At 42.5% G+C, this 72,089-nt stretch overlaps 1 protein-coding gene across 4 annotated transcripts; it reads left to right on the top strand.

The window, feature by feature from the left end:
- Positions 1 to 43,367: 43,367 nt before the first annotated feature.
- On the top strand, positions 43,368 to 67,673 carry PPP1CB (protein phosphatase 1 catalytic subunit beta). Of its 4 annotated transcripts, none has more exons than XM_036434884.2 (9): positions 43,368 to 43,504; positions 43,722 to 43,864; positions 52,579 to 52,710; positions 54,899 to 55,129; positions 56,485 to 56,589; positions 58,480 to 58,551; positions 59,548 to 59,699; positions 62,721 to 62,855; positions 65,828 to 67,673. In XM_036434884.2, the coding sequence occupies exons 2-9, from the start codon at positions 43,813 to 43,815 to the stop codon at positions 65,930 to 65,932; spliced, it is 984 nt and encodes a 327-aa protein (XP_036290777.1). In that variant the 5' UTR covers positions 43,368 to 43,504; positions 43,722 to 43,812; the 3' UTR covers positions 65,933 to 67,673. The 4 variants fall into 4 exon arrangements, 3 of the variants coding, with proteins under 3 accessions (XP_036290777.1, XP_036290776.1, XP_036290773.1); XM_036434883.2 differs by having other exon boundaries at positions 43,458 to 43,568; XM_036434880.2 differs by lacking the exon at positions 43,368 to 43,504 and having other exon boundaries at positions 43,508 to 43,864.
- Positions 67,674 to 72,089: the final 4,416 nt, after the last annotated feature.

Below are 72,089 nucleotides of genomic sequence, written 5' to 3'. Positions count from 1 at the left end.
GGGGTTGTTGTAATAGCCAATCAGTCTTTTTAAGCAATGGACCACTTGTTTCTTTAATCTATCTCTGTCTGTTTTCTTCAGTCCTTCACAATGAGTTGTAAGGATGAGGGGGTGGCTCACAGCTTCAAGTAAAGCAGATCAAAGAAAAGGAGAACTGAGAAAAGATGGTCAGATTTGCAAAATAGCAAGTCATTAATGATGTTGGCAGGAGAATTTCCTGCAGGAGTGGGGCCAGGGTCACTGCAGGCAGTGGTATGGACTGTCTATCGCACAAAAACAGCCACCGGCAAAGCACTGCTCCCATCCTAGCCATCACACAGTGAATGTTCATGACAATGTTCCAACCAAAGGAAGAAAAGTGTCTTGAGGAATGGGTCCCTCTTCTTTACTGGCACAAGGGCATCTTGTGGGCCAGCAGCAGAGGAAGGCAGATGGCAAGAAGGATATGCATAGGTGGCTAGTAAAGAAATGAAGGCCGTGTATTTGGAGCTCCTCTCTAGGTCTCTATTGTTTATCCATTGCTGCATTTCAAATTGCTCCAAGATTTAGTCACTTCAAACAACAAATATTGATGGTCTCGGTTTTGTGCGTCGGGAATCAGGAGCAGTTAAGCTCAATGGTTCTGCTTCAGGGGCTCTCATGATGCCAGTGTTAAGCTGTCACTGGGGCTGCGATCATTTCAAGACTCAGCTGGGACCGAAGGGTCCACTCCTAAGCTCACTCAGAGAGAAGTCAGCAGGCTTCTGTTCCTCGTATACTAGTGGAATGAGTTGGGCTCAGCTTCTTGCCATGCCAGGTGGGATCTCTCCACAGAGTTGCTCACAGATTGACAGTTTGCTACCCCCAATGTGACTGATGAGAGAGAGAGGGGGGGGGGAGGGGGAATAGGGAGGAGGGGGGAAAGATAAGAGATGAGGAAGAGGAGGAGAGAAGAGAGGAGAGACAAGTGAATGTTCAATACAGAAGCCGGAGTCTCTTTATAACCTGATTACAAAATGGAGTGAGTAGTGGAAGATGGGATCATAGGAGGCCACCTCAGGGGCTGCCTGCCTGTCGAGATAGAAAAGCTCCATCACTCTTTCAGAAGGCAAAACCTTTCTCTTGTCTCTGGGGCAAGATCAATGAGACACAGAGTTTGGGGAAAGTTCTAAGCTCACGTTAAGTAGGGACCAGAGTGTGCTCGTTAGCGACTGGTGGCTGAGTTGAGCCAGATGGCGGAAATAATTGCCATTGGCTGCTCCTGAGCTAGGACATTCTCACAGGGCTTTAACTTTGTGGCTCACCAAGCTGCCTGCATCTACCTTATGTGGGTATGAAGGAAAGTCCATGAAGCCAACAAAGGTTTCTAATTCAGAGTAACAGCCTGTGCAGAAATCTAAAGAGGCATTCAAGGCAAACAAAAAGCCTCGCAGGCCGGCTTTGCTTCTGCTTTCTGTGTGGAAAGACCTGTCGGGCAGAAGTGTGGAGAGAGGAAAAAACTCACTGAACAGGTGACACCTGTCTTCAGCAGCTCCACTATCTGGAGCTTTCCAGGCCCCCTAGGTGGCTGGACCTGAGGCCAACTACCCCTAGATGCATAAGTCCTGCAAGGCAAGTTGCCCCTGGTCTCACCCGACCTCACACCCACCATGAGACTCACTACGCCTTCTTTTGAACTCTGGAGCACCAAGGAAGAGGTATTCTCCGTTCCAACTTGGTGTCACCACCTATTCTCATTCTATACCATTTGACTACAGCCAACTCTTCCAGATTCTTTAGGAGGTTCCTGAACATTTGTATCCACACGAGTAGATTCAGAATATAAATATTTATGGAGGGCCTGTTCAAATGATGGGTCAGCTCCAGGCCATGGTTTGCCTGAGATGAAGTTGACCAGGAAGGAACAGATCTAGGAGGTGGGTCGTTCTGGTGGGCATGGCGGCAGGAAGTGGTTATGTCAGGTGTTTCCCAGTCGGGCTCAGCTCATCGGGAAGATGTGCATTTGCCATAAACCCAAACGTCAGTCAAGGGCAGAGATTGACATGTTAAGAGAATGGAATTTAAAAGTTCTCAGCAAAAAAATAATAATAATACATTGATAAGTAGTGAGGTGATGGATGAGTTAACTAACTCAATGGGGGAAATTCTTTCACAATATATACATATAGCAAATCATTACTTGTATACTTTTAATATCTTATAATTTTATTGGTCAATTTACCTCAATAAAGCAGATAAAACAAAACTATTTTCTCATGTGTCAAAAGAAGAAATTAGACTAGAGGATTCTGTAGTTTCCCTTTCTCTTCTGCTATTCTGAGATTCAATAGTGTTGAAGAGGACACAGATTAGGGTTGACCCACCATGAAAATATGCAGTTGGCTTCTCAGCTTCTAATGGGAATTGGATGGGGCCTAGAAGAAATGCTATATGCTCACCCTCTCTGTTCTGTCTCCATGGAGTCTCTGCGTCTGCAGAGGAAGGTAAAGCATATTTCCTGTGGGCAGTTGCTTACGTCTCCTGAACCCCCTGGGGAAGAGACAGCATGGCAAAGCTGAAAGTTTATTTGGACTTAAAAACGAGCAGACCTGGATGCTGGTCCCAGACCAGCTGTGTGAGCTTGGCAACTCGCCCAGCCTCTTTGCGTCTCCATTTGCTCATCTGTAATGAGAAGAATGCCCTGCCAGGCTCACAAGATTGTTGGGGAAAGATCTCTCTGAATCATTAAGTGCTAAACAGATGGTCATATTAGGAGAATCCAGTCAAAAAGGCTGGTAGGGCATGACAGAATGTGTGGCAAGTGGCCCATAGTTTAGAGCCACAAGGGACTTCTTAAAGATTTGTAGATTCCAGCAAATTAAGATGAAAGCTGGACTTTGTGAGTCTGTCTGGTAAGAGGCAACATGGCAGAGCTGTTGAACCAGTAAAACTGGAGGGTCAGAGTTCCAACTTTGCCATTTACCAGCTGGGTGACTGTGTGCACCACATGCTCCTCTCTTGAGTCTCAGTTTTCTCATCTATAAAATGGGCATAATCTTCTTACCTTGTCTGCCTCCCAAAATTGTCACAGGACCCAATAAGGTCATGTTTCTAAAAATGTGGCCGACTGTAAAGGTGTGTGTGACCAATGGTTGGCAACTATGGACTAGATAAACATCTACAGGTGATTTGTGGGCAGGTACAGGCTTCATCTGTCACTTTCTCCTCCTCCCCAACCTGGAATTCTTATTGGAATCCCTCCTGGGAGAGCATGTTCAGATGAGATATTGCTCAGAGAACAAAAGTGTCCAGGCAAGGGGCAAGCAGAGTCCACCCAAACTCCACCCACCAGGGCCTGTGCCAGGCAGCAACTCCAGCCTTCTAGATAGGCAGACACCCACAGAAAAGGGCTTTCCTCCCATTGAATGAAGGCTCTAACCTAACCCTTGCTCATGGAATCCATCCCTTCACCTCTGGAGTCTGGGAAACTTACCCAGGGAGAGAAGGAAGGGGAAAAAGACACAGGACAAACTGCACCTCCAGTTTGGAAGAATGGGGAATAAAAGGTCTTTTTGGTCTGGATAAAGACCTAAAAGGGAACTCTTCAAAGCATTGGTGAACATTTCTTCCATTTTAATGCAAGACTGATCTGAAGGCCAGAGTCAGTCAGAAATGGGTATTGTGATAGACAACAGTGCAGTTGATTCTGGAGCCCTCATGTGCAGCCCATTCGAATTTCTTGTGTTATTGGCTCTGCTTTTTTTGAGATGTTTGAACATCCACCATGAGAAAAAAGAAAAACACATCCAGGGTCTCCCAGTCATCTCAGTGAATGATTCTCTGTCTTTTAAATCAGGTTTCCCCTGGGGTTTCTCATAAAAGCAGGCCATCCCTAACATTTGTGGAGCCTGACACAAGAGTGCAAACAGAGCCCCATTCTTGTAGGTCTACTATTTGAAAGTTATTGATCAGGCTAACGAACAGAATATGTCATACCATTCTAGCTTGATACAATGGCCAGGTTGAAATTCAGAACTCTCACTCTCCTTGGAATTCTTCTACACAGAGAGAACCCTCCCCCAAATGCTCAGTCCTGGGCTTATGGCCTTCTCTCCCCATGGCCCACTCCATTTACTCACATGCCCAATCTCCATCCACACACCCCACTAACAGCCACTCCTCTGCCACCCTTTGCACAGACTGGCCATGCTGGTTGTGACCTCTGCCCTTGATAGGATGGACCTAGAAATAGACTTGAAGAGGTGGCAGCAGCCTTAGGGCCGTTCACTCAGGAAATTCTAGGTAGGTTAGAGATTCTCTAGGTGCCCAGAGAATGTTCTGGGAGAGGTTCGCTGGCTCCACGTGTCATGTCTCTTCGCCCTGAAGACTCCTTACCCACAGGGAAAAGCATGGCTGGAGGAGGGTCAGAGGGGGATTCCTGTAAAGGCCCAGGGTAGGAGAGGGCATCTAAGGGCATTATTGTTATATAAAAATCTGAGTGCTCTCCCGGATCACTCCCACACAGTACGACTTTGGGCAGCTTACATCTATTCTCTGGGCCCAGTTGCTTCAATTGTAAAATGTGTTGTTTGAGCCAGAAATGTGTAAGTGCCTTTACAGGACTAAAATCCACCCTAATTGGAACATTAAGTTCCAATAACACGGGTGGAGTGTGTGCCACAGGCCAGGCACTGTGGTGAATGCTTTTGCAGACACAGTCTTGTAAATCTGTGATTCCATCACTCCACACCCACTTCCCAGCCAGGCAAGCTTAGGGCACTGTGCCCAGGCTGGATGTCCCAAAGACTTCCAGGGATGGATGCTAAAAATGATACAATACTAAGATCAAGGACTGGATCCCAGTCTACCTGCAGCAGCAATCAAGAGGGGCTGCAGGGCAGTGGACACTTTGTAACAGACCCAAGGGAGAACGGGTACCTCCTGCCTGGTCTGCCAGGTGGGAAGGGAGCTGGTTAGGGCTACAGTTCAGACACTATTTCATACACACACACACACACACACACACACACACCAAAAAATAAAAAATAAAAAAAAATTGAAAGCCCCTGTTCCCTTTTATTTGCTCTTAAAGGACCAGGCAAAGATAGTAGCCATAGTAGGGAAAGAAAAGCTAAATCTGAAGGAGATAGGAAGGTCAATGCCAGGATTCTTGTATTAAGACTGAGGCAGGCCTACAGGCTTTGGAGAACAAGGCTTCCTATCCTTTTTCTGCTTCCCTAAGATTCTCTCTAGAGCAGTGGTTCTCAACCTTTTTAATGCCGCGGCCCTTTAATACAGTTCCTCATGTTGTGGTGACCCCCAACCATAAAATTATTTTCGTTGCTACTTCATCACTGTGATTTTGCTACTGTTGTGAATCGTAGTGTAAATATCTGTGTTTTCTGATGGTCTTAGGCGACCCTGCTAAGCAGTTCTCAACCTGTGGGTTGCGACACAGATATTCACATTACAATTCATTAACAGAAGCAAAATTACAGTTATGAAGTAGCAACGAAAATAATTTCATGGTTGGGGGTCCCCACAACATGAGGAACTGTATCAAAGGGTCGTGGCATTAGAAAGGTTGAGAACCACTGCTCTAGAGTTTCACAGTCCCCAGTCTTGAGGTCAAGCTGACTCCTGTACCTCGTATCTTTGGTTCATTGGCCTCTTCGGGCCATAGACTTACTGTTTAACCTTGCACAAGTATCTTCATTCTCCGGGCCTCAGTGTCCTCAACTGTAAAACGAACCTTCTGAGAACGAGAAGAGATAACACCTGTTACGCGCCTGGCGCAGAACAAGCGGCGGCAGTAGCCCAGTGTTAGCAGCCTATCCCTCTCACCTGGGACAGCAAGGAAATGAGGCTTGCCCATGGAGAGCTGGGTCAGACCTGCTCTCTGCCCTAAATGTGCCAATGTGCCACTCCTTCCTTGAGGGCATCGGTCTTTGGCATGTCACCTCAGGCACAGGACAGCCTGCGGCCTGCACAGCCACCCAGACCGCCCTCTAGCCCTCATCAAATATTGACACAGTGTACAATGTCTGCGGAACACAATACCCTGCTTCTCAGACGCTGCACGGGAGCCTGCCCCTTTCTGACCCCAGGGGATGGGGAGGGCTTTTCAGGTCCTCAAGCAGCTGCACACCTGGGAAATCTTCCCTCATCAGGGGCAAACCATACACACCACCCCTTTTATGACAGGATGAAAACTCCAGCCGCCTGCCTAAAGGTTTTCCCTGCGAAGCCAGGTCCCCAAGAGGGGAGGGAAGGAGATGACAGTAATGGCGTACCTCCTCTGGGCCCAGTGCAGACAGAGGGCTGTGCAGGCACGATCTAACTTAATCCCACAGGAGCCCCGAGAAGTGGGCGGTACTGGCTACAGGTGATAGATGACGGCACTGGGACTGAAGGGGATTAACCAGCTAACTCAGGCAAGGTCACCACGGTTGCCCAGGGTGACGTTGAGATCCGGATGCCCATGGAGCATCGGTGTGCTTCTGCTAGAGCTGCTCGGGAAATGAGAACTGAAGATGGTGGGAGATTCCCCACAGCCCCAGTAGATCTGCTCCTGGGACAGAGGCCTGGGGTCAGGCCCACTTAGCAGGGCCCCTTTCCTTGCAAGCCAGTCACAGACGTGGGCAAAATTGAAACTGTAAATTCTTTTGGCCCCTGCTAAGCAATTCCTGAGTGGATGACATCTCCTGATCTGTAGAGGGCCACCTGAGAAGGCACATGGACATTCTTTAAATTGTTAGCTGAGCTGAGGCACTGGCAGAGTACCTTTTGTCCAGGTGTCAACAGGGGCGGGTCTAGATATGTAAATCCAGTAATGCTAGGGCCTAGTTAAGAATGCAAATAAGCTCCTTTGACCCTATAAATAAACCTGCGTGGCTTGGGGGTCGCTTGCTGCCTCTCCATCAGAGAGATGGTGCCCACAAGCTTGATGAATCTATTTCTGCCTCCATGTCTCTTTCTTAATCCCCAGCTCCTCCACTCAGGAACCTGTCATTTTCCGTGATGGACACGGAAAACAGAGAACCCTCCCTCCCCCCCGCACTAATCCCCAGGGCCAAACCTTGTTTTCAGCCTCTTTGTGAATCAAATTACACCTATTCCTTGAGAACGTCCATTAATAATAGACATGTACTGAGCTGTCCCTGTGACGGGGTCCTGAGCAAGGCCGGGGAGGGATGGGACATAGGTGTGGCACATCCATTTCTTAGCTTAAAATCAGTGTTATCCACCCAGTTACGTATAATCTACTTACAAGTCACAAGAATAATAATAGTATGCAATGTTATTTATTAAACGCTTTAGAGTTTAGAAAGTTAACCATCAAAGGAAGTCCATGCCTCCCAGGTTGATCTTCATGACAACCCTATGGGGTCAAGTAAAGGGTATTGTGAGGAAACTTGGTCACAAACTGGTTACTAAGTGACTGTCCCAGAGTCACACAGCTATGTAGTAGCTGAGCCAGAATTGGAACCCAGGTCTGTCTTACAAATTGTATAAACCGCCGTTGTAAAGCCAGCCATTTTAAAGATTAAAAAAAACAACAACTGAGGTGCAGAGAAATAAAGTGGAGCGGCTTGCCTAAAGTCACACAGCAAGCTGGAATTTGAACCCAAGCAGTCTGGCTCGGGTCTGAGTGCTTACCCCCATACACTTCCTCAGTAAGAACTGCATTTCTATGCCACGTCCCCTCCACTGGGGAAGCAGAAACCCAAGTTCTGAAAGCACATCTTGATTAGAAACCACACCATTGTCTGCATATAGGCACATGCATGTTGAGGGAGATCTGAACAAGAGGATTTCATAAGGTTCCACAGGATAAACGTATTTGAGGGAGGTCTTGCAGCAAGAACACACTGATCAACCCAGAGGAGAAAGGAGAAGTATTTCCACCCAGCAAGCCAAGGGGTAATGACACCACCCCTCACGGAGCCAGAGAAATTGAGGGCAGATAGCAAGCTGTTTCCTTCCTGCTCAAGCTGAAGGTGAGGCAACTAACGTCATTCAGTCTTGAGCACCTACTGTGTGCCTGGTACTGGGGATTCAGCCCAGAACAAAACTCAAAGATGCGCAGCAGGCCCATGCCTGGTGAAAGGCCAAGAAGACGGGAGTTCCATGTAGATGCTGTGACCAGGTGTCCTCAAGAGCCATGGTGAGGAGGGGAACATGAGGTCTCATAGGGAGATCTCGTGGCTGAGGGCCTGCTCGCCGTGGGCCCTCAGCAAACAGCAGCTGTTGGAATGGTTACCACTATTTTGAGTCTTCCCCACGCAGGAGCCGTGTCACTGTGTCAGCTCTCCTGGGCACCTCCACTGGAGGCACAGGCCGGGCAGAGGAAGTCGGGGGCTCTACATCCCACTCGGCGGCCCCAGAGGACCCGTGTCTCCCTGTGCAGCCCCAGACATTGGCCTTGGCTCAGGCCTGGAGAGAAACCTGCTTCCCAGCACGACTCCCACATTCCTTCTGGGTGGAATGCCTTTATATGGCCAAGGCCAAGTCCCGTGGGCAGCGACTAATTAACTCTTTACGTCCCTTTACAAAACCCAGAACGGGAGGACAAGTCCTTCTCTATCCTAAAAGTGCTGACGCCTCGGGAGTGTTTTTATTTGGTTGTGATCCCGTCTCCTCTCGATGAGAGCCTGTATCGCCGGTTAACCCAGGGCAGGGATCTGTCTGAGCACCGCGGTGAACACGTCAGCGGGACTGAATAATTCCGGGGGGAGCGAGAGCTTGTTGAGTGGGGTTTGAGTGAGGCAGGAACACTGCAAACATGGTGGGGAGTATACAACGTTCGAAAAGATGGAGTTCCTGATTTCAGGGCAGTCCCTAATACAAGAAAGTAAGCGAATGGTGGTGGATCGAAAGGAACAGCAATCGGAAAGGAGGGTGACCCTTAGACCATCAGGGGCTCATGAAAAGCCTGAGGTGAGAAGCAGAGGTCCGTTTGGAAAGGATAGGGCCCAATGCCGCTATCTGATCCTCTCCCTCCCCCACCCCAACTGGCTGGATAAGGTCAGGACATGAGAGAGGATCTCTGCTTCTCTGTGACATCCACACAGCTGTGCTGGCCACCAGACTGGCCTGTGCAACCAGCCGCCTCATCAGGAGCCCTCTGCCTGGCACAGCGCATGAGGGTCACACAGCCAGGGGCAGCAAGGTAGTGCCAGGTCCCCATCGGGAAATCTCAGGCCACCACAAGACTGTAGGATGGGCCTTCTAGAAGGCCTGGTGCTAGGCACGGCCTTCTTCATTTCATTCCAGCCTGACCTCTCTAAACGCCAGTTTGAATCATGTGACTGCCAGGCTGCCCCCTTCCCGCTGTCAAACTCCTATTTAAACACCTCAGCCCAGCGCCCATTACCCTTCCCCCTCTGGCTGCATTCACCCTTGCAGCATCTCCCCAGGACTGTGCTGGTCTCCCACCATGACACCTAGCTCCCCTTCCTCTCTTTCACCAAGGCTGCCCTTTCCTTCTGAGAGTCTCCCTGATCCACCCACCGCCTCTCCACTCCTGCCTACTCCATCCTTCTCCGGAAACAACCCTGCAGTGTATACCTGCCTGGTGTCACTTGTCAAGTTCCACCTAGGAGTGGGCCTTCCTTACTCCATGAACTTGGATGTTCCCTGAGGTACGACGTGAGGAGCCCAGGTGGAAAGCAGGTAGATTAGGCTCCAAGGACACGACAGAATTCAATCCCTACACGTCTAGGAGCCATGACAGCATTTTGGCTCAAGCCATCGAGATTGTGGTTTTGGAAAAGCCCCCTGCAACAGCAGTCCACAAGATGTGGAAACCAGTGAGGGGGCTGTTGTCACAGTGAGCCAGTCGGGAGCCCGGAGGCACGGGGACAGCAGAGGGCATGGTGACAGAGGCCCTCCTGCTCTTTGCCAGTACTACCCACGCTCCTCACCTCATCTACTTCCTCTATTTTTTCATTCAGTCCACAAACACCAGTTGAGCTCTGCTATAGACACTGTGCTAAACACCAATACACCCGGTCCACTCTCCCTCCCCATCTTGCCCCGCTCCTCTCCTCCCTTCTCATGCCTCTCAGTCCTTGTTTCTCTGACACCCTCCTTTATGTTACTTTTCCAACAGGAACTCGGGGCTAAGGCCCAACCTTTCAGAGGGCAGGACCCTGAGGCTGGGGGCAGAGTCGCTGAGGCCCAGAGACCATGCTGCCCCTGCAGAACTTGCAGAGAGGCCCCCGGAGTGCAAACTCAGCAGCAATGTGGTCTGGCCAACCAAACAAATGCCAACACCCGACTCTCCCCACCTGGCTTAAACTTCCACACCACACACCCTGCTCCATCTCATAGAAAAAGACAAAGAGAAGTCAAATACCTCCTCCAACGTAAACCTCAGTGACCTTCCCCGCTAGTGGGAGGTCACCGACCTGAACTGGTATATTAGTCAGGGTCCGGCCAAGCAGACAGAGCCCGCTATGAATATTTACACAAGGGGATTGAACGCAGGGAACTGGTCGCATGAGTCCCAGAGGAGCCGGAAAGTCTACAGGGGATGCTGAGGCAACTCAGAACTGCCCCCACCCATTCCCCAGGGGCCGGAGGGACAGGGCGAAGGAGAGGCAGAGCTATCTGAGCCCAGGGGTTAGGATCACCTGTCAGGAGCTGCACAGGAGCAGGCCTATCTGGCAGAAACCAGAAGGCAAAAAGATTCACTGCCAGAAATGCCATCAGAGGCTGAGAGAGATGGGAAAATGCCCTCGCTCTCTTGGCCTCCGCCTCCCACTTCCCACCGGGAGCCCTGGCACAACAAGGCCTGCCGTGGCCAGCAAACCGGGGCAGAGCAGGAAGCCGGCCAAGAGCCAATCTGTGAGCAGATGTGCTCCGGGCTCAGCTGGGTGGGCTTTGGCATGGCTCTCACCCTGTGCCTGGGCCAGGCCTCCAGAAGCCCACCTGGCGTGGCCTTAGATCCACAGGTTGGGGCCTGAGCATCAAGGAGAAGCCCCTTTCACCCTGGCAGCCAGAGGTCACTCAGGACCTCGTTCCCCACCCCCTGGGATGAGGGCTTCTGAATGTCCAGACTCACTCGTTTCCACTATGTCCATGGCCTGCAAACTGGGGCTCATGAGCCACATGCTGCTCTTTGGCCCCTTGAGGGTGGCTCTTCCACAAAATACCACGGCCCGGGCGAGTCTATGTGGAAGAAGTGGCGTTAAAAGGAGTTTAAGTTTAAAAAAATGTGGCTCTCCAAAGAAATGTCAGTCGTCCTTTTGGTATTTGGCTCTGTTGACTAATGAGTTTGCCGACCACTAAACTATACAGGCCTTCCTTCTTCCTTCCTATTTTCCCTCGTCTTTTCTCTTCCCTTCCTCCGTTTTTCTTCTTCCTTTCCTTTCTCCCTCCCTTCCTCGCTCTTCTTCCCTCTAGTATTTCTCATTCACTCATTTGATGACGCAGGGATCACCCTCTATGTGTCAAGCTCTGTGCTGGGCACAGGGGACATGTTGGAAAATGAGACAACATATGAGACAGTTGCACATGCACAGATGTCTACAGGACAGGCCCACGCATGGCCCACAGAAGTAGAGGGAGGTCAGTGCTCCCGGGAGGATGGCAGGAAGGCTCCCAGAGGCGCTGACGTTGAAGCTGAAGCTTGCAGAACATTTCAGCACTAAGCAAACAGAAGCCGGCTTCCCTGGCAGAGGGAGCAGCATAGAAAGACACGGAGGCGACTAGGAGATTTATTCCCGGGCGGGGCGGTGAAGGGCGGGTGGTGTGAAGGGCGGGTGGTGTGAAGGAGACAGGAAGGGCTGCTTGCGGGAGGCCTGAGAGTATTTCTCCTGGAGCTGTGGACCGGCTAGGAGAGAGAGAGAGAGCTTACCAGAATTGAGCTTGAGAAAGGCCACTCTGGCTACAGCTGGAGGGGGACTGAGCGGGGAGGTCAGGCGGAAAGCTGGTGCCCATGCAGAAGTCCACACAAGCAAAGGGAGGTGAATGACCTCAGGCAGACCTTGGAGACATTGCAGGTTCGGTTCCAGCGAGTCTCATCTTTTTGCTGGTAGAGGGTCTTGCCTTCATTTTGTAAAAAAAAAAAAAAATCCAACATCTGTGAAGCTCAGTAAAGCAAAGCACAATAAAACAAGGTGTGCCTGTAGTTGAGGTTTGATTACTTGGAAAAAAGGAAAGGAAGGAGGGAGGGAGACAGGGAGGGACGGAGGGAGGGAGGGAGAGAGGAATGAAGAGGAAAATGAAGGAAAAGAAAGGGAGGAAAGAAGAGAGGAAGGCAGGGGGAAATCCTGTTTGGAGAAAGTGAAGCTTGTGTTCAGTACTAGTAAGTCAGTCGTCAGGGGCCCAGGTTGCTAGGCTACGGGAAAGTGGAACAGCCAGTGCTAAAAGGAGCTTCCGGGGAGTGGGTGTAATGAGGCAGGTTGCTGCCTCCTCCAGGCCCCAAGTTCCAAGCCTCACCCACCCACCCTTCCAGGGCTGATGGGGGGAGGGGGCGGGCTGTTCCACCTCCAGGAAGGGCTTCCGGGCCTTGGCTGTGTCGGAGATGCCCCGCTGGACGGCTGCGGTGCACCTGTCCCTAACTCGCCTGTGCCACGTGCTCCCAGACCAGGCAGCACTGCGCTGTTGCCCTGTGCAGCTCCCAAGTGCCATTCACCCTTTCCACCTGTTTTTAGGCCGTTGGAGGTGTGGGCTTTTCTGGATCTCTACTCTTCCTGGTTTGCCCTGTGTAACTAAGTAGCTTTATTTTTTTTTTTTTTAATTTTAGCATCAAATGACTTGATTAAAAACACCTGTACTTTTTTTTTTTTTAAAGCAAATTCAGAGAATGGGGGTGGAGAGAGCTGCATTGCAGCAAGAATTGAAGCTTGACCCTGGAATTCAGACTTGAAGCCACATGGCCTAATAGGGTCTGGAGACTGCGTGTGACCAGGGCTCCAGACATGCATTCCTTCGCCTTTTTCCCTGCACCAGGCCCAGCACAGGCCAGCTCTGTGTACTCGGGAGGAGGGAGAGGGGGTGAAGCCTGGGGCTGGGGGGTAGGGGCAGACTGGGAAAGGACAATGGGGCAGGGAGAGAACCTATGTAATATTTTCAACAATAAAGAATTTTTTTTTAAAGAGTTGCTCTGAGACGAGTACTCTTACAAGTCAATCACATCAACCTCCCTCCTTCTGCTCTGATGCTCCAATGTCCCTGCAGCCTCTGCCTCCTCCCACAGGGTCTAGTGCTCCTGGAGCGAACAGTTTAGGGAGCTGAGGCCGGAATAGATAAACTCTGAGAGGCAAGGATAGGGAAGTGACAGGTGCCCAGAAATAGGAACACAAGAGGAACATCACATGGGGGACGGAACTGGTGAGGGATGATGGAGTCAAGACCTGATTAAGTCTCCTTACGAGAGACCAGCAAGAGAGGTGAGTGCAGTCCCAAGGACAACAGCTGAAAACAGGGAAGCGGACATGAAGATGGGACCTAGAGAAGCCCCTGGGGACCACGGCGGAGGATGCAGAATGAGGAACGGGTGGTTGTCAGCATTCCCTGTTCATCGCCCACCGGGGCAGAGACTGCAAGAAACAGTGTTGGCACAAGGCCACCACTTCCCCAGTCCCTACAGAACACCCCCCCCCCGCCCACACACACACACACACACACACACACTCTCCCAGGGGGGTAACTGTTCCTCTCCTACTAAATGTGATGTTCCCTACCTATGGGGCCTGTGCAGCTTCACCTCTCTGGGCATCGGTTTCTCGTCAGTAAAATGGGATCATAATCACCTCAACCTAACAGATTTATAAGGTAACTTAATATAGGAGAGGTGGTTGGTTTGATTACTTGGAAGAAAGGGAGGAAGGAGGAAGGGTCTGGCACATAGGAATGACTCAGTGAGGGTGAACTGTTAGGATTTTCATCATCACCATCACCTGCATTTTACTTTAAGCATGAAACGAATGACTTCTGCGAGACAGGAACTCTTACCCCCCTCCTATTAATTAGGAAAAGTGAGAGTGAGGAGGTCAAGTGCTTGCTGAGGCCACACAGCAAATGGGTGTGGGAGCCGAGATTCAAACACAGACCTGCCGGCTCTTCAGCGCGCTTTCTTCCCACTGTGTTCATTCATCTCTCTTGGTATCTTGGATCCCTGATCCTATGGAAGTGTTACAGAGGCCCCTCCCCTTGGAGAAGCAGCCATGGGCCAGTGGGAAGATCACAGGTGGAGTCGGAACTCCTGGGTCCCGGGTCCCGGGTCCTTCCTGCTAACGGGGTGAGCTGGGACACATCCCTTCTCTCTGGACCTCGGCTTCCTTGTGTACAAGGGGAAACAGTCCCCTCCCGACGGGTGTTGTGAGGAAGGCAAAGCTTCTCTCGTGGTGAAAACACCCACACAGAGCCTTTCTGTGTCTCGTGGCAGACAAGCCAGAAGCATGAGAGGGTTCTAAATCCCCCCACTTCTGGTGGATTTCTCATCGCTTTTCCTCTGGCTTCCTGGGTGCGCCCTCTGCCCTGGGAAACCACTCCGTTTCTGAAACACCTTTCTGCCCTTTGCTCTCTCTTCATGCTTACGTTGTCTTTCCCGGGACGTGTACATCCACGTTTGGGGCTCCAGTTCCTGTTCTGTTAGTGACCAAATCTGTGCCTGCACCGGGGCTTTTAGCCGGAGACTTAAAACACTGCCCGATTCCAAGAACCAACCCCAAGCAAAATGCAGAATTGGGTAGAGCTCCAGCCTGCTGCATCTTCTCACCCCCAGGCCCTGGCAGCTGAGGTCCCTGGATTTTCTCTCCCTCTGATCAAAGCTGATCTCTGGACAGAAGCTGACATTCCTTTACACTCTAGTGAGAGGAACAGGCATTTGAATGAGGGTGAGGACCTGCGCAGAAATCCGCGCTTGTACCTCCCCAAGGGAAAGATGCTGGATTGCAAGCACAGGCCATAAACCATGCTGACCATTGGGGCCCACTGGGGTATCAACCAGGCCCTAGCATCGTCTCTGGGATGTTTCCTTGCTTTAGGGGCAGGATTACTGTCATACCTGTCAGGCCTCTGACATCTCTTATCTCTGTATATGAAAGAGCTCTGGGAATGTTAATGAGTGCAAAACAGTCTAAGAAAGCAGACTTGCAGGCAGGCAGTAGCTTCCAACTCCAACTGAAGTTCCTTGTATATGTCTAAGCCTCCTTTAAGAAAGTTGAGGTTTCTAAAGTCCCTGTCAGCTCTTGTTCTAGCTCAGAGGTACTAAATAATGCCTCGAGTGCCCTGGACCACAGTTGTAGTTATGTTGCTAGCTGATTTCTAAAAAGCATTTCACTCTTATTATTGCATGCATACTGGGCACACGTGGATTCAGTTTTCAGCTCCCAGTCCCACCTGCGTGTCCTTGGGCAAATCTTGTGAGCTGTCCTCTCAATTTCCTCCCCTACAAAGAGAAATAATAGTAGCTGACTCTGGGGATTGCTGTAAGGCTTGTAAATGAGATCATTTCTGCAAAGTATGTAAGTCAGTGCCTGGTACTTCGCACTCATAAAAGCCAGTTCCCTTCTTCTCTCCTCCCCCACACATCCACTCCTCTGCTACACAGCCCCACAGAGAAATAACAGAAAGATACACTCAAGGCTATCCTGGACCATGTGTTCTAAAAGGAGATACATTTAATTATTTAAAAACCTCAGACACACATTCCTTTTGTTTAATGACTTCCAAGGTTCTCTTTCACCCTTTCCTCCAGTCCCTGGGAGAGGGAAAAAGAGTAAAAGATGAACAGGAGAGTGGTGTGTGGCAGTCATTGTGCTAGACCCACCAAAACAAGGAGACTGTTTGGAACTAAGAAATTATCTACAGTCTACAGAGTGGAATTATTAACCTGACCTAAACTGTAACGTATGAGAGGGAGGCCAGCCACGAGTTCCTCCTTTGGAAGCAAAGCGACAATTTGTCCGTTGGTGTGGCTGGCATTCTCTTCAAGATCACAATAAGATGAAAATCTTGTCCAGCTCATTGTGCCTTTCTTACATTTCCTCTGGCTGCCCCCAGTGCCCCAGACCCATGACTAGCCCAGGTAGGAATTTATGATCAGATCTACCCTGTGAGGTCACTGGGTTTGTCAGTTTCATTATAGAACTCCCTTCTCATCCACAATATGAAGGTGAAGCTACATGCAGGAGGCGAAGCCAGAAAGACCCTCCAGGCCAGAAAACAGAATGACCAGTTGTGGAAGGGTCCACGATGGGCCTGGCTGGATGGAGCGGTCAGTGTCATCTGACCCAAAAGTGCCAGGCAGGGCCAGGCATAGAGCAGGAGCCAAGTGCCAACCCTGGGAAGGGGAAGGAGCCGATGGGAGGCTCCTGCTTGGCCCTTTGCCCATCAGTCTCTCTCAGTGTTGCTGATCTGAAAACACTCACTCCTAAAAAGAGGTGGCACTAATAAATACACATATCATTAAAAAAAAAAAAAAAAAAAAAACACTTCACAAGATCATAGCTGTTACAGCCCTTTTTATAGACTAGGAAACTACTGCCAGTGGTTGAAACAGCCTCAGGCCCTGGGACCAATGTCATTTCCTCTGATCCTCTCTGCCCCTCCCCCCACTTGCACTGGCATGCTGGGCTGTAATTTGCCTTGGATGCAGTTCAGGTTTCTGAAACGCTTCTGTGTTGTCCAAAGCCTGGGGGGCTTCCATCAAGCGTGAGTGTGAGGCTTGCTTGTGAGTTTCCAGAGAGTTCAAAACACTCACCATGCTATAAAAATATTTTACTGCCCAGACATTCACAAACACCCTGCCAAATTTTTCAAAGGTCTCTCTCTACCTAGTCCTACCCACACTCTCCTCTTTCTCCTCCTCCTCACTAGAAAGCTTAAGAGAATTACAGTGCAAAATTCATATATTCTTAAAAATCTACAAAGTTTAAATTATTATAGCATGGGTCACTATGATGATAATACAAATATTGGGAAGGAAAAAAATGTTGAGCAATTCTCCAAATTATATATCCCAGATAAATCTTTCTTTTTTTAGTACCTTAACAAAGGCAAGTAGAGGAAATAATGCCAGGGAAGACAGAGAGAAAAAAGGGAAAGCAAGATTGTCTATATTCATAAACCCTAAATACCTAAACGGATTTATTTAGACTCAGTGTGCAACTGGCATGCTTTCGTATGAAATGCTGAAAATTTTAATTGAGATAGTCAACCACATAGCATGGCCAATAGGCAGCAAACTGTCTTTGGAAGTAAATTAGGATTTCTTGGCTCATTACAGGGTTTGGAAAGGAGGATGAGTCAAATGAAAAGGAGAAAGAACTCCCCATGGTTGTCAACAGAAACAGAATAGGGAAAGAGAACTGGTCTTGTTCTCTTTCCCTATTCTGTTTCTATTGACAACCATGGGGAGTTCTTTCTGGCTTTCAGTCTTAGCTCTTCCACTTGTTTGCTGTGTGACCCTGGATAAGCCATTTCTGTTCCCTTGGCTTCAGTTTTTCCCATCTGCTGATGATTCCACGGTGCCTTCAAATTCCATAAGGAGCCCTGGCCGGTTATGGGCTCAATCTCTGGGAGGGGGCACATAGGAGGCAGCCAATTGATGTTTTGCTGTCACATCAATGTTTCTCTCTCTCTCTCTCTCTCTCTCTCTCTCTCTCTCTCTCTCTCTATCTCTATCTCTATCTCTATCTCTATCTCTCTCTCCTTCCTTCCCTCCCTCCCTTCCCCTTCCTCTCTAAAAAAAAAAAAAAAAAAAAAAAAAAAAAAAAAAAAAAATCCATAAGAATATTTTTAACCAATATAGAATCACAACCTTATTTTTTGTGTTATTTTTGCTTTTCTTCCTCCAAGAGAATGAGGCGAGGAGATATGGTTGCTGCTGAACACGCATTTACCCAGAGGGCACAGCACACAGACATTTGGTTGCAGATCTGACAAGAGCATGTCTCACATCCAAATCCCAAGCTCAGTGCAACTGCCCACGTGACGCTGGGCTGGAGCAGCCTTGCTAGGGAGGAGCTCCGGGGAGGCCTCTGAAGCTCTCTCACTGCAATGCTCCCAGAAAACCAGCCCTGTCATTACGCCTGCAAAGTCAACATCACCCTTGGCAGGAGCCCAAGGGAGCAGTCCCCTAACGCACAGCTCGCTCTTTTGAAGGGAGCTCTTTCACCATTCATCACTCCACCGGTCCCTGGTTAAAACATGAAAACAAGCGTGGGGCTCCCCAAAGAAATCACAGGCCTTTCACCCACAGCCGCCGCAGGCTGTGGGCAGCATTCAGAATTAGGTTTCACTGGCTGGTCCAGACCAGGTTGTCTAGGGAGAAAAACATACATAGGAGACAGAGAGGCAGGGTTCTGGGGGTAGGGAAAAGAAAGGAACCGCTGCTAGGATGGCCACAGAGCTACCTACAGATGGTATTAACACATTCAGAACATTTTTCCCAGCGTCCAAATTTTAGACTTATCATGAGCATTTCTTGCCCTAACGATGTCTCATAAGTATATTGAATTTTTGGCATATCATTTTGTTCTTGTCCATGGAGATGCTGCTTCATCTCATCAAAGCTGCATCCGTGTGTGTGTGTGTGTGTGTGTGTGTGTGTGTGTGTGCCTTGAAACCCTATCGAGCTAGTAAATTCTTCAAAGGCAGAGGGAATTCCAGTTGTTTGCTTTCCAACCCCAACAAGGTGCCCAGTGCAGCACTGAGCCAAGACGGGCAGAATGCCTTTGCCAGGAAGTCAACAGCAGCTCTTCAATGTGCCTCAAAGCCCCTCTCCAACCCATTTCTGTGACCCACATTGCACTGCTTCCTCCCTGGGTCTGAGAAGGCAGGAGAGCATTGAGAAAAGTGTTATCATCTATGCCTACATAGCCCAGACTATTCTATATCCCATCTTGTGCTTTCTGAAGAGTGGATCTTGCAGCATAATCTTCATACTACTCTATGACATAGCTGCTTTGTCATTTCCATTTTACAGATGAAAACACTGAGACTCGGATACATAGCTAAGAAATGGTAGACCTAGGATTCAGGTCAGGGCTGGCTGACTTGAATCCTGTGTTTTAACATCTAAGACAGCAATTTTTAACCGGTGTGCCCCAAGAGGTATGCTGCAAGAATTTTTAAAACATGTAATACCTGTCTATTTCCCTTAGACATCAAATTTAAAAAATGACAACAGCCAACACAACAATAGCATAAATGAATTAACATCATACTATTTTTTGTCAGATTGGCAAAAATATATATTTTTCAGTGGGCTGCAGAATTTAAGTAATTAGTTTATGGGTGCCACGCAATGAAAAAGGTTGAAAATCGCTGATCTAAGACATACTGCTTCCTGACGTAGTTTGTGAATTCCTCAAGAGCAGAAATCCTCCTTTTTTTTCTTTTCTGCACTCCAGCAGAGCCGAGAAGAATCCTGAGCAACAGTGGGTTCTTGGCATCTACCTGTTGACTGACTGACGGTTGGGAGGTCCAGGCCCAGGACGGTCGAACACCAGAGACAAGAGTGACAAAAGCATAGAGAATGATCTTGAAAAGAGTTTAGAGAGCTGCTTAAAGCCAGGCTGACTTGGGGGTGGTGGGGGTGGGGTGTAGGCACAGATACCCCTTCTGGACACTATTCAGAAACTTTCAGAAAGCCCTGAGAAGGAAGGTGGCTTTTTCTCCTCTAAGGAAGATCCTTCAAGGAATAATGAGGCATCAGCAAGGGCACAGGGATGGCTCTGGGGCCAAGCCTAAGTCAGTGTCCCCATCACGAATGATCACTGAGGAGCCAGTGTTGCTCTTTGCAAGAAACTGCTCAGCTGTTGTCCTGGCTGACATCCAATTTAGAAAAATGCTCAGCACTCAACTGTTCCTATACTTTGGGCAGTCTGAGGGATTTTCCTTCCTCCTCCTGCACTACAGATATGAAGGATCGCAGCCCTATTTCCCTAATGACTTATGTTGCAATGTATAATTTGTAAATCAGTTATTTGGAACTGAGTACACATTTCCCATGAGGAAACGTGTTATTTTAAAAGGTTGTGATCTCATGTCAGTCCTAAAGGCCTTATGTTGCCCATTGTAAATAGCACTGAATCTGATGGTATATGTCGCCTACAAATAATCATGTGTTTGTAGAGGGAAATGCATTTCCAATTCCAGCTCCTGCTAGCCTCTCAAGGAGGTCACAGCTGCTGCAACGGAGCTGACCAACTCCCCTGAAATCTATGGGCTCGGGGTGGCACACTATAAATCACACTAACTGACCTCCATCTTAAAATTCACAGGGATTCCCACCATTCCCAGCCTGTTAACTCCCTGAAGCAAAGAGATCAATGCTAACCTAGTTCCAGCTCCATCTCAAGACCCTGTCCTCTGCCTACTATTCTATGTGAAGGGACAGGGATTGAACTAGTGCCGCCAAGAAGCTCTATATATATGGTTAATCCTCTCCCGAGGAGACTTTTTCCATTGATTTTAGAGAGAGTGGAAGGGAGGGGGAGATACAGAGAGAAACATCAATGTGAGAGAAACACATCGATTGGTTGCCTCCTGCACATGCCTGGGTCAGGGAATGGAGCTTGCAACCAAGGCACTTGCCCTTGACCAGAATCAAGCCCAAGACCATTCAGTCCATGGGCCAACGCTCTAACTGCTGAGCCAAACCTGCTAGGGCCTTATTTATATTTGTTAAACATTATAATAACTACTACTTTTACTTAGTGCTAACTTTATGCCAAAGGCCTTTTAATTTGTTCTGTTTTAATTTATTACATTTTCACAACAACCCTATTGTATATTTATCATACCCTTACACAGAATCTGAGAAAACTGAAGTTTGGGATGATTAAATAACTTGCCTTCAATCACATGACTAGTGCGGGGAGGAATCAGGATTCAAACCCAGTCTTTCTCAAACCTCAGATTCCAGGCTATTGACCACTTTGCTATACTTGTTTCTATAGAAAAGATATTTTAAAAAATCACAAATATTACTCCCCCCCCAAAAAGCTAATGTGGCTATTACTGATATCAGACAAATGAGTTTGGGATAAAGCAAGTCACTGCGTTCTGATAAAAGTTCTCATTCATGTCTTGGCTGGTGTGGCTCAGTTAAAGTTGCCAATTTCAGTTCCTGCTCATGGCACATGCCCAGTTGTGGGCTCAATTCCCAGTCGGGATGCGTGCAGGGGGCAGTCGATCAATGTTTCTCTCTCCCATTAATGTCTCTCTCCCTCTCCCTCTTTTTCCTCTCTCTTAAAAAAAAAATCAATAAAAATATTTTTTACAAAAGGAAAAAATAAATCATGTCAGACTGAGGAAACACCACATACCAAAAACCAGAGAGGCAAGAAAGCATAGCATGTACAGAGGTCTAAAGCATTGGGTAATTACACTGAGCAAAAAAAATCAAAACACTAAAGGTGGCAGCGATTTCATATTCATGAAGACTTCATTTCTGTGATAGCTTCCTGGACCAGAAAAAAGAACCAAGTCCCTCTTCCACATAAAGCCGGAGTCACTAGATATGGAATACTATTTCCGTGAGGGGTGGGAGGAGCAAAAGCAGCTAATGCTTTCATGTTCCTTGGCAAGCCTGCATTGCAGAATCCGGAGTCCCAGAGCAATTCACTCCGGTGATGTCATTTCAGCCTCGGATGATTGCATGTCCTGAACAATCACCAAGAGGTCCAAACAAGACCGACAGCATTACTCAGCCAAGCGAGCTGCCTTAGTTCCTCACTTTCATAATTACAGTCTGATTTGTTACATGCAATAAAAAAGAGGGGAAGAAAGGAGGAAGAAAAACAAGGGTGAAAACTATTTCATATTCATGCCATGACCTAACACATCCATCAGATTTCAGTTGGCAAAGGAAGCAGCAGATCCAGTCCGACAGAGGAGATCAGGAATGATTACACCAAGGGCTTCTGAGTCAGGAACACCTTTTATAGGTGGTCAGTTTCTACCATGACGGGGAATTTGCTCAGTCGTGAGCAAAACTCTTAGAGAGTAGCCAGAAAGTCTTAGGAAATAATGTGTGCTCTAGACAGAAGGAAGTGCTTTTTAAAATTTCGGACAAATTAGACAATTTGGATCCACTTTATGTTGATATGGGAATTGACATTTATTCACTTTTTTTGTTTTTGTTTTTGTTGTTTTTTTTTGGGGGGGGGGTGTTGGTGTTGAAAACTAGAAAATGAGGAAAGAGGCTGGGGGGGCTAGAAAGGGGAGAGGGTCTTCTTTCTGGTTTTTTTCAAAATGTCCTTTTTTTGAGAGTTAAGCATGATTTTCTCTTTAACCGCAGCAGAAAGCGTTTTCCATGTCAGAGGAAGTGGACAGCAGGCCTTGCACCCTGTGCTCTGTTCTCTCTCAGGGACCCACGTTTGCCTCTGCGAGGAGCTCTCTGCCCCTCTTCTCTTGTCTGTGCCTCCTTTCTTTGTTCATCCCTCCGTTCCTTTCTTGCCCAACAGAGAACAGCAGAAAGTCTGCAGCCGCGTACGCTTTGTAGAAGTTGCTTGCTTATGATAAATCTGCAAGTATTTAGCAAGGGCATGCCGAGCGACAGAACCATGCTAGGTGCTGGGAACACAGAAGGAAACCAAGCAGGCAGAGGGCCCCACTGTCATTGAGCTACATTTGAGGGTCGTCCATCTGGGAGGGCATCTCAGAGGCAGTGCTCTCTGAGCTGAGATCTGACTGTGAGCAGAGAACACCCGGAAGAGGGCTCCCACCAGAAGGAAGAGCCCGGTGCGAAGGCTTTGGGAAAAGCATCAGCTCCATGCCTTCCAGGAAAAGGAAGGGACTCGGTGAGTCACTCCTGTCCGGTCACCCACACATGAAGGCCACTCGTAGCTGCTAGGTCACTAGGCAGGAGCCATGCCAAGAGAGAAAGGAATGTCCTCTGCCAGCGGTGAGAAGCTCAGAGAGTGAAGGGCCTCTGATTCTGGTCTGGGGAGTCTGTGGTTTCAGAAATTCAGTGTGGCAGCCTCTGGCAATGGCACAGTAGAAAGAGGTTGGCACCTGAGAGGCAGAGCGAGGAGGCCAGGGCGGCAGCCCAGGCTCTAGAGATGGTGGCAGAGGGCAAGAGAAAGAGGAGGTCTCTCTAGGAAAGGGAGAACAGGGCTCAGTGCCTTTGGGAGAAAAGCATCAGTTTGGGTGAAGAAGAACGGGAAACTGGACATAGGAGATTTGGCCCACAGAGTTCCAGAGTCTGAGTAGATGCAGGAGAGAGACGCCCCTTTAGAGATCTGAAAACTGGAGGCGGGTGAATCAGAGAAGGAGGATCAGGTTTGTGGAGGGGATGGGGAAGATGGATGGGCAGACGGGTATACCCTTACATGATCACATATGCACACAGCAATGCCAGTGCCTCCTCACAATGTGCCTAAATGTATCTTTTTTTTCTTTTTTTCATTTTAATTTCTTTATTGATTAACCCCCCCCCCCATTCCAATCCCCCACCACCCCCCACTCATGCCCCCACCCCTTATTGTCCTTGACCACTGGTTAGGCTCATATGTGTGCACGTAAGTCCTTTGGTTGATCTCTCCCTTTTATCCCCACCCTCCCTTTGAGGTCCAACAGTCTGACTCATGGCTCCTTATCTCTAGGTCTGTTCTTGTTCATTAGTTTATGTTGTTCACCATTTCCCCAGATGAGTAAGATCATGTCCATGTATCTTTTTTTTATATATATACTTTAAGCAAGATGGCCAAGCCTCTGTTTTTATAGGCTGCATTTTCACCACCTACTTAAACTTTGTTTCAGTAAACATAAAATTCACATGCTCTTTTTAGAAGTCATTTGACATTTTAAAATAGATATAGGAACTAATAATAAGGCAAGGTAATGTCAGAATTTTTTTCATGTTTTCTGTATATTACTGTATGTTTTCGTCATTAATGCCCTCTGCCCAGTTTTTTGGTCTGTACCCTTCTGACCTACTGGAATTTCCATGCAAATCCCTCCCAATGAGCTGCCTGCTGCCTGAAAGTGGGACCAGATCTGCAAACCAGCCTCAGGCTACTGTTCATTAACTCCAAAGGGAGAGGAAAAAGGCAACAACTTACTGGACAGGCAGGGCTTGTCTTTAAACAAGGTAGATGTGCCCTAGCTGGTTTGGCTCAGTGGATAGAGCGTCAGCCTGCGGACTGAAGTTCCCAGGTTCGATTCCAGCCAAGGGCACATGCTCACCTTGTCAGAGACCAAAGCTAGGCCCAGTGACTAAGTGGATCTGAGCCTAGAAGAAACAAAATCCCAGAGCACAGGAAATTACAGTTATAATTTCTTAATTATTCTGTTGTTTCCAAAGATATTTGCATGTATAATTAAATAAAAATTCACCTCTCTCAATTTATTTTTTTAAAATATGTTTTATTGATATTTTGCAGAGAGGAGGAGAGAGGGATAGAGAGTTAGAGACATCAATGAGAGAGAAACATTGATCAGCTGCCTCCTGCAAACCCCGTACCGGGGATGTGCCCACAACCAAGGTACATGCCCTTAACCAGAATCAAACCTGGAACCTTTCAGTCTGCAGGCTGACGCTCTATCCACTGAGCCAAACTGGTTTCGGCCACCTCTCTCAATTTAAAAGAAGCTATGCTATATAGAGATTTTAACTTAAAGGTTTGTAGTTCTTTTATGATCCAATCTGTAAAACTAGAACCTTTATCAAACTAAGAGCATGTGTTAATATAAGTAAAATGTGTACATTTGAATTGCTGTGAAATATATCAGAATAAAATTTCTAGACTCTTACAATTTTTAAAGTTTAAAAAAAAAAAAAAAAGATCTTGTGAAAGATGAACACTTTCTGACAGTGGAAGGAGTTAACAGCCAGCCCTGCAGGTGAGCTATATTGTAAAGCAGAAGCCACCCTGGGTCTAGGGTCCCTTCCAACACAACACTTTTGTTCTATGAGTTGGTTTGTATCTAAATATCATGAGTACAACATTGAGTGTGGGCATTCACAAATTTGGTTCTCTCATCAGAAATAGCCAGTTGAAAAGAACCATGAACATCATTAGTCATTAGAGAACTATAAAGCAAAAATCACAATGACATACCTCTTCTCACATACTAAGATAGCTGCAATGAAATAAAATAAAAGACACACAATAGCAAGTGTTGACAAGGATGTGGAGAAATTGAAACCTGCATAGTAGGATTGTAAAATGGTGCAGTATTTTTGGAAAACAGTCTGGCAATTCCTCAAAAGTTAAACATAAAGTTAACATATGACCCAATAATTCCACTCCTGGCTTTATACCCAAGAGAAATGGAAACATACATCTACACAAACACTTATACATGAATGTTCATGGCATCATTACTCATAATAGTAAGTGGAAATAATTCAAATGTCTATCAACTGATGAGTCGTTAAATAAAATGTGACATATCCATACAATAGAATAGTATTCAGCAACAAGAAGGAATGAAGTCGAGATACATGCTACAACATGGGTAAACTCTGTGAGTATACCAAAAACTTTATGTGTACACTTAAAATGAATGAAGTGTACAGTATGTGACATATCTCAATAAGACTGTGGAAAGAATGGAAAGAAAAAAAAAGGAAGGAAGGAAGGAAGGAAGGAAGGAAGGAAGGAAGGAAGGAAGGAAGGAAGGAAGGAAGAAAAGAAGGGAGAAAAAGGAAGAAAAAGAAGTCAAGGAAAAAAAAAAAGGAAGAATTCAGTTACCATATTCAGAATGCACATTGACTGATAGTTTCCAGAGCAGTTTAGATTTGTGCTGGCAACACCTGTGGGAGGTGGGGTTGAGAAAGAATGAGGAAGAAAGAAAAAGGGGAAAAAGAACAACAGCAAAATAGGAATTAAAATTTTAGCATAGCTGTTATTTGTAATTTGCTAATTAAAGTGGGATTGCTACCGTATAAATATCTGCCGCCATATTCTGTCACCAGAGTTTTTTTAAAGATAGTTTCTCCTAAATTTCCAGACAGTAGCACCCTGAGACCCAGGCAGCCCAGATCCCTGACTACTCCCCTGTGATTACTACACACACTAAGCTGATGGGAGAGCATGTGAGTGCCTCTGGCCCAGGGCAACCCCTAACCCTAAACATTCCTTCTTGAGATAACATCACCCAGGACCCACAGAAACGTGCCATACCTCCCTTGCCCCTTGTCTTCAAAACAAAACAAAATTTTGTGGGTTGTGTTGCTGCTGATATTAGGGGGAAAAAACAAAAAGAAAAAAGAAAAACTGCTTTGCTCTAGCCTGTTTGGCTCAGTGGATAGAGCATTGATCTGATTACTGAAGGGTTTGATTCCAGTCAAGGGCATGTACCTCAGGGCACATGCAGGAGGCATCTGATCAATAAGTTTCTCTAGCATCGATATTTCTGTCTTTCCTTCTCTTTTCTACTCTCTCTAAAAATCAATGGAAATTGGTTGCGGGCATATCCCCAGTAGGGGGTGTGCAAGAGGCAGCTGATCGATGACTCTCTCTCATAGATGTTTCTAACTCTCTCTCTCTCTCTCTCTCTCTCTCTCTCTCTCTCTCTCTCTCTCTCTCTCTCTCTCTCTCCCTCCCTTCCTCTCCGTACAAAATCAATAAAATATATATTTTTTAAAAAATAAAAAAAAATAAAAAATCGATGGAAAAATAACCTTGGGTGAGAGTTAAACAAACAAACAAACAAAAAAAAAACTGCTTTGGAAAGATTTGAGTGGTGGAAACGCCTAGGTAAGAAAAGACAAACTAATTATTAATAAGTTGTCAAAGCCTTCCTCTCAAAGTGTCTGAATGCAATAAGTTCTTGAATAACAAAGTATCATTATCCAGGTGGAATGAAGGAGTAGAGAGAGGAGAACTAGGAGAGGCCGCCACCAGCCCCAGTCTCCATGGTAGTTCTGAGAGCCAAGCAGAAAGGGCCAGGCACGCAAGCTTCCCAGGGTGGGTGAAGTGGGTGGTTCCGAGCTGAGAGACGGCCCACCCCGCAGGAATCAGCCCAGAGAGACACTGCTGTTTGTGCTCCTCACCCTGGCTGAAGTGCTGCAAGCCCCAGGGACATGCAGGCCAGAAAGGTGGCAACAGCAGTGGGGTCAGACGCGCTCTCGGGAACATCTAGCAGGGGTCCTCAAACTTTTTAAAGTGGGGGCCAGATCACGGTCCCTCAGAGAGCTGGAGGGCCGGACTATATGAACTACTAATTCCTACTGTAACACCTCGGCTGCGCTCACTGCCCAAAAAACCTGGCAGGCCGGACGCCTGCGAGCAGTACGTGTACCCCTCCTTGACCCCACCAGGTACTGTCCTTGACAGTTACTTAGAATTTTTTCAGGGTGGGGAGTCTCTGTAACTCTAAATTACTAGGCTTTATGAAACATTTCACAAGCCAAAGCAGATAAACAATTTATTTACATTTTAAACATCCACATTGGAAAATCTTTTAGGTATAATCCACTGTAATGTATAGCCAGCAAAGCGGCCTGACATTATCTCATTGTCCTGACTAAATTTAGAAGCAAACCTTTTCAGAATATGAAATTAAACAACAAAGGTCATAGGACAATGAGTAATATGCTATGTGTAGTTCGTTATTCCTGGTCCTAGCCTCTATATAAAAATTGTGTGTATAGTTATTTCACTTTGAAATGTCATAATATTCCTGGTTTCCAAAACATAAAGGAAATGAAAAATAATATTTCTTCAGAGAATGTAATGTTTAATTCTTTATTGCATCCCTTTGACCTGTAGCTTGCTTATAAATATGTGATGCATAATTCTTTGTCCCATTGAGATTAAGGGTTCAGAGTATGTTTAGTCTTTTCAAGTAGACACCAAATAATTTAGATACAGAAAAGATATAATTGTTTCCCAACAGCTACTAAATCTGATGAACCATTTTAATCATAAGATAGATAGAAGTACATTTCATCATTTTCCATGAAGAGATAACCTCTACTTTTGAGGTTAACTTCAAACAGTATGCTATTATTATCTACCCTTCAGACTTCAGACTTCAAAAATCAAGCTTTTCTATTAATACTTGAATGAAAGTCACTTGTCTGCCTAATTTTTAAAAAAAATAAGCTCTAGAGATTTAATGCACAGTAGAGTGCATACAGACAATAATGTATTATAATAATCAAATGTGCTAAGAAACCAGAACTACATGATTCCAACCACTAAAAAGAAAAGATAATTAGGGGGTGTTATTGGGAGTGAGCTCATTCTAATACTCCAATAAGATAAAATAAGCCACGCTGTTAACAGCGATGATGGAAGTGACAGGCTGGCAGATGTTTACTTGTGATTTGGGTGATCACCTAAAAAAAGATGCATGAGGTCAAATCCACTTTTGCTTTTTTTGGATAATGTTGCTTTCATGCCCTGGGAGGTCTGAGGATTTTTCCTCTAAAATTTTTTTTTTCTTGCTACCCTAGGATTTACACTCTTGCTTCTTGACTACTTTAACATCACTGAATGCTCACTAAGTGCCCAACAAACACTGGACTAGATGTTAGGAATGCAAAGATAAAGAAGACTGTCTTGGCAGTCAAGGAGTTCAGTCTGGAGACTTCAGACAATGGGCGTTCTGTGTGGTATGCACTAGTGGCCTGCCTAAGGTCCAGTCCAGCCCACAGATTTTAAGTCCAGAGAAGGGATTCAGTTTCTTCATCTGGATATTTTTTCTAGGACCCATTCAAACTCTAAAATGTATATGATTCTAATTGTAAACTCTAGGTTTCATATTATTTCAGATAAGGTGTTTTAAAGACACACTGATATAGCTACGGCACTTCTGTAACGCAGATGCCAGGAGCAGTCTTAATGTCCCAGACTCCTCTTAATGTTTTTCTGATGTTACTTAACCTACCGAAGGCCCCATTTACAGTTTATCTGCTGGGGGGAAGGGTGTTGGTGTGGGTATGTTTTGAGAGTGCAGTACCCCTTTAATTAAGCCTCCCTTAATAAACAATGGTTTTGTCATCTTTCTCAAATTACTTGCCACAGATTCAAATTTTGAAAGAATTTGCTTGTCTTTGACCCTTTTGAAATGAAGACAAATCTGAGACACACTCCTCTCTTATGTTTTAGAAAGAAAGGCCTTCAAATGGTTCCAATTTGTGATTTATTGGGTGGCTTCTTGCCAGTCTCTTGGTTTGCATCATCTAAGCTCGTGGGGTTTGCTGATTCAGAAATCATTCTGCTCTTTATAGCTCTTCTGCTGGCCACCTCCAATAAGTAGAGCCATTCTCCAGCTTCAGGGGTAATACTCGTTTTGTTTGTTTTGTTTAAGGAGGTTCAAGAAGACCCAGAGCAGAGTTAGATGAACTATAGACCAGTGAACATCAACTGGGGGTAAAGAGGGATATGAGCGTTTTCAAACTACACAGTGTACCCCCACTCATCCCTGTCCACTGCAGCATCTGAAGTTCACTGCAGGCAAAGAAGTAATAGATTAGAATATAGAGCCCAAACTCCTCTTACATCTCTGTCACCAACTCCCCAACAGCTCTGTGATCCTGGTTCATCTCTGGTCAATTACACTAGTCAAAATAGCACATTTTGAGTTTAAATAAATAAAATTTTTAAATAATTTAAATCCCAAAGAAGGAAATATTTCATAAGAAAGCTATCATGAAAAACATCTATTTACATTGTCGGCTATATACTTACCCGAAAAACCAACAGCAAAGTTTGTTACATTGGGTTCTTTGAGTAAGTCTTGTTCTTCCCTCGAGGAAACAGACATTCAATTGTAGCTGGAGGATCTAGTTTCAAAATGATGCCTATTCCTCCACTGGGGTGTGATTTAGGTGTGTTGTCCTAGCTCCTGGTGAAGAGCCCCTTTCCCGGATGAATGGTAGAGAGCTGATGGGGCCCGTCAGAGCCAGGCAGTCCCAGACCCCCAGAGAAGTGAGTGTGAAGCTTAGAAACACTATGACTCAGAAAGCCCTGGGATTTGGTACTTCCACCAATTACCAGAGCTCATCTCATTTCTGGCCAAGGGCATGTTCTCCTGAGCTTTCTCTAGAAAGTCTCATCTTGCCTACCTCCACTCTGTTCTCCCAAATGTTCTAGGAGGTCACAGCTCTTGTCCGGCCCTCTGGTCTCTGTTCCCTTCTTGGGCCTTCCTTGCCTCCTTCGCTGTCAAAGCCTAATAATGTATTTATTTTCTGGCAATTTACAAAAACATTTTCTCATCCCATGAACTAGAGTGTCTTTGGCTTCTTGGCTGGGACCTTGTGGATTCTTGAGGATGCGTCCAGCTAGACTACACTCCTGGACTCTTGTCTTTCCCTCACTCAGTATCCCCTCAGGAAGTCATGTGAGTTATAGGATTGGTAAACTTCAGAGAAAAAACTGAGCTTAGATCAGCGCCTGTCTTATCAGAGACAGCCTGTCACAGGCAGTATAAATTCTAGCCTATACTCTGTGATGCAGTATGGGGCCAACACAAGTCATTCTGCCCTGAAACTTTATCTTAGGGCTAGAAACACACTAACCCAAGCTCACAGAGACTGGGTATAGCCAGAATTCAAATTTATACCATTTTAATGATAAATGCAGCCAACTAGGAAGATGGCCCCTCACATCAGTAGATCAGCGCATTTGCTCCCTGTAGACAGGGACCAACGTGATTTAAATACTATATTTAAAGCATGAAATCTGAGTAAGAAGAGGTAGATAGTTGATTTATCAAAGGATGCATTTGACACAGGGACCTGAGAGCTCAAGTCCTTGGGCCAAGGCCCTTTCTCCTCTGAACAATATTTGGAAGGTGCTACCAACTTTTGGTTTCTTCAGCTTAGGTCTCCCATGCTATGGGCTGACAGCACCTCTGCCCACCTCCTCTGTTCACCTGAGCTTTCTCCAAACAGTTGATTCATTTGATGCTTGCCATTCTGAGATTACCTGCAAGTCTCCTTGGTTGAAGTTATAAGTGTTTCTAAAATCTTCTCTATAATATTTATCTATCAATTTATCAGTTGCCTATCAGTTTACTCCTCTGTCAAGTGTGTGTGTGTGTGTGTGTGTGTGTGTGTGTGTGTGTGTGTTTTACTGACTTAACTCTTAGAAGACAACCTTATATTCTATTTCCAGGTTTCTTTGGAAGATACTGTACTGTTACCCCATTTACTTCCAACTAAGTATTTTTTAGCTCTTTGGGGAAAACAAAACAAAACTTTAGTATAACTGTTTTTTATCATAATTTACAACTTAACTGCCTGAATTCAAGCACTTAAGCAGTTTTTCCCAGTTTTATATTGTAATAACTTATGAGACTGAGCTAATGAAGATAAACATCCAGTGAGGACTCTCAGTTTAAGTCATCTGGGTTTTTTTTTAAACCACTGTTAAATAATCTTATGTAATAAACTCAACACATCTCTGAGATCTCTGATCTGTCTCCAATGGATAAAAATATTTTACTTTTAAGCAAAGAAATACCCAGTTGGATGCTTCCAACAATAGAATCAGCCTGAGATCAGAAATGCCTTTCCCGGCTGTCTTCCTTTATTTCCTCTCCCAACCTCTCTCATGTGTTAGGCACAGTTTTCTGCACTGTAGACATAACAGTGAAAAGATGATATAATAGAAGGTTCTAGCCCTCTGGAGTTTACTTCTAGTTGAAAGAGACAGATTAGAAAAAAAACCCACACAAATAAACAAGAAAACTGTCAGAGAATACAATTGAATAATGTAATATGACCGTTTTAGATGGGGTCGTCGGTAATATGAAGAGTGATGTTGAAGCTGAGTCCCTGAAGAGTGATGTTGAAGCTGAGATATGAATGATAAGAAAGAACCAATCATGGTTTAAAAAGAAAAATGGAAGGTAAAGGACATTGCAGGGAGAGGAAGGCAGGGACAAAGGCCCAAAATAGAGGAGCTGGCTTGGTGAGAGTGGCAGTAAGAAGAGAAAGGAGGCTCATGGAGTGGGGCTGGTGAGGAGGAGGTTGGCTATAAGAAAAAGTCTTCCTCCCAGAGCATAAGGATGCGGAGTGTGTGCGGGCAACTTCCTTGATAATTTCCTCATTTAGAGGGACGATGGGAACTGAACTGCTTTACCCTAACTCATGTTTTTTGCTCTATTTTTAAAATATCTCATAAGCAAAGAGGAGTATATAATATGGTTTGGCTCAGTTTCTACTCGATTGTCTCTGGCCAAGCTCATTTGTGTGTCTTTTTCAGATGTACCAGGTCATACCATGTTCCAAAACAGACAAATGACATTTGAGAAGAGCAAAAGGGCTAGGGTGTTAAAAATGCATCACCCACCCCTCAAGAGCTCAGAGGCCACATGTGTTTAAAAGCCAAGCATGAAAGGGTAGGGCCCAGGTGAATGACTTTTTATGAACTGTCTTATTAAACTTGAAAACACTTTTTGAGGGATGGAGGTGCCAGGATTCTGGGTCTCAAAGGAATGAATAAATCAGGCTTCAAAACATATGTCAGCCCTAAAATTTGTAGGTCCATAAACTCATTGTTCTCACTTTATTCAAGAGAGAGCTGACTCTGGGGAACTAATTCAACATTAATCAGAGGTATGGTAGACTACTTAATAAAAATACAATGCCATTTTATTCATTACCTATGACTAGTAAAAAAATTTATTTAAGAAATCCAATTAAAGTCAGAAGGTTAAATATGGAAGCTGAACAAATCAAGTTGGGTATTTTGAAAGACTGTTTTCATTAAGCAATGGCAGTCTGCTACAGTCTTTCTTTCACTACAAAGACATACGATTCCATCTGGGAGAATAATCTACTTATTCAGCTGGATAGAGAAGGCCGAAGAAACACTAGCAAACTTTTTACTCCCATCATTCCTATTTCTAGGTCTGGGCCACTGTTTCCCACAGGGTGGTCTAAAATCTCCCTGCAGTGAATGTGCCTTGGAAATTTATTAGAAATTTCTTTTTCTAGGCCCCACCTACACTTCTGAGTCAGAATCTCTGGTCTTTGGCTGGGAATATTAATTTTACGTCCTTCTCTGGAGAACTGTAAACACACGACTGTTTTTAAAAAACCACTGCTAGCTGCTAAGCTATATAACTCCAGGCAAGTTAGTTACTTAGCTTGTCCACGCCTCAATTTATTTGTCTGTAAAACAGGGGTAATAATAGGATCAAATGAGTCAAGATGTTTAAAGCCTGTAGAACAGAGTCTGGCACCTACTAAGCCCACAATACATGCTTGTATGATATGATTACCATCATTAATGCCATTCGTCATCTTCATTGTCATCATTCAGTCCCTCACACTCCTGTTTGCTCAGAGATGTGATTTTTATTTGTCATGAAACAAAGCCAAGTTTGTTGGTTACTATAGTAAAGGAGACAACACCCTTGACAGAGTCTTAATAGCATCTCCCAGATTGTTTTTCAGGGTTTCTGCTAATTAAGGAGAGAAAAAGATAGTGTCTTGAACCACTTCCAAACCATGCAGCAGGACACGTTTATTTTTAGGAGGGTTTCTAATGGCACCCTCAGTGTTTGACTCAAAGCTCACCTTTGATCTCAGCATCTGGCCTCTCATTGCCCTGTATGGAAAGTTGGGCTACATCTTACTTAGGGGGTCTCAACATTCTCTATTTACTGACAACAGCAACAAATTCATCTCTCTGAATGTTGTCACTTGTCTTGAATTACCCTCATATTTACACCTTCCTTTAAAAACTGAGCAAAATGTAGAAAGAATCCTCTCCACCTAGTATTGGCTGAGTGACAGTGATTCTAATTAAACTCTGGAGGTTCCATGCAAGCACATCTGGAAGCAGAATACCACATACCATGCTTTGCAACTTGTCAGAGTCTGTAGGCACAGCAGAACTTAGGACAGCACATTCCTATCAACCCTCTTTTCATCTGAATTCCTTGGGTTACAAACATTAATTAAGCCTCCAAACACGCCTGGGGCACAGATAATCACACTAGTCATTCCTGTATTGTAGATGGGCACATGAAAGGAGGAAGAGGTTAACTGAAGTTAACTCTTCAGGTTGGTCTGAATCAGCAGCAAAACCACTTTTCATCCTTGTAGCAATGAAAATGGTTCTGCAACTGGTTTTCTTAAGCCTGACATTGAAAACTAAGTTGCTGAGAATGGATACATTTTTTCAAAAACAAAAATTAAACCTAATCTGGTGAAGAAAAATGGAATTTATGTCCTGGATTTAGCCAGAGTTTAGCTACTCTGACTTCCTGTAGGTCCAATCTGTTTCCCCAGTGCTGGACCTCTCTATCTTCCAATAAATATAGATTCTTGTTCTCTCTTCTCATTTCCACTTACCGGTAAACTGTGAGTCTACACTCTATTGTTGGCCTGCAGTGGGGGGAAATAGTTAGTCATGATAAGGATGGCTTACACGGCCTGCTGAGACAGAGCCATGCCTATCAGACCACCTGGCTCCACCCATTTCACTCACCTACTGGTTGCTGCTAATATAACCCAGCTCCCAGGTCATCATTTAGCTGGGTCCAGGACTCAGAGTACTAGATCTAGATTGGTAGCTGAGATTCAGCTCTAGCTTTTAAAAATAATAACTTTTGGCCTTAGCCAGTTTGGCTTCATGGATAGAGCATTGGTCTGTGGACTGAAGGGTCTTGGGTTCCATTCCAGTCAAGGGCATGTACCTTGGTTGCAGGCTCCATCCCTGGCCCTGGCCGGGGCCTCATGTGGGAAGCAACCAATTGATGTGTCTCTCTCACATCGATGTTTCTCTTTCTCTGTCTCTCCTACCTTCCACTCTCTCTAAAAATCAATGGAAAAATATTCTTTGGTGAGGATTAACCAAATAATAATAATAATGACAATAATAACTTCTATTTTTCTCTTGTTACAATTAATCATGTCTTCATTTTAGACTTTTTGGAAAATACAGCTGAGGAAAAGGTGAGAACATTTAAAACATAACAAAAAGAAGATAATTAAAATTTCCTGTAATACTTGTTATTGATGTATAGTATATATGTTTATATATTAAAGTGTACTAATCTTAAATATATATTTTAATAGATTATATGAGTATAACTATATACTTACTTAACCAAAACCTAGGTCAACATAAAGAAACATTCTAGCACTACAGAAAATCCTCAGTTGCCCCTTCCCAGCCAATACCCCTAAGCCCCAGAGGTAAAGTATATTTTTGCTTTTATCACTTTTGATTAATTTTTTAATTTCATATAAATGGAATCATATAGCATATACTTTTATATCTTCCTTTTTCCACTCATTAGAATGTCTGTGAGATCCATCCCTGTGTTATTTGTAGCAGATTGGCTTTTGTTTGTTTTTGTTGTGTAAAATTGCACCATGTAAATACACTGTAATTTATTTATCAATTCCACTGTTGAGAGATATTTAGCTAGTTTCCAAATTTTGGTTATTAAAAATAAAATTGTCCATGTCCTTCAGTGGTCATATGCATTCATTTTTGTTGGGTATATACCTAGGAGTGGAATTGCTAAGTCATAGAGTAGGCTTAGAGCTGGCTGTTAGACATGTGCTAGTTCCCCAAACTGATTGCATCATTTTACATTCCCATCAGCAATGTGTGAAAGTGCCATTAACCAACACTTGGTATTTTCAGTCTTACATTTTTGACATTCTGTAGAGTGTGAGTTGGCATCTCATTGTGATTTTCACTTGCATTTCCTTGGTGACTATTGATGTTGAGCACTTTTTCAAACATTTATTGAACACTGGACATCCTTTTGTGTGAAATGCTTGTTCAAATCTGCCCATTTTTTTATTGGGTTGTTTGCCTTTTTCTTATTGATTTATAGGATTCCAGTTCTTTGTTAGACATATACATATTCTCTCAGCCTGTGACTTACCCTTTCACAGAACTTCTTAATTTTATTAAAGTCCAATTTAACAATCTTTCCTTTATGGTTAACTTTTTATGTCTACTTGTCTCTGTTTTGCTTTCCATCTTATCACTCTCAAACATTCATCAAATTACACACACACACACCAATGTGTGGTCAGCACAAAGCGTTAAATATTTCTTCTCATGCTCTGTTTAAGCATTACATTTACATGTCTCATGACTTCAGCAAATCCCATTCTATACAGGAATATCTGAGATATTTTTAAAAACATTCTGCTCACCCCAGCTACAGGAGAAAAAAAATGTTTAGCTACTAAAAAATGACAATTTTGTGGCAGTAAGTTAGATTCCTCATTTAGATCCTCAGATTCCTCATATAAAATATATAAAAGACTAATATATTAATATATAAAGTTCCTCCAATCTCCAACATTCTGCTATTTTACTTAATGGATGCCATTTGTAAAGAGAAAATAGATTAATTCAAATAAATATCAGAACATAAATATATACTTAAATAAAAGCACAGAATGAAGAAAAATACATGTGCAAACATAAATAAAAGATCTGCCCAAACCGGTTTGGCTCAGTGGATAGAGCATCGGCCTGCGGACTGAAGGGTCCTGGGTTCAGTTCTGGTCAAGGGCATGTGCCTTGGTTGCGGGCACATCCCCAGTGGGGGGTGTGCAAGAGGCAGCTGATCGATGACTCTCTCTCATCGATGTTTCTAGCTCTCTCTCTCCCTTCCTCTCTGTACAAAATCAATAAAATATATATTTAATAAATAAATAAATAAATAAATAAATAAATAAATAAAAGATCTTCCCCTCTAAAATACAGTGATAGAAACAGATACAAATATATAATTCAAATATGTATGGTAACATTCCATTATATGCCATAACTAATCAAGAAAAATGAACCAAAAGTTTATACATCTGGTAATAAATGTAGTAAACCACCATCTGGAAGAAAATGGAGAAGCTTATTAAAAACACAAATTAAGGCCTGGCCATTATGGCTCAGTGTTGAGCATCAACCTATGAACCAGGAGGTCACAGTTTGATTCCCAGTCAGGCCACATGGGTTGCAGGCTCAATCCCCAGTGTGGGGCATGCAAGAGGCAGCTAAACAATGATTCTCATCACTGATGTTTCTATCTCTCACTCCCTCCTCCTTTCTCTTTGAAATCAATAAAAATATACTTGAAAAAAACACACAAATAAAATGACATTAATGCAGCGATTTTCAACCTGCTGCAAGAATTTTTAAAATATGCAATACCTTACTAGTCAGGGGCACTAACCTCTTTTCTCTTAGATTGTAAAATTTTTTAAAATGTCAACAGTCAATGCAACACTAATCACCCAGTGTGAATGAATCAAAATTATACCTTTTTTTTTTTTTGGTCAGATCAACAAAAGATACAATATTTTTTGGTGTGCCACAGAATTTTAGAAATTAGTTTATGCGTACCATGAGATGAAAAAGGTTGAAAACTGCTGCATTAATGTGTCACTAACCACCTTCCCCTGGCTGTAGCCAAGAATGACCCCTCCTTCCCTCTCATTCCTGAAAACTTTGCCCCACTGAGAAATCACCCGTTTTCTACCCCCCCCCCCCCCCCCGCCTCCCTCCCCCACCATGAGTAACTGCTGTGAGTTAACTATCCCTACCATGAAAGCAGATAACAGCCATTGACCAAATCCACCATCTACTCACTTCTCACTTCCTCTCACAACAGTGTTCCAGAACTGGTCCACCTAACTAGCCCCAACCTCTAAGCCACACTGCCTGGTTGTTCCAGCCAGGGCTGAAACTGGAATCAGACTGCCCTGGTGGCTAGAGGCAAACCAAAGCCTCTGTCTGAGCCTTCCTTCCTGTATCTATATAAGGGAAAATCTCTGTGGCACAGGATTTCCAGGGGGATTAAATGTGATGTCAGTAAAAATTCCCAGCGCATGGTACATTTAGGAAGCTCCAGCCAGAAACCTTCTTTCTGACAAAGGAGCGACGCGTGACACCTGGCCAGGAAAACACTGGCCCTCCCAGCCACTATTAGAAGTAAACCAATGTTACTAGAGTTTGGTATTCACTCTCATTCTCGGAGTGGTTTGTTCAAACGTGCACTAAAGTACTAGGGGCCAGAGCAACCTTTTTAGCAACTAGAAAGTTGTCCGTTAAGCTGGTGGCACTGTTAAAACACATTGAAGCCAAACGGAAAACAGTTGTGCCCATGGTTGACCAGGCTGTCCTGGAAGACCAGAGGATAAAAAGTAAGGCGAAGCTGGGCATGGGGGTGCAGCGCTCTAAAGGATTCCTGCACAGGAAGGAGAAAGGATTAAACAAGTAGACTCTTACGCAGTGTGATCGCTTTCAAAAAAGAGAAGGAGAAGGAGGAGGAGGAGGAGGAGGAGGAGGAGGAGGAGGAGGAGGAGGAGGAGGAGGAGGAGGAGGAGGAGGAGGAGGAGGAGGAGAAACAGAGAGAGAGAGAGAGAGAGAGAGAGAGAGAGAGAGAGAGAGAGAGAGAGAGAGAGAGAGAGAGATCCGGGCTTGGTACAGATTCAAGTACTAATTTTACTATTAAGTCAATGCAATTTAACCTTCCTGAATCTCAATTCCCTCAATGTAAGAGTGAGATTAAAAATCAATCTCTCTCTCTCTCTCTCTCTCTCTCTCTCTCTCTCTCTCTCTCTCTTTTTCTTGCTCTCATTCTCTCATTTCCCAGCACATATGCTCACTCCATTTTTTTCCTTCTGCCCTTGCATTCCTTATCTTTTGGGCTGGGACCAAATCCTCCTTACTGGCAACCAAACGCCAGACATCATGAACTGTCCTCATCCCACCCCCTCTCTCACTATTAGATCAGAAGTATCAGAGCTTCTCTCATTCTCCCAGCGGCCAGCCCAGTCTTGGTTGAAATTTATGGCCCAGGTCTGCTGTGAATTAGAATTGTGTTCATGCCTATTGCTCAGAGTGGTGGAAAACACTGATAGATGTTTTCTGCCATGCCAAATTAGAATCCTCACTGGCTTTTTCCCATAAAACTCTTCTATAATTGGTGGTTAGAGTCCCTATTACCATGGATACTCTTCTACAGTTACATTAAGAAGTAAATTGATTTTGCAGGCAGATCTGGGAATTTAACCACTATTTGTACCACAGTCTCTGTGGGAAAATATAGTCTGTGTTCCAAACAATTGACCTTTTGGAGTTGATCCAGTTCCTAAGTTGGGGACGGCCTGTACAATATTGTGTTACATTTTGGGTTTCATTTGTGTAGTTCGGAACCAAAGACTTTTTATAGCTGGAAGGAACTTTGGAGATCATTTATTAATGGACTGGTTTTGTAGTGAATAAAGGTTCAGAAAGCAGAGGGATTTGTCTACAGTTATTCAGCTACTTTGGTCTCCTACCTCCAAGCCAACGTTTTCCTCACTAAGCAAATCACTGTGTGCTCATTTCCCCACGTGGTCATGAAACCACTGAGAAGTTGGGAAGAGCATGACTTCCTCAGCACAGGATCAAAAATACTAAATGTTTCATAAATACTTAATTGGTCCATTATTCACTTTCCTTTCAAGGTCCATTCACTGTATGATTTCCTTAAATAGCAAGTATTATTGGGTCACTTCAATTAATGACTTATTTATAATGGGCTTGAGTAATAAGTCATAAATATTCTAGTTAACCAGTGTGTCTCACATTAAAGAACCTATCAGTGTTAGATGTCATTCCAATAAATATTTTTCACAGCTCACAGACATATGTGGTTTTAGTTTCAGAAGATAGATGCCATTAATTTTAATGTGTTCTTAGGGGAGAGTTACTCATTTTATAACTACAATACATTAGAAAGCTTAATGCCTTGTTTGTTTTGTTTGCCAAAACTAATTAAAACAGGCTTACAAAACTATTCAGAAGTAAAACTTCTCCAACTGCAAAGATGCCTCACATAATTTAAACATACGGCATGAGGAGAGAAAATATCATTAGAAATAAAATATTTAAATTACTGTATTTGAAACAAATTTTTCATGTTTTATATACCTTCCTTCATCAGCAAGCACATTTAGTTATTTCCTGGTATCCTGTTTGAAATGAGCAGGATCAGAGAACACTGACAGAGAAACAATCTCATATATGTTGATGATATGGTTTTACCGTAACAAATTTGGAATGACCTAAATAGATAGCTGACCCTGTAATCTAATTACAAGAAAAAGAAGGGCCACCAATCAACTCTTCAAAAATTCAATAGTCATCCTTTGTTAATTGCCTTAGAGTTAACAGTTCTATCGATATACAACCAACTAGCTCTTTTAGTTACTAGGCATTTATTTTGCCATCATTTTATCTTGAAGAATAGAGAGTTAGCTTAAGAGACAATGCTCCACTGAGAGGTTGTGTGTGTGTGTTGGGAGGTCGGAGGTGTGTGTGTATGTGTGTAGGTGGGGGAGGTAGGGGGGACTGTTATTGGCCAAGAGCAGGGGAAGAGGCTTTTGGTAATACCTGGATTTATAATTTTTGGACTAAAATGACTGAGAACATAACTTAGTTGATAACTTTGGTGCTTGATTCTTCTCTCATATGTGTACCGAAATGAAACCAAAACTAAATCCTAAGGAAAAATCTTGGCCTTGTCCATGTAGCCTGGCTCTGGATTGAGGGGTGGCCTCCTACTAATGCACATGTTATTGTATAGTGTCTCAATATCTTTGAATTGAGCTAACCACAAAAGATATACTGCCCTTGAAGTATATTTGGCAAAATTTAGAACTTGTTGCCACCTAAGACTTATTGAAGACTTGATTAAGAGGAATCATATTTTTGGAAGGGCGGCCCACTAAATAGCCATTCAAAATTTATAAACTATCAGGGATCGGTCAGGGCTGCAAAGAGCTGTATATCACCATCACAACCTCCTCATTTCGATATCTAAACCTATTCACTTTCACACTATATTGGCCTGTACTGAAAGGTATATAAAAAATATCCCTTGAAAGTCCATGCCATGTTTACTACAAGAAATGAGGCTGTTATTCACTATGTTCCAAAGTGCCTTCTTTGGAACATAGTGAATATCTATGTTGAAATTCAGCACAGTGGTGGTTGGATTCCTCTGAGCACTGGTCTAAAGGGCACTGACCTGTCCCTATTAGTCAGTACAAATGAGATCATGATTGTATTAAGACCTCAATTTTTGATTCTCCAAACCCCTTGCACTTAGGAAGTCCAATTTTCCTCCACAGACATTTCTGGAATTACCCAAGAATATGGACACGCATGACCCAAGTCTCCCTAAGCCTAGTGGTATGCTAGTAAATGTTTAATAACCAGCTCTCTGATAGAAAGAAGAAAAAAAAACCTATAAATTTATAGCATTAATTTTACAATAAGGAAATTAGCAGAACTTATTGTAAAAACTCCCTGTCAATATGATGTCACTGAACAGGGAGTTGAAAGGAGATGCATTGCAGCATATCATTCTACTAGTGGTCCGGTGCATGAAAATTCAGGCACTGGAGAGGTGGGGGTCTCTCAGCCCAGCCTGCCCCTCTCACAGTCCAAGAGTCCTCAGGGGCAGGAGGCAACCGGGCAATCAGGAGAAGGCAACGCCACATCACACCTCTGCTGCTGCCACTGCCAGCAGTGCAAGCCTCGGCTGGCCCTGGTTACCTGAGCCTCGGGCCAGCCCTGGGCAGCTGGACAGCTGCCATCTGAGGCTTGCCTTTGCCTGGGGCTGGCCCTGGGAAGCTGGAAGGCTGAGGGGACTAGGTGCTGCCAACTTTGAAGGCGGGGCAATCAATTAGCTTATTCCCTTCTTATTAGATAGAACTGGAGGCCCGGTGCATGAAATTTGTGCATGGGGGGAGGTGTCCCTTAGCCCAGCCTGCACCCTCTCCAATCAGTGTGGGGGTTCCCTTGGGATATGGGGTAGCCTGGGCGACAGGCCTGAGGTGGTTTGCAGGCTGGCCATGCCCCCTGGCGACCCAAGCGGAGGCCCTAGTATCTGGGGTTTATTTATCTTCTACAATTGAAACTTTGTAGCCTGGAGCAGAGCCAAGCCTTCTGCTTGCTCCTTGGCCGCAGCCATTTCTGTTTGGATTTATGTATCTTCTATAATTGAAACTTTGTAGCCTTAAGCGGAGGGCTGGGCCGGCCAGGGTGTGCGAAAAGCTTGGCTTCCTCCATTGCTGGGGAAACCCAAGCCTCCCTCCTGCTCTCTGTGGTGGTAGCCATCTTGGTTGGGTTTATTTGCATATACGCTCCTGATTGGCTGGTGGGTGTGACTGTGGGGGCGTAACAGTGATGGTTAATTTGCATATTACTCTTTTATTAGATAGGATAGTATTTCCATCATACATATACGACAGATGTACTAGTAAATAACCTCTAGACCAGCGTTTTTCAACCGCTGTTCTGCGGCACACTAGTGTGCCGCGAGAGGTTGCCTGGTGTGCCGTAGGTGCAGACAAGACAAGAATTTTATAATTTTTCACTATTTTGTTTACTTAATATTTCATAATAAAGTAATTATAAAATACTTTCTTTGTGTTTGATTCCTATTCAAGAGAATTACTTTATATATAGTCAATATAGGCACAGAGTTAAATTTTTTAACATTTTCTAATGGTGGTGTGCCTCGTGATTTTTTTCATGAAACAAGTGTGCCTTTGCCCAAAAAAAGGTTGAAAAACACGGCTCTAGACTATGCATAATAGTTAAATGTAGCAACATACTAGAAAATAGGATGAGTTTTGAGTAATCATTACCTTTGTTTTCAGTACTGTATAATTTATTTGTAAGTCTATATAATTTGATTTTTAAATAATAGCTCTGTTTAACAACTGGCTTGCAAAATTCCTGAAAGTTCAACCATTGGCTCTCATGAGAGTGTAAGCTGGCTTCAGCACTCCACTACAGAAAGCCCCACTGGTTTAGGAGTCCTAGCTAATATTTGCCCTTCAGTTTGTTAGAAGGGGATCCTAGGAAACAAGGAGCAGGATCCCCTTTCTAAGTCTTGCCATATGTCTGAAAAGAGTGGGGGGCAGTTTCCTACTTGCAATCAGCAGCACCACCTGGTCCCCTCCTCCAGAGCCTGCTAGTCTCCAGGCTTGGGCACTCTATAGGATTGGGGTCCACCACGGATGGCCGAATCAATGTCTCCTCTGCCACTGGCAGCCTTCTCCTGTCTCTGCGGCTAGTGAACTACTTACTGATGGCCTCCCCTCTGCCCACAGGCCCCTCTGCACACTAAGGCCAACAGCCTCCTCAGGGCAGTATCTGCCACACCAGGCTTCTCTTTTCTTGTTACCCACCTACGCTTGAACCTTATGGCGGCTCCAACTGCCTCTATTTGCTGCTGCTTCAAACATGGGTAATGCATTCCGCGTTTCCCCGTTAACGGAAACATAAAGACTTGTTTGCAAAAGCAGGGAATGAAGCCAAGGAAAGGAACGCGAGGCGGGAAAGGCACAATAACATCGTCTGCGCAGCGCCCGGGCCTGGGCGGCTGGGAAGCGGGAAGGTCAGGGCCGCCTCCGCGCCGCCAACCTTAGGAGCCCCCGGGGCGCCTGCGCCGCCGCGGCGACTCCGCGCAGTGACCGTGGCGGCGGCGGCGGCAACAGAGGAGAGCCGAGCCCAGTGCGACTGCGCAAAGGCCGGCGGCGCGGGAGGGCCGCGGACAGAGCGCCGTGCGCCTGCGCCGGGCTGCGTGGCGCGGCGCGGGGCCGGGCCGTGCGCAGTCGGGGCCGTCGGAGGCGCAGGTGAGCTTTGCGGATCTGGGCGGTGCCGAGGAGGACGAGGCGGCGCTGGGTCTGACGCGGCCCGGCTGGTGGGGGGCCCCGCTGGTTTATTTATTTATTTACCGTGTGTGTGTGCCTCCGAGTGCGCGCGCTCCGCTGCTTGGCGGGGAGGGGGTGGGGGGAGGGCCGGGAGCAAAGCGGGAGCTGGAACCGGGTGGAAACGCCGCGTGACTCGTAGGTGAGGGAACGCCGAGCGGTCGCCGCCGCCGCCGCCGCCGCCGAGAAGCCCAGGTTCCTGCCGCCGGGAAGCAGCGTCTGGTGCCGACAAGATGGCGGACGGGGAGCTGAACGTGGACAGTCTCATCACCCGGCTGCTGGAGGGTGAGTGCGGGGCCGCGGGGAGGGGAGGGGAGGGGGCGCCTCGCTAAGGTCTCACGCCCCTCCGCTGCGGGAACCCAGGGGACCCCCGGGCTCTCCCCGCCCCGAGGCGGCCGGCCGTGGAGGGGAGAAGAGGCTGGTGGGCCGGGGGGGCCGCGGCCCGCGGGAGGCTGGGCTGGAGGCTCTGTCGCCGCGGGGGGCCGGGCCGGGCCGGGCCGGGCCGGCGGGCAGTGTCCCCGCGGAGGGGGGTGGGGGGCCCGCACGGCGGCGCGCCGGCCTGGGGTGCGGGGAGCCCAGGGTGCTGGGTGACCCTTCCCCAAGGATGGTGCCGGGAGGCGGGCGCCCCTGTGGTACGTCCGTGGAACGTGGGTTTCTGTGCTCTTTTTGTGCTTTGCCCTTGGCTGCCTCGGATCCTAGTTCCGGAGTAAATTTTATACAAAAACCTTCTGCAGACGATTGTGTGACCTGTTTTGCATTTTTTCATATGATGCTCTAGGAAGAGCTCTGTTTTTAAGGACAGGATCACAACGGAAGTTAAATACCTCCCATGTATTATTTTGCTTTTTTAAAAAAAAAAATAGTAAAAAGGTGTCTGAGCGAGTTAAAGATGCTCGCAAGGAAAATGGAATGTGTGGGCACGTTTGCTGAAGGTACTAGCTTTCGGTTTTGAGGATTTGATTTCTGCACAAACTCAGGGTCTATTGTACGGCCTCTCCTGTGTTACAACGTATTCACAAGTCTTCCTTCGCAGATTTTGAAGTTTCTGGACCATTCGGTTTTTATTGAATAGTTTCATGTTGGGGTGGGGATCGAAGGAAAGTTGGAGAGGCCGGGATATTCACAGCTAATCGCGCTCTCCTCCCGGTGAATCCCTTTACCCTAAAATTTGCGTCATCACTAATTGCTTTATGAATATATATAGAGAGAGAGAGAAAATAAGCCTTTAAAAATGAGTTCTTTCTGCCAGAAACTGTCAAAGGATTATTTGCTTTCAGATTACTGAAGGTAATTGATACAGTGAAGGTAATTGTTTGATACAGTGTAGCAATATACTTATATTAGGAAAATCATCAGAGATTGTACGATGATTTTGGGGGAAGGGGGGGGGGCGCTAGTTCCTTTTCGTTTAAACCAGTGATCGGCAAACCGCGGCTTGCGAGCCACATGCGGCTCTTTGGCCCCTTGAGTGTGGCTCTTCCACAAAATACCACAGCCTAGGCGAGTCTATTTTGAAGAAGTGGCGTTAGAAGAAATTTAAGTTTAAAAAATGTGGCTCTCAAAAGAAATTTCAATCGTTGTACTATTGACATTTGGCTCTGTTGACTAATGAGTTTGCCGACCACTGGTTTAAACCGTTGTGGGTGCCTCATACTGGTTGTGTAAAAAACTACAGTATATTTGCTCCAGATGTGAAAGCCTTCCAGCCATTTAAAACTGAATAAGAAGCAAAGTTTTCCCAGGAAGTATTTACCTTTACTACCAAGCTATTCCTGGGAGGCCCCCTGGTGCCTGCAGTTAGTGTTCACTACCTAAGACTTAGTGGACTTGAACAGATGTGAACATCTTGCCGAGTGAGACATTTGCTTTGAAAGAAATTGTATATTGTTATTGTGTATTGTTCTAAGAGAGCAATAATAGCATTTTAAAATATTTAATATATTAATTTGGGGGGAAGTTTCGTTTAGGCCCACATCTATTTTTATGCATTTTAAATTCAGCTTGTAAATTTAAATAATTTTAAAATGTGATGTTTGTATCTCAACTTCTTCACTTTTATTTTTCATATACTTTATATTTTATAGGCATAAAACAAAATAGACTTACATGTTTTTCAATGTTTGATCTGGAACTTTTTAAGGCAAATGCAATTTTTTATGATTATAGATAATTAAGAATCTTTACCAGTGGATTATTCAAGGTTATTGGTAAAAAAAAAAATATGGTGTGAAAAATAGAATGAGTGAATGATTCCATTTATTTTTGTGAACTCAAATTACATAAATGATTGGTTTTGGTTTTGGGTGATCATTTTTCTTTTAATTGGTGAGAGTTCTAATCCAAAATACTTTTCCCTTTTTAAATTACCAAACGTTTACCTGCTTTGTGCCAGTCACCAGGAATCCAAAGAAAACCAGTTTTTAACTCAAGAAACTCCTAATATAAGCAAGTGATTTGGGAATTTTTTTAGCCTTCTCTCTGTTCATCACACCCATCAGTAAAGAATTCCATTACTTGCTTCTTAAGCCAGGAAAGTATATTTAGTTTGTTTGACAGTGCCTCCCTGAGATTCTTAAATTCTCCAGGTTCCTTCTCTCCTTTCCCTACCAAAATCTAGACCCATTAAAAAACATCCAAAACAGACTTGGATTTTCTTATAAGTAATTTTATCTTCAAATAAAAATTTTTGTGTTTGCCTTGTTTTTCAGTGATGGCACATGATAGTTGAATTTAATTCAAAATTTTTAAGTGATTTCAGAGAGGAAGGGAGAAGGGAGAGAGAGAAACATTGATGGTGAGGGAGAATCATTGATTGGCCACCTCCTACAGGCCCCACACTGGGGATGGAGCCTGCAACCCCCGCATGTGCCCTGACCAGGAATCTGGTTCATAAGTCTGCTCGACCACTGAGCATCGCCAGCAGGGCAGCACAGCCAACTTTAGAATGTTTCCACCCTCAGGCACAACCCTGTTCCTTTTAGCCAACACTTTCTTTATTTCTTCACCCCACTTTCCCTTCTCCCCACACTAGGGAGCCGCTAAATCTATTTACTGCCGGGATTGTGCCTATTCTGGATGTTTGATACAAATGAAAGTATATATATAATATATGGTCTTTTGTGATTGACCTCTTTTAATGTTTTAAAAGTTTACCTATGTTGTAGCACATGTCAGTATTTCACTCCTTTTATGGATGAATATTTCATTGTATAAAATAACTAATTGTATCTATTCATTACTTGAGTTGTTTTCCCTTTTTGGCTATTGTGAATAATACTGCTATAAATATTAGTGTGCAGGTTTTTGTGGGGGCATGTTTTCAGTTCCCTTGAATATGTAACTAGGAGTGGAATTGCTGGATCACATGGTAACTCCATATTTAACCTTTTTCGGAACTGCCAGACTCTGTAAAGCCTTTTTTTCTGAGTAAATTGTTTAATTTTGACCCAGTAGTCTAAAGGTTAGGCAGTTTGAAGGAAGTGTTGAGTTGCTTGTGGCAGCCTCAGCTTCTGCAGAGAAAGTGTGTATAGATCCAAAGTCAAGTCTGTTATAAAAGAGCAGGTTAGGGAGCAGGGGAGATCATCTGAGGAATACTTTCTTCTCTTGCTTCTTGGATGAGAAGCTAGAGGAGGCATAAAGTGTTACAGGTTTTAACTGATTCAGAAATTTGGAATGTTTGTTTTCCCAATAGTTACTTCCAGCAGGCGAGGGAAAGCTTGACAGTTCGAATAGCCCAGAAGTGTTTCTGTTTTGTTATTTAAGGAGAGCTGGAGCTTTTCTGGTAAATTTCTAAATCCAAGATTAGGATTTATTGGGACTTATACATCTATTTACATTTGAGTCTAAATCCAGGTTATAGTAAGATTCAGAATTAGTAAATTGTATCTGATAGGCTTTTATTCTTCACATTTATTGTTTAAGAGGGTATCCATACCAATGACAGGCATTCTTAAACAACTCTTAACAGAAGTAAAATAATGTAGGTGCAAAAAGAATGTCAAGGTATTTAGAAATAATAACAAAAATGTTACTAAGTGTTTCTGAAACAAAGGTTATCCTGGAAGTCTTGGGATTGGGGTATAGGGATGCTAAGAGAAATGGTTTGTAAATGTCGGGAAGTTCAGCAGTGATGTGGTGGAATCTTCTGTTTTTGCGTGGATACATATTTTTGTAATCTCAGGCAGCAATCATTGCTCCTCTACCTGCTATAAATAGCTATTTCACCGCTTATTCTTTCTGGAAAAATAGAGGATCAGAGAAGATAGGGGAAAGAGATAAATGTCATAATTCTTCCTTCTGGTACACCCTCCATATTCCCCCAGACTGAATTGATTATCTTTGAAATCTTGGTTATTAGTAGGTGAAAAGTATTTTTTATATATATATATATATATTTCAGTCTCTGAAACATGCCATAAAACAGAGACTTTGTATTGGATAAAATGAAAATGCTTAATGGAAATAAAGTCTTTATTCCACAATTAAGGGGAGTGCACACACTAATTCTGAAGATAAAGAAGTATAAATAATTAGTAGCTAGTCCTTTCTTAGTTTGATGGATGAGTTCAGTTTCTGATAACAGTGGGTACTTGTTATATAGTAGAAAAAGTAGTTAAAGGGCAGTGACAATTGTCCTTATCCTGTCTCTGCACTATTCACATGTGTAAGTGATTTCTGAAGGTATACATAATCTTCCTGAAAATCACTGGCCTCGGGGCTCTCCCTTCCCAAATTTACCCACATCTGTGCAAGGACGAGGAGAGGTATTTATATTATGTGCACATCTAGTGGGAACATTGTCTTTGGCCCTTCATTTGTGCTGACACTGTATAATTTGGAGGTTTGGGCACCATTGTTTTTTGTTGTTGTTGTTTTTTGTTGTTTTTTTCACTAAAAAGGAATTCTATACCTAGAATTCATCAGAATATCCCCGAGTTCCCAGCCTGTCAATTACAGGTTGACCAAGACATTTTCTTGGCTTGTCTAATACTATTTTTACTTTTCCCCTAATCCTACCCCCTATGTTCAAGATTTAGAGAAATCAAAGTTACTTTTCATAAGTTTAAGGACATCTGTTATATATTGTGGGCATTCTTTAACATATATCAAAAATATACAAGTGGTAATTTCTTAACAGTTTATTCACTGATCTATCTTGTACTTTAAATGGGTCTTACACATGACTTTGTAATATGCATTGGTCATTTGGAGAACACTAGTTAAACTGAATTATGTAGATTTCAAATGTACTCACACTTCTGTGATACCAAAAATATCACATTTGATAATATTATAACAAGATATTAGAAGAGTCCTTAAGTATGGAGAAGCTGTCAGGTTCATGGTGCTGGATATAAGGTTTCCCAAATTTTAATTTTCACTTGAAAGCTTGAAATGTAACATCAGCAACAAATGCTGTCAGTTGTTTTTCTTGAAATGACAAGCACACTTTATTCATTTTCAAGAGTATCTGTTAAATGTCTAAGTGTGAATAACCATAGTGTGTTAGTTGTGCTTTCTAGTAAAAAAGATGTTCTGTTTGGGGATGTAAGGGAGTGGCCAGATCAGCTTCAAACTAAGACAGTCACATGAGTGCTTTTCTTGGAGACAGCTCATGTACTTTGGTATGCAGCAGAAATGTTTTATGGGTACTTCCTATTTTGTCATACTGAATATGAAAAAGATGTATACTCAGTGGTGGAGATGTAATAAAATTGTTTTTACTGCTTCATTATGGGCATTCTTAAGTGAAGCTGGGCTTTTTTATGTTTGCTAAAAGTGGATGGCAATAAATACACTAGTGACTACAGTAGTACAGTTAGACAGCACTGATTTGGTTTGTGCTGGGTACCAGCAGTTTTACCAGCCGTTGCTTTTACATGGTACAGATGTCAGCACAATTAAAAAGGAGTCACACTTTGAGAACCTTAGGGCTAGGGCATTCCTTTCTCTATTCCTAGATTGTCTAGTCCTCATCTATGTATGTTATATCGATGTGAGAGAAAGAGAAACCAATTGATTGCTTCCTGTACACATCCCCGCCAGGGATTGAACCTGAAACCTGGGTATGTGCTGTGACTGGGAATCAAACGGGCAACCTTTCTGCGCATGTGCCAATGCTCAACCAACCGAGTCACACTGGCTAGGGCAGTTACTTTCCTTCTTTTCCCTTTTATCATTATCTGCTTATCAGTGTACTTGAAATGATTTTTTAGGATGATAAACGGGCCCCTTTGAGAATTGATGAAAGCCAGGGGTCTTCTCAGAAAAACATGTATGTTCATGTGCATACACAATATTATAGACATTTGGGTTTATTATGCACGGCTCTGAAGGCCTCCTGTAGACTCTGAAACCACATTAATTTTCCTATCAGACAGACTTCGGGTACATTGAAATCAATGGTGACTGCTTAATTCTTTCACTTAAAACTAAAATTATATATTTTAGCCAATTGTAAAAATTATATATTTTTTCTTTTTTGGCTAAAGGTAGACTTAACGTGCAAAATACAGACTGGGGCAAAAGTAGGTCTATAGTTGTGGGTACACAAAATAGAGTTTATTCTTGTATTACTTTTTATTCTGCTTATTTTGTTTTTTAGATATGTATTTATTGCCATTTTATTGTTCATACTTTATCTGCCCCCTCCCCCCCCAAAAAAAAAGGCCCTGTAACATTTCATATAATATTGGTTTGGTGGTGGTGAACTCCTTTTAGCTTTCTCTTGTCTGAGAAACTCTATATGTCTTTTGATTCTGAATGATAACTTTGCTGGATAGAGTAACCTTGACTATAGGTTATCTTGTATTATTACTTATTAATTATTGTATTATTTTCCATACAAGTAACTGTAAACTACTTTTGCTACACCATGTATATTGAAATTAATTGACATTTATCATACAGAGAAGTTTAGGCAATATAGGAAACCTGGATTTAAATGCACTTTGCTATTGAGTCATATGTATCCTTGAGTAATTCTTTATTAGGTGTGGAAGTAGGGTAGAACCAATTAAAATTAAAATGTTAAAGATGGGGCAGATATGATAGTAGAATTAGTTCTTTTTTTCTTGGCATCCTTTCTATTTTAGAGAAGGCAAGTATTAATAAGAACTTGCTGGAGAAAGTAACAAGTGGTTATTGAAAGATAAAATTTATTTAGCCTGGCTGGCATGGGTCAGTGGTTGAACGTAAACCTATGAACAAGGAAGTCATAGTTGGAGTCCAGATCAGAGCACATGCCTGTGTTGTGGGCTCAATTTCAGTGTGGGATGTGCAGGATCAATAATTCTCATTGTTGATGATTCTAGCTCTTTCTCCCTCTCTCTTCCTCTCTGAAATCAATAAAAATATTTTTTAAAATGTATGGGCTTAATAGTAAATGGAGAATAGTAGGGGTATATAGAGATATAGCCTATGCTTTCCTTTTTTAAATGTCTTCTCAGTTAAGATTGAATGGGAGCTAGCAATATATTTAGAGGTTAAAGGGAAAGTGAATGGAGAAGGTAATGAGAGAAAATTATTACAAGCTCAATTCATTAGGACAAATAAGGAACTCCCATGCATCATTTCTCCCCACTCCATCTCAGAAGTTACTGGAAACCATATTAGTTAATGAATTTTATTTTTTCATTCATGTGAAAAGTGTTTTTCTTCATCTAGCTTATAGAATTTTTAATGTAATGTCCTATTATAAACATAATAATTCATTAAAATTTATTAAATATCTGGCTGGCACCTTTGAAAATCTGTTTTGTTTTGATTGGAAAATAGAAGTGGTAGTTTATTTCTGGAAGCCAGTTCCAGCATGTCATGATTGCAGGAGTTTCATCGAAAGGTTGATGGAACTTGGGAACTCAACAAGGGCTGAGTCACATATGGTATGCCTGCTATGAATGCTAAAGGCATTTCCCCAAACCTGAAAAGGATGATTGTTTACTGCCAGACGGCTCAGGGTATCTTACTCTACATGTTATTGCCTCCTCCTGGCCAAACACCTGAACAGCCAGTTGGAGGTAACTCCCCTAATCTGACAATAGATTTGTATAAGAAACCCTGGCCTTTGATGTGTATATCTCCACCTTGCCTTAGGACAATTTATGTTAATAAAAAGCAAGGGGTCCTGACACAGGAGAACTTGGTTTCCTTAGCCAGGCCCACCCACCCCTCTGCTCTGTAGGTACAGAGGCCCTCAAATGCCTTTCTTTTATATATATTTTTTTTTAATTGATTTTTTTACAGAGAGGAAGGGAGAGGGATAGAGAGCTAGAAACATCAATGAGTGAGAAACATTGATCAGCTGCCTCCTGCACACCCCCCCACTGGGGATGTGCCTGCAACCAAGGTACATGCCCTTGACCGGAATAGAACCTGGGACCTTTCAGTCTGCAGGCTGACACTCTATCCACTAAGCCAAACTGGTTTCGGCTCACATGCCTTTCAAAATTATGTTTCATCTCTGGACTCTATTAATTTACACATAGCCCCTTCTCCAGATTGCCTGAACCCTTCTAGATGCTGATTCAAGACCACTGGCATTAAATGGTGCCCAACGTCCGACATTAGTTGATAAAATTCTTGGGACTGCTGATGATATTTCAAGAAGTGTGTGAAGCTAATTCACCTGACAGCTGCTTTTCCTAATCTTTCTTTCTTCATAGCCACACCTTCTTAATGATGCTATTTTGGCATTTTATTATTAAATGCAAGACTTTGCTGAGAGAATAGGTCAGACACTCAACAGATGTTGTCCCTGAATCATTTTAGGACTGTGAGGCCTCATGTTAGCCACTGAAGAACAAAGAGGACTGCATTTCCAAGGTAGCAACTTGCCGGAGCATCAGGAACTATCATGAATGGAGATAGAAGCAAAAGATCATAGAATAATCTTACTATTATCATAGGACCTAACAGGTTTTCTGATAGTTTGCTGGCTGTTAAAATAATGTCTCATGGATAAGTTTTAGAAAACTGACCATTTATTCATTGTTTATCAGTACGAGGATGTCGTCCAGGAAAAATTGTGCAGATGACTGAAGCAGAAGTTCGGGGCTTATGTATCAAGTCTCGGGAGATCTTTCTCAGTCAGCCTATTCTTTTGGAATTGGAAGCACCGTTGAAAATTTGTGGTAAGTAAATGGGTAAAGCTTGAAACAATCTCTTTTGAATCTGTTTTTCTCCCATATTTACATTGAAGATCTAGGGGAAATGTTTTAAAGTTTTTGTATAAAAGAGACTAATAAGTTTTCTTTTATAAAATTCTATAAAAATGGAAACTTTTGCCCTGGCCGGTTTGGCTCAGTCGATAAGAGCGTTGGCTTGTGGACTAAAGGGTTCCAGGTTTGATTCTGGTCAGGGGCACATGCCGGGGTTGTGGGCTCAGTTCCCAGTGGGGGGCGTACAGGAGGCAGCTAAACCATGATTCTCTCTCATCACTGATGTTCCTCCCTCCGTCTATGAAGTCAGTAAAAAATATATATTTCTTTAAAAAATTGAAACTTTCTTGAAATGACAAGTTACAAAGTATTAGCTACATATACCACAGATAAAAAGATTGCTATTCACACTATATAAAAGAGTTGTTATAAATAAATAAGAAAAGGCTATACAGTCAAAAAAATAAAGAGTCAGATATTAGAAGAAATTCAAATGGCCAATATATGTAAGATCTTCAATCTCACTAGTAGTCAGGGAAATGCAATTCAGAATCAAATCCTGAATTAAAACCAGATTGAAAAAATATCAAAAAATTGATTATCTAATGTTAAAGAAGTAATGAAATAGGCATGTTGGTACACAAGTTAAAAAAAAACAACAGGTACAGCCGAAACCGATTTGGCTTAGAGGATAGAGCGTCAGCCTATGGACTGAAGGGCCCCAGATTCGATTCCAGTCAAATGGGTACAGAATTAGTGTCAATATGGCAACGTCCATGGTATCCTACCTTTGTTGTGATCATTTTATTTTGAAAATTATGTAACTTTACAGTTTGTTTGTTTTTAAGTGATAATGGCTTTTGGCCAAAAGCAAAAAGTTAAGAGCTTAAGTAGAGTAATCACATTTTTACATAGTTCATCTAACAGCTGGAAGTGGTATAAATAATATATTGTGCTGGCTTTGGTTTAATAATACAGTTTTTCTTGATAGTGGCTATTAGTGATTAAGACATGGTATTTATAGACTTAACTATCAGTTTTTGCTCAATTAAGGATTATTTGCTATATGCAGAAATTTATCTGGCCCTGGCCAGTGTGGCTCAATTAGTTGGGAGTGTTGTCCCATGCACTGAAGCATTGGGGGCTCTATTGCCATTTGGGGTGCATACGGGAGGCAACCCAATCAATGTTTCTTTCTCCCTCTCCCTTTCTCTCTCTCTAGAATCAATAAAAAATGTATTCTTGGGTGAGGATTTTAAAAAATTTATTTTTCATGTTTCTTAGTGATCTATTTGAGTTCTTGCTATTTTATTTGTCTTGCTATTTGGTATAACAATAGGACCTAAGTTTAACTACCAGATAATAAGATAAACTGCATTTGTTCTCTGTTGTTATATTGGTATAACAAATCACCCCAAAACCTTCTTGCTTAAAACAACATTAATTTATCACCTCACAGTTTGTGTAAGTCAGGATTTTGGACCCAGCCTGCCTGGGCCCTCGGATTCTAGGGCTCGCCCAAGACTACAATCAAGGTGCCATCTGGGGCTGTGGTCATTTCGAGGTTCAACTGGGAAGGGATTCAGTTCTTTATGTGCTAATGGATGAGGGCCTCTGTTCCTACTGAGCATGTGGCCAAAGTCCTCATTCAGTTCTTTGCCATGTGTGGTTTTCCAGAAGGCAGCTGGCTTCATTAAGAGTGAGAGAAAGCAAGAGAGTACAAGCAAGATGGAAGTCACAATCTTTTGTTTGTTTGTTTTAAAATATATTTTATTGTTTTTGTTTGTTTTTTTAGAGAAAGGAAGGGAGAGGGATAGAGAGCTAGAAACATTGATCAGCCTCCTCCTACCCCCTCCTCCCCAACTGGGGATGTGCCTGCAACCAAGGTACATGCCCTTGACCAGAATCAAACCTGGGACCCTTCAGTCCACAAGACACTCTATCCACTATCCATGGAGCCAAACCAATCAGGGCAGTCACAAGCTTTTATAACAATCTCAAATGTGACAGCCCCTCTTTCTTTTGCTATATCCTCTTTATTAGAAGCAAGTCACTCAAGGGGAGAGGATTACACAAGGGAGTAAACATGAGGAATCATCTCATAGAATGTGATTGTACAACAGTAACCAAATATTCTAAAGCTGACTTTTTCTCTTTTTAGGAGATATTCATGGACAGTATACAGATTTACTGCGATTATTTGAATATGGAGGCTTTCCACCAGAAGCCAACTATCTTTTCTTAGGAGATTATGTGGACAGAGGAAAGCAGTCTTTGGAAACTATTTGTTTGCTATTGGCTTATAAAATCAAATATCCAGAGAACTTCTTTCTCTTGAGAGGAAACCATGAGTGTGCTAGCATCAATCGTATTTATGGATTCTATGATGAATGTAAGTAAAAATAAAAACCTATTTCTTATTAATGGGAAAAGTCCCTAATAATTTTTTACATAAAAAGAGTTCTTCCAATTTAGAGTTCTTTAAAAAAATATGATATATTAAGCATAAACCCAAGAAGAGAACCTTTCATAGAAGAGGAACCTGAAACTGGGAAATGTAATAGTTAAATTGGTTCCTTGGGATCTCTTTCAGGTTGACTGCAGCTTGGTCGGCTGAAAGGACCTTTTGTAATTAGCTTACATAGTAAAATATCTAAGTAGAATAGAGGTTATTACAGATAGTAGCTTCGCTTCTGGTTTTCTAGTATCCATTAAGGTTTTAGTGCTCAGCATTCTTGTGACATAACAGAAAATCTTACTGGCTCTTTGTCAAAGAAATACTGAGGCATCCTATGATTATTATAGATTTTTATTTCTGAGGGGTAGTATGTAATTTCAATTGTTTAATCAGACCAGCAGACAGAAAGTGGGTTATAGTGTATCAAACTATAACCACTTTTCTGAAGCTACATCAGAAATAAAGGTTCATTTTTAAAAGATAAAATACAGGCTTGAATATCCTCAGGATAGAAATTGTATAAAATGAAATAATGTATGTGAGAACAGCTTACAAGCACTGCTTTGAGCTAGCGTTACCATTGAGAGACAAGTAGAGGTGTAAAACCATAGGAAATTAGTGTTTGCATCTTTCATCCCTTCCCTGGGTTAGTTGTTGCAACTTATTGCCAAATTCAGAGAAATTGAGTAACACTAAAAAGGTGAACATAAACTTAAGATTGTTTTTGTTGTGGCTTTTTATGCTAGACTAAAGGAAAATTTTGGCTTTTGTCTCTGTTTATACTTGCTATAGTGCCAAGTTGTAATTCATTCAAAAGTGAATACCAGTTAAGCACTTGTAAGTTCTCCTTTATTGGTAATAAGTTTATGCTGTATTACTCAGTGCATTAGAGTTAAAATGGACAATGTCCAGAAGCACCCATTTTACTTCTATTTGTTTATTTATTTGGCTACATATGTAATTAGTATATATATTGAATGGAAAAAATGAAAGTAGTCTATTAGACTCTTTCAAAGTTGCTGTCACAGTGATCTTAAAAGAAAAGTGTTTCATGTATTTGTTTCATAGAGCACCTAACACAATCTTTGAAGTCTTTGTAACTTTACTGAAGGTATAAATGTTTTTTAAATGTATTACCATTTTAAAAATATACAAGTAGCACTTGTTCATTATAGAAAAAAACAGTGCTAAATAAACAAAGAAAATTGAAATCATTCATAATCCTGTGGTTGTGAGATAACTGAGAACAGTTTAAATGTATTTATTCTATTTGCTTTTTCTTTTTGTAGGCAAACGAAGGTTTAATATTAAGTTGTGGAAGACCTTCACTGATTGTTTCAACTGTCTGCCTATAGCCGCCATTGTGGATGAGAAGATCTTCTGTTGTCATGGAGGTAGACTACTAAATTTACTTATGAGTTTTTCTTATTCTTCTATTATTTAGAAAAGACCTATAATATATATTTTTTAAATATATATTTTATTGATTTTTCACAGAGAGGAAGAGAGAGGGATAGAGAGTTAGAAACATCAATGAGAGAGAAACATCGATCAGCTGCCTCTTGCACATCCCCTACTGGGGATGTGCCTGCAACCAAGGTACATGCCCTTGACCGGAATCGAACTTGGAACCCTTCAGTCTGCAGGCTGACGCTCTGTCCACTGAGCCAAACCGGTTTTGGCAAGACCTATAATATTTAACAGTGCTTTTGTGAAAACTCAAGTGATTAAAACTGTTTTAAACATGACTAAAATCTCTCCTACCTAGAAATTTATGATATTTATATATAATGAAAATTTAGTATTTGTCTTTAAAGAATTTCACATAGGATAACCATAGTTTTGTTTTTAATAATATCATCCTTTTGCCTCTGTTGTAACAGGAAGATGCCCCTACTATCTGTAAAAATAAGAGGATAGTTGTTTTCCTGCCTCTATTTAATGCCTTTTATCAGAATCCAAACATAATTTAATATTTCCACATGCCAAGAGTTCTAAGCTTTATGTAATATGTCTGCTTTAGTTCTAAAAATAATTTTTGGTAGAATGTTACTCTGTATGACTTGTTAAATAAGCTTGATTTTTGAAAGTTTATTTGAAAAATTAATACATTTCTATCATCTGGCTACATGCCATGAAAATAGATATAGATATGGTGCCAATATATGAGTTGGCTATCTTGAGGAATTTAAAAATCTATTGATAAAATATATACTTTCAAAACAGATATTGAGTAATGAAAGGAATTTATGTCAAAGAACTTATAGAGACAGTAATTATGAGAAGTCAGGAAAAGGAGAGAATTGTTGGGTAAATGTTATGGAGACACAGGTTTTGGAGAGGTGGAAACATAAGACAATATGGTTAGTTTTAAGAAATGAGTGAGGACTGGCCTGTCTAGAATGTCAAGTACATGTTGGGGAATGATGGATGGGGTCAGATAATAGAGATTTGAATACTGAGCAAATGAGTTTATTGAATGGTTTGATAGCCAAATTGGGTTTTTATATAGGGAACTAATTTAATGAAAATACTGTAAGAAAATTAGTTATCTATCAGTATGAGGGAAAAATTAAGACAATGCTAAAAAGATGCACTTTTCTAGGTAGTTTATTCTCTAATGGTACATAATTCTCTATTAATTAAACATTTTACAATAGATACTAAACGTTTAAGAAATTGTAGCTCTTACACATTAGCATAGCTAAGAATAGAAGTGTAGTAAGCAGGAGGGAGTATGGATATTTAGGTTCATTCTTTGTGATAATGCTTAGATTGTCTACCAAAGAGAAATACTGGCTGTACTGTGTACTGCTTAAAAGATTACAAAGTATTTTCATGTTTATCATTCTGTTCAACAGTTATGCTTTTGTGACGATAAATGAGCATGTTGGCATGGATTATAAGAAGGTCTAATGGAACACTTCAACTTAGAAGTATGTTTAAGAATAGGTGATAAGTGGCAAAATGGTTGGAAAGATTAGAATTGAGTATGTTCCTATGAAGGACAGGGAATGGTTGGAAAGAGAGTGGTAGGATTTCTTTCCTTGGGAAATTTTTTGAAATGAAAGAGAATTTTATTTCCTGGTAGGAAAGAGTAGAGAAGCTAATTATAATGTTCTGTTATATCAAAATGGGATTCTATTTAATAACAAAATATTAAAAGGAAAATGTTAAATGTCTTCAATTTCACATAGTGAATCTACTTAATTAAATATGTTTTTTTTGTTTGGGTGAAATTATTTTAGACGTCAATAACTATTGACTCATGTTTTTATTTATAGGACTGTCACCAGACCTGCAATCTATGGAGCAGATTCGGAGAATTATGAGACCCACTGATGTCCCTGATACAGGTTATGTATATAGCGATGTTTGCTTAATTGTTTTATGTAAAATTACTAGAGGCCCGGTGCACAAATTTGTGCACCAGCGGGGTCCCTTGGCCTGGCCTGTGGGGGTTGGACTGAAACTGGCTCTCCAACATCCCCTGAGGGCTCCTGGATTGTGAGAGGGCACAGGCCAGGTGGAGGGACCCCACTGGTGCACGATTGGCGCCAGGGAGGGATGCAGGAGGTTGGCCAGTCAGGGAGAGACCACAGGAGGGCTCCAGCTCCAGCTCATCTCATGCAGTCCCCATTGGCTGGACCCCACCAGCAAGTTGACCTACCAGTTGGGGCGTCTGCCCCTTAGTGGTCAATGCACATCATAGCGAGAGATTGAGCGGCCTTAGCATATCATTAACATATTACACTTTTATTGGTTGGACAACCAGACAACTGACTCTTAGCATATTGGGCTTTTATTATATAGGATTGGCAATTTGAATTTAATTATATTTAGTGGAAGTAGAATTGGTTTATCTAATAAATAAATAAATAATAGCACCCTACCAAATACAGATTTATTTAAAAGCTCTAGTGTGTTGTTGGCTCACAGATACGTAAAATTGATTAGTGGAGTAGACTATAGCACCCAGAAATAGTGTAGGTAACTCTAAGGAATGGATGAACTATTCAGGAAATGCTTGTGTGTTACTTGGTTATCAATATGGAAAAACACATACAAAAGATGAACAGCCTTTTCCATATATTGTGTGTGTTCTTAGAATGAGATGTACACATATTTCCTCTATGGAAAAAGTTGAAAGTATACCTTAAGAAACCAAGGATGATTATATTTGTATGGGGCTTTAATAAAGAATGGCTAAGTTTGATAACTTAGATACCAGAAGCAAGAAATTGTTACTGTTTATTAAAGGGTGAGGGGATAGGAGAAGAAATGTGATGAAGGTACACTTTACTTTATAAACTTTGTTTTGCTTTATTCATTGCTGGTTTTATTCTTTAAAGGTTTGCTCTGTGATTTGCTATGGTCTGACCCAGATAAGGATGTGCAAGGCTGGGGAGAAAATGATCGTGGTGTTTCCTTCACTTTTGGAGCTGATGTAGTCAGTAAATTTCTAAATCGTCATGATTTAGACTTGATTTGTCGAGCTCATCAGGTATGAAATTTAAAACTTTTGTGTATTTTAATATTAACTTCACACAAGTCTACTTTTATTTTTGAGGAAACTGAGAGGTGAAGCCTGTTTCACAATTATCATTCTAATGGTTTGTTAACCCTTCACAATTAACAGTCTAATGATTTGTTAACCCTTTCTCACACTTTAAGAGGAAATGTTTCAAATAATATATTTTTGCAGTTATACTGCAATTTAATAAATTTTTCAGTGTCTGAAGCTTTCTAGAAATATTTGATCCCATTATAATGTGATATTCACATATTATAGATAATAACCAAATGAATTGTGGGGATTTTGATAAGAACCAACCACACTGTAAAAAGACATTTTTTAGAAAGTAAAGGAAATTTGATTCCAGTCAAGGGCATGTACTTTGGTTGTGGGCACATCCCCACAACTGATTGATGTTTCTCTCTCATCGATGTTTCTGTCTCTCTATCCCTTTCCCTTCCTCTCTGTAAAAAAAAAAAAAAAAAAAAAAAAAAAATCAATAAAATATATTAAAGAAAAGAAAAGAAATAACATTTGCTTTGTGGCTCAGTTGGTTGGGTGTTTTCCTGCGCGCTGAAAGGTTCAGTTTGATTTCCAAATCAGGCACATACATGCCCAATTTTCTGGCTTAATCCCCAATAGGAGGACATGCAGGAAGGAGGCAGTGATGTTTTGCTTTCACATCAATGATATCTCTCTCTCTCTCTCTCTCTCTCTCTCTCTCTCTCTCTCTCTCTCTCTCAAAATCAGTTTTGAAAAAAATCTAAAAAAAAAAAAATACATATTCCAAAGCAATAATAGATTACACACACTGTTGTACCAGGCAAAGGGAAAGAAAGTAATAAAGTTCTAATTGAACTGAAGTGTACCTTTATAGGACTTGGTTGGTACTCAGGCTTAGGAGAGATGGTTTAGCCAAGGAGAAGTGACAAGTAAGAGTCCCTTGTTACTAGGGCATGTTGTTAGGCAATGGTGGAGCTAGTGTTGGCTGGTAAGATGATCTCCTTTGTGGGGGCTGCTGCACAGCTTTCTCGCTGCTAATAAGCTTCTACCGGGAGAGGAGCTAATGCCCTTAAGAGAGTTACTTAGGTCAGCAGAGTCTCCAGGAACTCTGGGTATTTATAGTTTAAATGTTCCCTTGCCATAGTTGCTTCATTACATGTTTTTTTAAGTTACTTTTGTTGTTAATCTTCACCTGAGGATATGTTTTTTCATTGTTTGTTGTTTATTTGGCGGGGTGAGGGGGGTGGGGGGTAGGGAGGTGGGGGATAGAGGGAGTAAAAGGGAGGGGGAGAGTCAGAGAGAGAAAAACATAGATGTGAGACAGAACATCAATTGGTTGTGCCTTACAGATTGCATGCTTGGGGCTAGAGCCTGCAGTTTAGATACATGCCCTTGACTGGAATCAAATCTGTGACCTCTTGAATCTGAAGGCCAGTGCTCTCGCCACTGAGCCAAATTGGCTTAGGGCAAATTTTTTTTTTTTTTTTTTTTTTTTTTTTTTTTTTTTTTTGCTAAGCCCCCAGCAGTGTCCCCTAGTAGCTGAACTGCTGAGTGCTTATCAATGACAACAGATGAGATCATGACAGCTTACCTCATTCTTATATCAAAACAACTTTACTGCCCTAGCTGGTTTGGCTCAGTGGATAGAGTGTCAACCTGTGGACTGAGGGGTCCCAAGTTCAGTTCCTACCAAGAGCACATGCCTGGATTGCGGGTTCGATCCCCAGTTGGGGGCATGTAGCAGGCAGCAGATCAATGATTCTCATCATTGATGTTTCTTTCTCTCCCTCTCCCTTCCTCTCTGAAGTCAATAGATATATTAAAAAACAAACAAACAAAACAACTTTACTCTTACAAACTTCATTTTTGTCATAAACAGGTGGATTTGAAATCATATCAAACCAATACAAAACACATATTATCTCTAATATTAAGAGACTTGTGATGAGAAATAACACAAATTCCAAATATTTTCTATAGGAACAAACCTGTTCTTTCAGTAAATGTGTGATTGAATGAACAAGGAAACTAAGAACTAAAAGGATGTACTGAGTGCCAACCACCATGCTGAGCCTGGAGTAGATAAGGTGGCCAGGGTCTTAACAGAAAAGGTTAATATCTAAATTCTACCATGAGATAATTACATCATGAGCATGTACCTGATACTAAGAAATTATTTTAAAACATAAATTGTTTTGGAGGTGCTTTCTTAGCAAGTGTTGTAGGATAATTGTTGCTTAATCAAGGGTACCTAACAAACAGTATTATTGCCCATTATAAATAAATATTAAGTGTTTAGATATCATTACCTCTCAAATTGTAGAGCTGAGAAATAATAAATTAATTCACTCAGAAATTGACAATACTAAAAATTACGTTAAAGAAAATTTAATTATTAAAATTTTAACCTATAACAAGCTAATTTTTAGGAGTATTATCTGTGTAAATTAAGTTCAATTTAGTAGAGCATTATGTGTAATATAAAATTTAAAAGTGGAGCAAGAAAAACCTTGCCATAATCTGTTTTTCCTTGTCTGGTTATTGTTCACTGAACTAAGAATTCTATAGTTGGATTATAATGCCATCATCTAAGAAGTGCTTAGGGTCTCAGCTCCCTGTAGACACTACATACCCTGTTTCCCCGAAAATAAGACAGTGTCTTATATTAATTTTTTTCCCCAAAGTTGCACTAGGTGTTATTTTTAGGGGATGTCTTATCTTTCCATGCGCTAGGTCTTATTTTCGGGAAAACACGGTATGAGCATATGCAGAGCCCTGGAAATGGCATGATTTCTAAACTTCTTAATAGTCATAAATTTATTATGATATCATGTAAACTAAATCTTGACCATCATAGAAAAAGCACACTAATTTAAATATTCTAAGGCAGTTTAAGAATAAAAATCAAGTTTTCAAAACGGGGTTTGCTTTTTTTTTTAGGTTTTTATTACATTAATCTGAGTGAGTTTAGATGGTTGAGAATTACATGTTTTTTTCTGTTGACAGGTTGTGGAAGATGGATATGAATTTTTTGCTAAACGACAATTGGTGACCCTGTTTTCAGCCCCAAATTACTGTGGTGAATTCGATAATGCTGGTGGAATGATGAGTGTGGATGAAACTTTGATGTGTTCATTTCAGGTATAATATAAATTTATAACAACTGGAAATATAATTAATAAAAGTATTGTCAGAAGAAAATTTTCTTTTAGACTGGCATACTTTCCTTGAGCCAGTGTAGAAAATGGGTTTTATTAAGAAGTGAACCTCATTGTAATATGAACAATAAAGATTTATTTAAAAAAAAATAGAAGAAGAAGAAGTGAACCTCAGCATAGGTTCAGTAGAGATTTCTGTTTTTATTCACAAAGGTTTCGGCCTTTTGGTATATATCAGATATTAGAGTTTTAGGGAACCTAAGTTATAGCAGTCATTTTTTCCCAAAAAATTTTAAGAGAAAGTTTAATTAGAAGTTACAGAGGTAGTAGAGGTGAGCCAGCTCGGGAAACAAAAGAAGCCAAAGAAGGGCCAGTGGAGCTCAGGAGAAAGAAAGGCAAAGGAAAAATGCCTGGGGAAGCTGAGAGGGAGGGAAAGGCACAGGCGAGTGCAGGGTCCTTAGTATTGAGGGTTTTAAAGACCGAGTTTATAAACTCGGATGAAAATAACAATATTTACCTAAGAAAAAGCTTTCCAGATAATTTTGAAGTACCAATTTATAAATGTAGAAACATTTATATTTTAAAAGTGAAGAACTTTAACATGCTACTTAAAATCATTCTTGTTGATAGGCCAAAACAACTTTGATACTTTGTTTTTGCAAAGGTTATTTTATATCCCCGAACATACATACCTTCTTTTTAAATGTAGACCATTCCTCTTTTTTTTTTTTTTTATATTATACTGTTTGTAACTACTAGTATAAATGAGTGTAAATTTTTGACTTCTCACGTATAATTTAAGGATAGTAACCAGGCCATATCCTTGAACAGTCACCAGAGTGGAGTTGAATTAATATATTATTTTTCAGTGAGGCACTGTGATGCTTTGAATAGTTTTAAGAAATATTTCATAAGCCTTTTGTATGCATTTTTTGTATAAATATTGAAATTTTCTACCTGTAATGAGCGTAAAGTTCTATTAAAAATGAATACAAACCTCGCCGGGACCGGTTTGGCTCAATGGATAGAGCATCGGCTTGGGGACTGAAGGGTCCCGGGTTCGATTCCGGTCAAGGGCATGTACCTTGGTTGCGGGCATATCCCCAGTAGGGGGTGTGCAAGAGGCAGCTGATCGATGACTCTCTCTCATCGATGTTTCTAACTCTCTATCTCTCTCCCTTCCTCTCTGTATAAAATCAATAAAATATATTTTAAAAAAATGAATACAAACCAATGGACACAAAACTCTGGAGAGGGTGGGTATGGAAGGGGGGGGGCAACGGTAAAATATGTACACAGATAATAATTTAATTTAAAAAAATGAATACAATTTTTGCCAAAACCGGTTTGGCTTAGTGGATAGAGCATCGGCCTGCAGACTGAAGGGTCCCAGGTTCGATTCCGGTCAAGGGCATGTACCTTGGTTGCAGGCACATCCCCAGTGGGGGGTGTGCAGAAGGCAGCTGATCGATGATTCTCTCTCATCGATGTTTCTAATTCTATCCCTCTCTCTTGTTTTTAAAAAATGAATACAATTTTAATAAGACAATAACAAGTATTGCTGAGGACAGAGAGAAATTGGAACTTTCACACATCCATAGTAAAAATGTACATTGATAGTGAAAATGTAAGATGGTGTAGTGAACACGGAGTTTCTGCATGACCCAGCAATTTTAATCTGAGGTGTACACCCAAAAGAATTAAAAATAGGTATTCAATTATATGCATATGCATAGGAACATTATTTATAGTACCCAAAGGTTGAAAACAACCCAAATGTCAATCAGCTAAAGAATGAATAAACAAAATGGCATATTGTTTGACAATTAAATGTAATGAACTACTGATATATGCTGTAACATATATAAATCTTAAAAACAAAGAAGCAAGTCACAAAATTCCACATATTGTCAGGTCCTATTTATATGAAATAGCCAGAAAGACAAATCAATAGAGTAAGAAAGTTGCCAAAACCGGTTCGGCTCAGTAGATGGAGCGTCGGTCTGCAGACTGAAAGGTCCCAGGTTCGATTCTGGTCAAGGGCATGTACATTGGTTGCGGGTACATCCCCAGTAGGGGGTGTGCAAGAGACAGCTGGTCAATGTTTCTCTTTCATCGATGTTTCTAGCTCTCTAGCCTTCTCCCTTCCTCTCTGAAAAATGGATAAAAATATGTTTTTTTAAAAAAAATAAAGTCGATTAGTGGTTGTTTAGAGTTAAAGGAGGGAGAGTGAGTAGGGGAGTAGAAGGGGGATGGGAACAAGGTTTCTTTTGGGGTGACAAAATTATAGATTATGGCCGTTGCTCTACAACTCTGTAAATACATATACTAAAACGCATTGACCTATACATTTTAAATGGGTGAACTTTATGCTATGTAATATATAAAAATAAAGCTGGTTTGTTTTGGGGTGTTTTTTGTTTTTGAATTTTTATGAGTTTATTTGAGCCAAACTGATGGCATATGCTCGGGAGCAAGATCTCAAATGTTTCCTCAGAGCTGCTTTTTAAATGAAAAGATCTGTTTACAATAAAAAAATTAAGGTGTGAAGAGTTTGTGATAGTTAACCTCTAAGTAGTGGCAGAATTATGGTGAGAACCTAGGTCTTTTTGACTCTTAAAGCCAGAGTGTTTTCCTCACCACAGAGATACACTGATTGGAAAAAACTTTTTTGCTTAAATCTAAGGAATGGTAGTTGATAGGTTTTGTATACTAACAAATGCTTTTGTTAGTAAATTATTGATGGAATGATACAATTGCACTATTCAGATGTTTGAAAACTTTAAAATGTGAGAAATATTTGTGGAAATTTGCTGTTTTTTCTACATTTTTTTTTGCACTTTATAATTTCCATTTATTGAATAAGAAAAAAAAACACCCACTGTTGTAACAGTAATTTTCTTAAGCTTATTGCACTTGAAAGAATAACGTTGTTAATAAATTTTTTACTTTAAGATATTGAAACCATCTGAAAAGAAAGCTAAGTACCAGTATGGTGGACTGAATTCAGGACGTCCGGTCACTCCACCTCGAACAGCTAATCCACCGAAGAAAAGGTGAAGAAAGGAACTGTCTAAAGAAACCATCAGATTTGTTAAGGACATCCTTCATAATATATAAGTGTGCACTGTAAAACCATCCAGCCATTTGACACCCTTTATGATGTCACACCTTTAACTTAAGGAGACGGGTAAAGGACCTTAAATTTTTTTCTAATAGAAAGATGTGCTACACTGTATTGTAATAAGTATACTCTGTTATAATATTCAACAAAGTTAAATCCAAATTCAAAATTACCCATTAAAGTTACATCTTCACTTACCACAGTTTTTAAAGTTGAAAAGCATCCCAATTAAACTAGATGTGATCGTTAAATCAGATGAAAGCATGATGATCCATCTGTGTAATGTGGTTTTAGTGTTGCTTGGTTGTTTAATTATTTTGGGCTTGTTTTGTTTTGTTTGTTTGTTTTTGCTAGAATAATGGCAAATATTTTAAATTTTTCCCCCTAAACATTTTTAAAAGTGAAATGTGGCACAAGTTCTAAAGACATTCACCAACTATTATTTTCTCTTGCTTATTTACTTATGTACCTGTTTAATCTTACTTAGAAAGCTTATGCTTCATTGCTGTGAAAAGGAATTTTAGAGGTTGGTATTTTAAAAGTATGCAAACTGTCCAATCCAGTGATTTAATCAACAGTTTGGGCAAACATTATAGCTGGTAGTGAATATTTTGCTTCATACAGAAATTGCCACAGATATGGATTTGTGCACTCTAATTTTTAACTGATTGATGCTGTATTGTGAAGTAGCATTTCATTTAACTTTAAGATAAAGTACATATAGTATTACCCACCTAGTTGGTAATGTGATTATGTGGTACCTTTGTTTTAGGTTTTAATTTGCACGAAACACCTTTTGGCATGCTTAACTTTCTGGAAACACTTTCACCTGCATCGATTTTGTTTTTTGGGTTTTTGTTGTGGGTTTTTTTGTGTGTGTGTGTGTGTTTGTGTGTTTAAATCCATAAAACATGGGAATCCTTTTTTGATAAGCCTTGGAAAGCTGACACTCTCTCCCTTTCTCTGTACGAAGGACGTATTTAAATGAATGCTGGTCTGTGGGACATTCTGTCAACTAAGGGTATTGGGTGCTTAACAGTCTATTAATGCCATGTGAATGTTGTATACGATTGTAAGGCTTATGTCACTAAAGATTTTTATTTTGATTTTTCATGATCAAAGTCCATATGATATTGTATAGACATGCTTTGTAGTGAACTATAGGAGCAATAATTTCTGTACATGATCAAGCGTTTTTTGCAGCATTTCTTTTCTCTCTCCCTCTATTCTCTCCTTCTCTTCCCCCCTCCCCCCCTTTAAGGGTTAGCATTAACAAATGGCAAGACTACAAAAGTGAACATAGAGATTTTATAAGGAGAACTTAGAGGACACAGATTTGTGATTTTTGGGTGTGATACTTTTCGATGTGATTCTAAAAGCTTTTATTGAGCATTGTCAAATTTGTAAGTTCATAGGGACGGATATCATATTTATAATGCCCTTTTATGTGTGCTACCACAGATGTGAAATTCTTTACCTTAATATTGTCGTTAAAAATGTTAAATTGAGAATTCTGTTAACTTACGTTTTATGAATTGTTGTATTATTGCAAGAGATTTGATTTTCAGCTCAGTGCAACGTTCTTTCAAATGCATATGTCTTTTTTTCTAATTTCATTTTGTTTTAAAGCACATTTTAAATGTAGTTTTCTCATTTAGTAAAATTGTCTAACTGATATGAAGCCTGACTGGTTATTTTATTCCTTTTTTCCCTTTACAATGAGACATTTAGATATATTTTATTCAAATACGATTTCAGGGTCTTTTACATATATTGAATTGGTCCTTCTCTGAAGGTGTTCATGTACTGTATATGATGTATTAGATTAGTTTACACAAGCTTTTATCTAATGTGATTCAAATATCTTCCTCACTGGAGTGAGGGTTGAGCAATTTCTAGTAGAATTTGAGATGCATTCTTAGTATTCAAGTAAAGTGGGTCTAGAAAATAAGCCTTTGGAATAATTTATCCAAGTCAATTCTGATTATAGTAAAATAGTCACTAATTAAGCCAATTAATATTGGTCACTACATTTTAAAGGACGGGAACTTACCATGTTTAAATGTTCAAGCAGCCTTAAAGTCACTTTATCATGTACATAATTTGTTTATTACAGATATTTAGTTAACACTGCTACTTGAAATAAAACTTCATTCCTTAGGAGAAAAATAACCTGTAATTCTAGTGTCACTAATTTATAGTGTTCTTCCTCTCTGATTTTTAAAAATGCTTATAGAGAGAGGGAGACAGAAACATTTGATCAGCTGCATACCCCCTACTGGGGATCAAGCCCAAAATCCAGGCATGTGCCCCCTGGGAATTGAACCAAGACTTCTTGGTGCATGAGAGGATGCTCAGCCAACGGAGCCATTCGGGCCAGGGCTCAACATTTATTTCTTCACATTTTTATGCTGAAAATGTTTTTAGAGAAGGAAGGTGGGCAAGCTTACTCTGCTCTTGTTACCCTGACCTAATCCACTCCTCTTTTTGAGGGTCTCCCCCTGAAGTCAGAGCTGCACCGGTGGCATTCACTTGGAAGAACCGAGTCCCTTTTGCTAGATTTCCCTGAAGAGCTCAAAAACGGTTGAAGGGATTTTGAAAGTGACAGCATACCTTATAAAATTAATGAGTTAAATAAGACATAAACTAATCCATGTAAGTCTACACCTAAAGTTCTATCACTGTGCTCTTCATAATGTTCATCAACAAGTGCCATTTAGATACAGTGTAACAATTTCGATGTTAAATGTGTTGCACTGCGGCTGGAGTGGCCTGCAGTGGGGAAATAGCCACGAAAAGCCGGACATGGGGAATGGGGGTGGGGTGGACGCAGTCACCAGTTAGGGCACATGTGTCAAACACACGGCCCGCGGGCCAAATCCGTCCCGCCAGGCCTTGCAGTGTGGCCCGCACTGCGCTGTCATCACTGCACTCCGCTGCGTTTCGTAGGGAGAAGGGGAGAGGAAGGAATGTCCCAGAAAACACCAAAAAGCTGTGATGAATCCTTTGTTGTATTCCTTCAACAAACATTAAGCACCAACTACATCCTAGGCACCTGATCCAGGGCTAAGTCAGATGAGGCCAAAAAGAAAAGGCTCCTGTAGAAGAATTGACAACTCAGAACAGATTTAACAGGGAAGCATTAGCCCTTCTGTCAGAGCCCGAGGTATTCACACCTCTTACTAGTTTAGGTTATAAAATCACTTTAACATAGCAGACAGACGGCTCTGTAAATACACGCCTCACTTTGGAAGTGCCCTAGAGAAAGGCTTGGGTTAAATTCGGGGGCCTGAGGACACCTGGGAAGTCGTGGCCTTTCGCTTTGTCCCAAAGGTGACAGGGTAACAGGGTAACGGCTGAAGGTCCAAGGCGAGCTGTGATCTGGCACGTGGGGCACGTGCGCGCACACCCTCAGCCCGGCCACGCCCCCGGAGGCCGTCCCTGGGCGCTGATTGGCCCGCACTGCCCTCGCTCCGATGGGCGGGAGTTCTCGAGGGTCCTGCCGCGGCGGCGCGTCCGCGGAGCAACCGTCTGAGGCCGGCGGCGCCGGCGTCCGGAAGGGAGAGTGACCCCGCTCGGCCTGTCACCAGCGCCAGAATTTCTCAGGTACCTTGGGCCCGGCGACTCCAGGTTCGTGGTGCCTGGTCCCTCCATCCCCTCACACCCAGCGCCGCCGTCGCCCACCGAGAGTGAGGTGGGGCGTCGGCCCTGCCCTTTCCTCACACGCTTCCCTGGAGGCCCTGGGGTGGCCTCGCCGCGACGAGGCGCCCTTCCAGCGCCACCAGCCCGGGCGGGGAGTCGGACCGGCGGGGGAGGGGGGGTGCGGAGAGAGGGCCGACGTGGAGCTCTCGGTTGTGGGGCCTGGGAAGGCGGCGGGGCGTCAGAAGGGGCCGGGCGCCCTCCGTGGTCGGGGTGGTCGGGGTGGGAGTTTCGCGGCCCCAGGCTGAGCAGGTGGGAGGGCCGGCCCGGAGGGGAGAGGCCCGCCGCCGCCGCCCGCGTTCTCCGGGGCCCGGGGTCGCGGTCGCGGCGCCCCCCGCACACGGAGCTGTGGCCCCTGCATGTCGGTTACAGGCCGGGAGCGGCGGACATGTTCGGGGGCCCTCGAGGCCAGGTAACCAGCCTCCGCTAAACCAACGTGTGAGGAACCTAATCGAGACCCTAATGACAAGCGTAAGAACGCCTGGAAACACTGTAATCCTGTTCCCAGGGAACAGTGCTTACATTGAAATTGTATTTATTCGCTGAAGCGCAATGTGGCTACCTGTCATTTTCCGTTGAAAGACGACGCCCTGCTTGTAAAAAAAAAAAGATACAAGAATAGTGCTGCTCTGTGTTGAGGTTTTGGTATCAGCACCGTGTTAGCACTGGTTCCTCATGAACCTTACAAAATAGGTATGACTAGCCATGCTTTCTAGGTAGCTTTTTAAAAAAAAAAAATACATATTTTTATTGATTTCAGAGAGGAAGGGAGAGAGAGAGGGAGACACGTCAACGGTGAGAACCTGACGGGCTGCCTCCTGCAGGCCCCGCGCTGAGGGTGAAGCCCGCACCGGCCTGCGGGGGGAGGAGGAACCGAACCCGGACCTCCTGGGTCCCCGCCAACCACGGAGCCACGAGGCGGGCCGGTAGTTTTTATTGAAAGTTACTAAGTCCATGTCTCCTCTCTCAGTGAGGAGCCGTCCCCGAGATCACACGGCCTCAGCCGCGAAGCCAGTCCGACGGAATCAGCTCTTCATCCGCGTCTGCGCTCAGCGCTTTCCTTTCCTCTCAGCCAGCGCTGCCCTTCTGCCTTCTGGTGGCCTACGAATCATGTCTTTTTTTGTTTGTTGCTTTTTAATTGATTTTTAAAAATACATTTTATTGATTTTTTACAGAGAGGAAGGGAGAGGGATAGAGAGCTAGAAACATCGATGAGAGAGAATCATCGATCAGCTGCCTCTTGCACATTCCCCACTGGGGATGTGCCCGCAACCAAGGTACATGCCCTTGACTGGAATCGAACCTGTGACCCTTCAATCTGTGGGCTGATGCCCTATCTGCTGAGCCAAACCTGTCAGGGCCTGTCTTTTTTTTTTTTTTTTTTTTTAAGGCCTCACCTCATCTGATTGTTGTCCCTTCTTGCTTCGATTCATTCCCTTCCTTGGAATTATTACCAGGTTTTAAGAAGGGGAGTGGGGCAGGAGGCTCCACCTCCTCGGCTCCTTCAATTCTATTCAGTCCGGTTTCCATTATTCGCAACACTTGACTCACTATTGGGTTGGATTTCTTTTTTTTTTTTTTTTTTTTTAATATATTTTATTGGTTTTTACAGAGAGGGAAGGGAGAGAGATGGAGCGCTAGAAACGTCGATGAGAGAGAAACATCGACCAGCTGCCTCTTGCACACCCCCTACTGGGGATGTGCCTGAAACCAATTACATGCCCTTGACCGGAATCGAACCTGGGACCTTTCAGTCCGCAGACCAACGCTCTATCCACTGAGCCAAACCGGTCTTGGCTGGGTTGGATTTCTAATCAGATTTGAACTTACTGAAACAGTTGTGCCATATAATTTTACAAACACTGTAGCATCTAGGCTAAAAGTGTTCTGTAACCATTAGATGATAAATTACCGTATTTTTCGGACCATAAGACGCTCCGGACCATAAGACGCACCAGTTTTTAGAGAAGGGAAGTGAAGAAAAAAAGATTCTGAAACAAATAGTGTCCTAAAATATTTTATGTGCATTAAAACCCAACATCACAGTCATAAAAACATGTAATCAACCCTGTAAAGTAAACAGCAGCATTTAGAACCATTTTAGAGCCGGGCAAGCACACAGACCACACAGAGCCGGGCAAGTAAAAAAACTTTTTTTTTAAAGTATATGTGTAGGCTATATTTGGACCATAAGACGCAGGGACTTCTTCCCCCCACTTCTGGGGGGGGGGAAAGTGCGTCTTATGGTCCGAAAAATACGGTAAATTTGAGGGGGAAAAAGTTTAAACATGAAAATTGTGGAGATTTTTTAAATTTGCTGTGTTTCTCAGTAATTAGATTCTGTGGTTATAATAGAGAAGAATGCTATAATAATTTCAATAAGTATTTTTAAAT

Source organism: Pipistrellus kuhlii, unplaced genomic scaffold (genome assembly GCF_014108245.1).
Source record: "Pipistrellus kuhlii isolate mPipKuh1 unplaced genomic scaffold, mPipKuh1.p scaffold_m20_p_13, whole genome shotgun sequence".
Taxonomy (NCBI): Eukaryota; Metazoa; Chordata; class Mammalia; order Chiroptera; family Vespertilionidae; genus Pipistrellus; species Pipistrellus kuhlii.
Note: the sequence above shows the minus strand (reverse complement) of the source record. Positions and strands in the feature narration are given on the sequence as shown.

What these genes read in the sequence shown, in the direction of transcription:
- PPP1CB (XM_036434884.2), top strand. Translation starts at nt 43,813, where the DNA reads ATGGCGGACGGGGAGCTGAACGTGGACAGTCTCATCACCCGGCTGCTG. An exon ending in TTATGGATTCTATGATGAAT is followed by an intron (nt 55,130 to 56,484) that starts GTAAGTAAAAAT and finishes TTCTTTTTGTAG; the next exon opens with GCAAACGAAGGTTTAATATT. An exon ending in CACTGATGTCCCTGATACAG is followed by an intron (nt 58,552 to 59,547) that starts GTTATGTATATA and finishes TATTCTTTAAAG; the next exon opens with GTTTGCTCTGTGATTTGCTA.